We start from the raw sequence: 72,089 nt of genomic DNA on the forward strand, positions 1-72,089 counted from the left end.
TGGTTGCCAGACCAAGACAGTCCTGCACAGATTCGCCAAAAACCCCGCGTTAAGGCAACAGTGGATGTAATTTGCTTTTCCGGATCAGCAACTGAGTTGCGCGAATGTTTATATCTGTTCGCTGTTTCATAAACAAGGCCCAGCTCGACGCCGAATTTTCCCAATCGCCTAATGCTGAAGGATGGAGCAGTCCCAACGTTAGAAGGGTGAGTGAGACTGCTTTTAGTCACCTTACTGTCTACACAAACCACGCGTAAACACACAAACACACGTGCACAACTGCACTTCCCACATGTACACCTTCAAAGACAAAAATACGACGATATAATTCAAGTATAAATATGTAAATAACACAAGCCGCTAAGCATATTATATAGTTAGTGTATAACTTGTAACTTACCACATACAGACGTCCTGCTCTAGTCGTTTTTGCTGCTGCTCCTGTTCAACTGCAGCCTCTGGGTCTGATTCCGGATCATAGATGTATGGCTGTATCCGATTAAAAGCCATATTTTTATTTTGAATAAAGTTTTTTTCCGCTGTTAGGGATGCACTCGACTCAACACACAGCGCGCTGCTGCACACGTCATTATTTAGCTCCGCTCACACGACACGCCCCCACCCGCTCGGCTTTTTTCGGAAAGACTCGGAACAGCGCATCTTTCTTATATAATTATTAAAAAAATAAAAACTTTTCGGAGATATGCAGGATGCAATGCTACTCTATAGGTACTCAAGATTGACATGACACTGACTGAAACTGAGTGTTTCACCCCCCCTTTAAAGGTTTAGTAGAATAGCCCTGATTTCTGAAATTTGAAAGTGGAAGACTAGGAAAAAGCCCTTCAACTTTCACATGCTGAATGGTTGACAGACAACTGGCCAAAGAGACAGTTGTCAATGTTTATAGAGGTTAAATTTATTTAAGATTTAATTTGTCATGTACCTTCTGTGCAATAACTTTCAATTTAGCTCAATTTATTCCCTTTGGTCTGATTGTGTGTTTTTTTTTAAAAGCAAACCATAGCTAGTATAAGATGCCTTTGCTACTTAAGGGGATTTTTAAGGGGACATTTGATAAAAATTGAACAAATTTTGTGTGTTTTGGTGTTTGATTAATCTGAATCAGCTTGAATCATGCATTACAGTGTAGAATTGTGTAATGTATATTATGTACTATGAAAAAAGGTTTATTCTGAGATGCTTGAGGAAAAAAAAAATGAGGGCCAATATGTTTTCATAAACACTCAAGCTCAATAATGTTCAAATGCTCAATCTTTGTTTTCATTTTTAGTGTGTTAAGCTTTGAGTTCAGTTTATCTAATATAATATTTTAAGACATAATATAAATATACTATAACAAATAGTATAAATAGCAACTTTTTACTTTAAAAACTTTTTTTTAACGTAAATTATTTTATTTTGTGTTGTAATCCAGAATTGTTTATTTTTAAACATATTTATATGATTTAACTATGAGTGACTATATTTATCTTAGCCTATCAATCATCTCTCTATCTATCTTGTTTTAGAACTTATTAATAAAATACTTGACATTATTAAGATTGTTTAAACTTAAGGCTTGAAACGCTCCAAATGGAGAAATGTATACAAAGATAAATCAGCTCTGCCCACTTCTAGCATGAGACTGTGGCGTGGCGCTGTTGTCGTCCTCAGACTGTTGTGAGTGACATATATGGGTTCTGCGGTTCTGCAGTTAGACCTGTCTCATATTTGTAAGGAAAAGAGTTGTAATTCTCAAAATATATTTGCATTTTTGGACAATATTGAAATGCATGTATAAAAAAAGTAATAATAATAATAATAATAATAATAATAACAGAGACTTTTCATATTTTTTCCTATTTAAAACTTGACTCTTCTGTAGTTACATTGTGTACTAAGACCAACATTTTTTTTTCCCCAGTATACTCTCATTCCTGCTTAATAGTCCAGGAACTGTACTGCCATACCATCTGTGCAGTGGCACAATGATATTACAAAGTGTAGTAAAACAATGAACTGTTCCTTTTAAAGGGATAGTTAATCCAAAAATTCTCTCATAGTTTTCTCCCCCTCAAGTTGATCCAAAACTACAGTACATACATTTCTTTGTTCTGATATACACATAAGATATTTGGAATAATGTTTGTAACCAAAGAGATCAAAAGATACACACCAGCAATGTTTTTTTCTTCTTCTAGTGTACATGTATAAAAACTGCTTGGATATCCTAATTGAACTATAGCCTAATTCCTTTAGTCATGACATTTATTTAGTATTATATATACCCAAATATGAGGTGAGGTTTTTGTCTTAAAAATAGCCTGAAAAATGGGGGGTCGTCTTATATTTACCATATAGACAAAATCACAGGGGAAAGGGAGAAAGCAGGGAGAAACAGTAGAGGGCATAATTAGTGACATTGTTATGAATTAGTACTCACACTAGGCGCTTTGAACCGTGCTCGAGTGTGTTTGACCCCCAAATCCCGGTTTGTTTGACAAGTGTGAGTGCTCCGTTCTGTGGCCTGGCGCGGTTCATTAACTGGTCCTGGCCCGCTTGGAAGGGGTAAGCCAGAGTGCGGTCCGGTTGGGCTCGAGAGCAGTTCGAATGTAGTGTGAGCACTAACCAAGCCAGAGCGCGGAACAGCTGTGCACTATGGTCATCATTACGAAAGCAAACACCAAACTATTACTACTTGGATACACTTTTCGATTAAAGGGGGGGTAAAACACTCAGTTTCAGTCAATCTCATGTCAATCTTGAGTACCTATAGAGCAGTATTGCATCCTTCATATCTCCGAAAAGTCTTTAGTTATTATATTTATAAAAGAAATATAGGCTGTACCGAGTCTTTCCCGAAAAAACCGAGCGCCTGGAGGCGTATCGTGTGGGCGGAGCTAAAGAATGACGAGTGCGAACAAAGCGGTGACGCCGGAGGCTGATATAAATTGAACAGGAGAAACAGCAACAGCAGGACGTCCGTCTCTGTGGTACGTACTGTATTTAGTGGACTGTCAACATTTGTGTGTTTACTCGCAGTTTATGAGGACATGATTCGTTTTATGGACTATTGTATGCGACTAAACCTTAGCAGTAGCAAGCAAAACGGTTTTGCACGTCAGACTAGTGTAACGTCATACATAGAATAACAATGGAGTAACGTTAGCGCATTTCAATGACGAAGCACGCGATCGTGTCATTTACTGATGTTTACTCAGGTGACGATAGCCAACAGCAGAGACATTTGAAGCAGTTTTACTCACCGGCTGCTTCCAAAGCAGGACCGAACCTTTATCGCTGGGACCGCTCCGTCAAAAACACACTTCTTTGGTATGATTTGGATAAGTCCTGTGACAGCAGTGACCGTGGAAATCCACTTTGCGACGCGACTGAAGCGATGCCTTGAAGCTTCCCGTCATTTCTGCGTTCAAATCGGTTCAAATGCAGCTCTGCCTTCCCGGAATGCTGTGCTGAAGCGTTGAAGTCGCTTGATGTCACCCACAGGAATAAAGTGGAGCGCGGCGCGGACTATAATAACGACTGGATCTGCACCTGAGAGAGTGTTTATGGGCATGCATTTCCTCTCTAGCTCCAGTCGCACGTGCACCCTACCAGGAGAAGAGCCCGTACGGCCCATACAAGGACCTTCCGCTCTATTAACGTCAAGCCGACCCATTTTTGAAAAAAAAACCTTATTGATTAACAGGAATTGTTGTTTGCAAGTAAAGCTGTATATTCCTCTGTCAAAGTCAGCTGGCTCTGTAAGAATCTTAAAACGTGCAGTGCAGTCAAGTGAAAATCACTGCGCGGCATAAATGCTAAATTATATTAGGCAGTCTATTATCGAAAGCACTTTTCTTCTGGTCTTCTTCAGAGCAAAAATATTTTTTGTAAGATCTCAGTTGTCATTAATGTCAGACTGCACGATAGTCAAGGAGTGCTAAAAACGGACACTTGCAATGAACAACGCGTTCAGTGACAGTGAGCTACACATGGGACCAAGTCACACGTGCAAGTCTCAAGTAAGTCTCAATCTTAACCTTCAAGTCTCAAGTAAGTCCCAGGTATTTTTTTCCTAGGCAAGTCAAGTCTTGTAGTAGGTCAAGTTCAAGTCAAGTCACCTTATTATTACTATCTGCAGAATCTGATATTAAAGGGTTAGTTCACCCAAAAAGGAAAATTCAGTCATTAATTACTTAACCCTAATGCCGTTGGACACTCGTAAGACCTCTGTTCTTCAGCTTTGTAATGACGTCTTTAGTGCCTTTATGGGTCTAAGAGGAAATGACATTGGTGTCAATGAAGGCCTTTCTCAGCCATCGGATTTCAACAAAAATATCTTCATTTGTGTTCCAAAGATGAACGGCGGTCTTACGGGTGTCCTACGACCTGAGGGTAAGTAATTAATGACAGCATTTTCATTTTTGGGTGAACTAACCCTTTAATAAAGTGAAAAGACAATGTATAAGTAACAGTCAGTAAATGACAATAATTTGGATTTGCATTGAATCAAACAAAATTGTCACTTCATAAAATTATTTGTTTTTCACTTCTGCCAACAGTGTTTGAAACGTTTTAAATTTTCAACATGAGCCCATTTCACACTGCGAATCTGGCAAATACACGGATAATGCGACCCGGCATTTGTTCCCTGGCCACTAGATTTGGTCCATTCTCACTGCCAGCGAAATACCGTAATAAGTGCGCTTTCACACACAACCCGTAACTGTCCCGGATCGAGTTGACACGTGACATCCTGATGTGATGTATAATGGCGAGCGATCTCAGCTTCAGCGCGGATAATAAGGAGCTCCGTGGTCTCGACTTGTGTCCAGTTTGCGCACATTTCTGCTTGTTTAATTTTAGTTTCTTTTGAATACAAACACTCTGCGTTTAAAACACAGACTAGCTCTTCTGGCACTGCAGGGTTGTATTATTGAAAAAACAAGCTCTAGGAGTCGCACAATAAATAAGTACACTCGCGTGTGTGTGATTTTTCGCGAGTCATTTTTTTTGTGTGTGTGTGTGTTCAGGTGGCAGACTTAGGAAAAGTTGCCAAGTCTCGTACCACTCAGATCAGGGGAAGGAATCAAAATAATTTTGACCACATTTGTCCCCAACACGGTATGAGGGTTTATTGCTAGTGGTTACTTTAGCTATACGTTAGCTAACTACCAACTAACCTTTACTGGGCAGACTGGCTCTTCAAATGACGGACGAAATTGGAGGTTGTCGTCTGGCTTTCTGTCCGTGATTTTAATGTTGCATGTCTTGCAACGCGCAACGTTCGTGTGTGTAACGTTCGTCTTTTGCTATCTTGCGAATAATTGTTGAAGCCGAAAGCGATGACCCTTGCCCAGTATCCCTCCAGCTGACATGTTGATGTGATATCTGATCTAAGTGGGCGTGGTATGCGTAAGGTACGAGAGGTAATGACTGATGATAGTGTCGTGATCCAGTCATGACAACGGTATTCTCAGTCTGCGCTCAAGCTGTGTAAGCTTTTTTATTTTATTTTATATTCAAACTAAAAAAACATGACGTGATTAACACTTAAGTCATCGTGTCTCAAGTCTAGTCAAGTCCTGAGTCTTTAACTTCCAAGTCCGAGTCAAGTCTCAAGTATTTTCTTTTTTGCCAAGTAAAGTCACAAGTCATAAAAATAGCGACTCGATTCCAAGTCACCAAGTCTCAAGTCCCGATGTCTGTGGTTTATGTATATGGATTATATAGATTGTTTCTGTAAATACAAATTATATTTCTTTGAAATTACCATTCATGGTTCATAAAATTATGTTTTCTGAACAATAAGCAATGACTATAGTTTCTTGTGATATAGTTGATAACAATGTGTGATTATTTGTGATATGTGTTAAAACAAATGTATATGCTTTATGCATAGTTTGTTTCTGTGAATTTAATTTATTGTAATAATATATTTGTATGATTCATATTTTCAACCAATAAACAAAGTAGACTTTTTTTGTAGATTGTGTTACTTGTGTAGAGGGATATATGGATGTATAGGTTAGGATAACGTTCTGAGAACATTCTGGGAAATTTCTAAGAACATTCTAGGAACGTTGGGGGAACGTTCCCCTAAGCTAAAGGGAACGTTCTATTTACATAAAGAAAACTTTGCTGGAGAACCAATAGGGAATGTTCTTTGTTATGGGAACGTTCTGGGGACAAGAAACAAACGTTCCCAGAAAGTTCTGGGAACCAAAAATTGTTAGCTGGGTAGATCGTTCTCTGGGATGCGTTTTCATGGGAATCGAATGTGAAGAGTTTTATCTATAAAAACTGATTAGCTTATAATGCTAGTTTATGGGGCATCGAAAAAGTAAAATTAAATCGCTAGTTAATACCACCAATGATCAAAATAGCCTCAAAGTAGCATAGTTGTTAGTTTTTTTTTTCCTTGAGAGGCTATTAGGGCGTCAACTTGTTATTGTCTGTTCATTATTTATCCACTATCGATCGCCACGGACACTAAATTTTAATGTGTGTTTTCACTTGTCCCTTCAAAAAAATCCACTTGCAATAATCTTGAGCCGTGTGTGTATATTTCTCTCAAATTACTTAAAGGTAAACACAGTACAACCTAAAACGAAACCTACAACCTATAAATCAACAGTTAATGATAAAGACTTATCTTTATAAGTTTTGTATCTTTAGGAAACGAAAGGAAGAAACGTGGGAAAAGAAACAAGATGTCTAGTGGGATCAAATGGATTAACGTTAGGAGTATTGTTAAAATTCACGGAAAGTATTATTTTTTTTTCAAAAAAAGACTATCATCTATCACAATGTTTTACTGTAAACATTGTCAACTGTTAATTTTGGGGATGTTGCCCAACCCTAATGCATAAATATGCAGACTTTGGCTGATTATGCATTAAATTAGGTGATCGCATAATCATGGTTTTCTGGAGGGACTGGTATTGGAGCTAATATACACTTAAAATACATTTCTAGGCTCAGTTCCTACAAATATATTTACTATATATTTATATTTTACGTATTACGTGTTACCAATCTAGAGCTACACATATTCACTTTTTTTTTTTACTTTTTTTTTTTTTTTACCATAAACCATAAACGTTTAGATTTTATAGAATTGTGCAGTCATGATTTTTCTAGAGTAGCTTTTGCTAAAACTTTTTTTTTTTTTTTTTTTTTTTTTTGTAAAACAGGATTAAAATGTCAGTCAAATAATTTGAGTTATCTGATTTTTTTGGAAATTTTTATTTAATGTGCAATTTTTAAACTTTAAAAACTGTATACACTAATACAAGTAATTATTTATTGAACTTGTATCATTTGAATGTGGTTATTAATTTAAGAAATTTTAGTTATAATGAAGAAAACAATCTAAATATTTGATTATTGTTAAAGCTAATCTTTTAAACACTGGCTGCATGTTAACTGTTTGGAGTCTTTTGGTAAAGTTGCTGAGTAATATTTTGTCTTTTTATCGTTGTAGGTTGGTTCTATCGAGGCTAAAGTGGTGCATGCCAAGCACTGGAACAGAAAGTGTTGATTATAATGGTGTGCTTGTGGAGACTCAGAGTTGCTACATTGAAGATGGAACTGGCAGAACTAAAGTTCAACTGTGGGAGAGCTTGATTGGAAGGTTTATTCTTGGACTGTGTAACAGGATTTTAACTTCGAAGTTCTAACTTGAGCACCAGGAATTTCCAAAGTAAACCGTATCTAACTACTACTTGATACAGTGAGATTGAAGAGATTAATCCATTGAGTGGCCTTGAATCTGAATCAAACTTCACAGTGGATGAAGACAAGGTGAATACAGTTGTGAAGATTTGTGCCATTGAACTAAACATCAGTCAGCGCTGTCCAATCAGCCAGGCTTGGCAGCTTGTGTTTAACGGCAAGAAAAAATTCCATCGGTGTGGTAGATGTAACAAGCTACAAAGTGTGGCTAGTTTTCAGCCACAAGCGACCATGTCTGTTAATCTTGTGGGGCATACTGAGGATGTGACCATCTCCAATACAGCAATTAAAATGTAAGGAATTGATTTGGATCAAATAACCCAAAGGGGTATTGAATTACAGTGAAAGGAACCGTGATACATATTAAATGATTCTAAATTAATATTTAACACTTTATCAACTATTCGTTCAGCGATATGTTGAAATAAGAGTACATTATCAATCCTGAATCGAGATATTACCCGTTACAACGGCAATAATATCAATTTTATGTTCACTGTTTGTGAGCTTAGGTAACACAATCGATCAGTTTGATGCAGTAACTTATAAACACAAAGCCAAAGACACTGGTATAGATGAAAAAGGCAGCAAAAGTTTATTGGACTATTCTAAACACACAGAAACTAACAAAAACACACATTCATACAGTTACTGGGAAAGGGAGGTTTGTTAATGGAAAGGAGTGTCCCAATGATTTCTTAACCACAACCTGAGAATCAATATACTAGCAGGTTAACCTTAGATTGTTCTCTTAGATATGATTTTTACCAGTTCAGCCAGAATGAAGAGTCATGTACTTGCGTTTCAATGCTTTTATGAAAATGGGGTTCCTCGAAGCACGGTGTTGCTCGGCTGGTGGTCAGTTGTTGTGGTCAGAGGGACGAATAGTTGGTTTTGCGGGTTGAAAAGCCGGATCCTGGATGGCATTAGCTGGTTGCTACTGTAAGGCTGAAAAAACCAGTAAAAGAAATGGACAGAGATATCCCATTGACTTCAACGGCGGAAAGTGAGGTCAGTAAAGGAGCACTCATTTCCTGATGGCTGAGCGAACTGCGCCAGCTCAGACTGAGCTTGACGACGTAGATGTGACGTAAGCAACCTGTCTGACAGCTGTAGGTCTTCTAGTAGTTGTGGAAAGGGAAATCTGAATCACGTTGTTTAAATATTTTCTCCCATTGCTTTTGGCTCACTATGGGCTTCTCCCCATTCTTCTCCCTTGACTTTATCAGACTCTATGTCTCCACGTCCCCCCCGACTGTCTCATAGACAGTAAAAGATTGCCTGCGAGCATCTCCTCAGGTCTATACGGCAATTTCTCAACTGTGCGACAGAGTCGCGTTGGTTATGACGCAATAGTTAGCCTATTTTTACAAAAACAGCTTCTGCGGGGCAATAGTGTAAGATACAAGGTAAGCCTTTTATGCATTGTCATGTTTCTTTAGAAATAAACAAATGAAGTCTTTAAATGCCTCAGATGTAAAGTTATTCACTGTCAAATTGACTCAAAAATGAATGGGAGTCAATGGGATGCTAACAGTAGGGGATGGCTTAGTTAGCAATGGTTGCCCCTATGGGTGGAACGCTTTCTGAGTGCTAGATTACCCCCTTGGAAAAAACTAGTAGATGCTGAAATATCTAAATGAGGAACAAGGACTCTCAGCAAAATAAAGGAAATTAACATCTGAACTGTCCCTCACACACCACTGGAGACGCAAGTCTCACCTCAGTATCAGCTAATCTACATCTTTCCCTGTTGACCCCCTCTCACCCAGTTCCTTCCCTCTCTCATGCTGAGATCACTGAAAATACACCCAAAATCTCTATATTACAGGCCAATCCACACAATACAATATTATATGTGTTTGATATTGTTTGAAATGTCTCAGTGCGACTGGTACAAAGATCTCATCCCCACAGAAGTTAACCAAAAGATAATCAATGTTTTAAGAGTTTATAGATATATTGTCTCATTTGGCCTTTGCATCAATACAAGTCTGGATTAATGCAAATTCCCATTGTAGTTTGTACATTTGTTTCTGAGTATTTAAGGGAATGTTGCAAAGAGCTCAGGGCTTGACACCTTGAACAGGTCAGCCCGTAATGCTGGATGTCTCAAGATAGCCAGCATTATGTAATTTTCAGATGTCAGGTATATATTTCATTCTTTACTTCAGAGTATTTGATGTTATATATGGATTACCTTTGAATTGACTATGTAATTGGCTTTATACATTTACCTGACTGTTAATAAATTGTTACACTTTGATTATTTTCTAACTTGCTCTGGAATTATTCAGGTTGGTTATCATTTCAACAAAGGGTTAAACGGAATAATTAAATGTGTAGTTAAACTATTAAATATAATAACCAAATAACCAATTGGCCTTCTAACCTAAATTCGAAATTATGATTAAATGGAGTCAGATAAAGAGGAATTTGAATAAAATCTCTTTGCCCCGCTGAAAAGACTGAACGTGCAGCGACCTTCACCCGCCGATCGTTAGCCTCCATTGGGACGATTTGGGCGGACTTACACTACGTGACGGGCATCTCTGTGGTGCCACTGCGTGGACTCCAGGAAGTTTTCTACGGCGAGGTTCAGATGAAGTTTTGGAGTGTGGTGATGATGAAGAGCTCTGGGTAGCTCGGAGGACACTGCATGCAGGCAGAAAAGGCCCGCACGATCAAAGCAGAAGTCACCGCAAAACCATGGCAGTCAGTAAAGCACGAAGCAAAACAACAAGCAAAGATATCTTGTTGGCCCGGGAGTTTTAAACGGGCCCCAATGTCCCTCCTTGGGGGCGTCTCCGACCAATGATATAGTTGCCTTTGAGTGATGATAATCTGCTATCTATTTCATCACTCCTTTTAATAGGAAGAGGTCCAGAGCAATAAACTGCCGTTGACATTGTACTTGGGAGTTTACACACCTCTTTAATGTTAATTTTGGTGATCTCTGACTGGCGAAGTCGAACATCATTAGTGCCGACGTGAATAATAATCTTACATCTTACAGTAAGCGTCTGACTATGGTGGCTGGTGTCTCTATTTTCACATTCCATGTAGTAGAATCGCCAATAGCTAGGGCACTTTAATAAGGATCCTCAGTGGGTGCGTCACAGAGTTGGGAGAATCTTTGATGTTCTAATCGGAACGTAAGAATGTTTTTTGAATCCGCGACTATGCCGTCTCACAGTTACCCAATTGCCCTACTGCAAGGGCTCAGCCGGAACCAAACAATGTACAGAGTTCACTAAGCTAGTCGCATCCAAAGCAGTGTCTAAAGCTGTTACATTCTCACTACTCTCACATAAAGTCTGGATGCGTTTCTCTAATTGTGAAATCTTACCCGTCAGCCTATTTCCTTACATTTATCACAAGTGAAGCCCTGTTTGCCAATGGAAATAGATATGCTAAATATGTAGCATTCAGTGCAAGTGACAATGACAAGACATGGCTTACCATGTTTGTTGATGAATCCAAAACTTACCACAGTTGTTTAATGTAGTCTATTTAATAATCCGACTCACCACAGTAGTCTAATGAACTCAGAAAACAGGAGACCCGTGTGCCGGGATGGAAAGCTACCAGGCTAGCGAAAAGCTAACGTGTCTTCATTTAGCAATGGTTCTAGTTTCCAGTCTGATAACACTTCTCTTTGTTAGTGAAATGATGGGGTTGTGTGAAATTGTTTCAGAGAGAAGAGTTAAGGGAGAATTTAGTAAAGCACTGGAAACAAAGTGTGATTTTGAGCTCAGCGCTACAGGATAGAGGCTTTTAGCCCTGCCCGGCCCGTTAAAAAGCAATTGCTCACACTGGCCCAACTGTGGATAAGCTGCGATTGCCAGATCTCTACATCTCTGTACATTTAGAATCAAAAAGCAGTTTGTTATATTATATTTTGTTTTTTATTTTGTGCAAGCCTACACAGTTTTATGTGTTTTAGTTGATACAGATTTATACTTCTCTTGACATGTAATATTGTGACTAGTTCATTCTTCATTCGGCTGATCAACAGATTGAGTGTTAAGCTTGGAACATACTCTGCAAGAACAAAAAAAATTCTTCGTTTTCTCGAGGTGGCAGGAACAGGAACATTCTGGCCAGTACATTCCATACTTCACGAGAAAAGCAAGTGCCGATCATCTGCTTTTCTCTGCGTTAACCACGCCCACTTTAAATGTATGACCAATCACACAATAGTTCTCATACATACAACAAGAAAAAAGTTCTGCTCAGGCGATGTGTCAAGAACCAGCTGTGAGAACTCCCAAACCAGGGCTGCGAGAACAAAATTACATAATTTTGTTCTCGCAGCCCTGGGAGCGAGAACTTTTTTCTCTGTTCTTGCAGAGTTTGTCGACATCAATAGGGGATTCAGGCCTCTAAGGTGATTTAATACCATAACAATAATCAGAAATGTATTCAGTCTCTCAATTCATACCACACTGATGACTTATAAAACCAGTTCTCTCATGCATGAGTACTCATGTGGAACTCCAGGTTTATTTTATACCCAAAACTTTTTCCACAGTGCTGGCAGACGAACGGCTTCTCTCCAGTGTGAATCCTTAAATGGTGTTCAAAGTGGTGTTTTCGACTGAAACTCTTTCCACACTGAGAACACGTGTAGGGTTTCTCTCCAGTGTGAATTCTCATGTGCCCATTAAGGCTTCCTTTTTGAGTGAAACTCTTTCCACACTGTTCGCAGGTGTAAGGCTTCTCTCCAGTGTGCAGTCTCATATGCCTCTTAAGGCTTCCGTTTAAAGAGAAACTCTTTCCACATTGTTGGCAGGTGAAAGGGCACTCTCCAGTGTGAGATCTCATGTGGATATTAAGGTGTCCTTTACTACAGAAACTCCTTCCACACTGAGGGCAGGTATATGGCTTCTCTTCAGTGTGAACTCTCATGTGCTTTTTAAAGCTTACAGAGAATCTCTTTCCACACTGTTGGCAGGTGTAAGGCTTCTCTCCTGTGTGAGATCTCATGTGGATGTTAAAGTTTTCTTTTCGATTGAAACTCTTTCCACACTGAGGGCAGGTACAAGGCTTCTCTCCATTGTGAATTTTCATATGTCTTTTAAGGCTACTTTTCAGAGTGAATCCGTTTCCACACTGTTGGCAGGTAAATTTACTTCTAGTTCCCTTATTTTTAGCCTTTTTTCGTGACAAAGTCTTTTCAGCCTGTGAACAACTAAAAGGTTTTTCTCTTATTATGAAATCTTTTTTCTTTAATTGATCTTTCTCTTCCATTTCATTCAGTACTTCACTCTCCTTTTTCAGCACCATCAGGTCTAAGGAAAAAAAGAGACAAATGCAAAATAAATTAAATGTTGGGTCACTTAATGTTTTTTTATTTGAAGAGACAGAAACCACACACACAAAAAAAAAAAAAAAACATCTTTATATTTTCATTCTCAACAGTCAGACACATATAGGGCCCCTAAAGCAGGGGTCTCAAACTTAGTTCCTGGAGGGCCACAGCCCTAAAGTCTTTAGCTTAAACCCTAATTAAACACACCTGGTCCAGCTAATCCCTGACCCTTACCCTAACCCTAAATCCTTCAGGGGGTTTTGCAGAAAGCAAGGTTATCTTAAGGAACTCTGTTAATTAACCTAAATCTTGCTTACTCAAGGTATGGTGGTTACAAGACATGTAAGAGAGTAAGTTCAGTCATCCCTGAGTATATTAACACACAAGATAATTTCAATAGAGCGACAAATCAATGAATCAACATGGAAAGGACACTAAGTTTAGACTGCATGATTTTTAAACTCATCGGATCACTGCTCTTTGACACGTCATTACTATCTGGGGTAGCATTCAGTCACTGCTTTGTTCACATTGACCGATAGATCGGTGACAGAGGGTTTCACACTGTATAAGGCTGTGTGTCCACCAAAGCATTTTTTCAAGCAGCTGGCTGGCGTTTTCAATTGTTTTCAATAGGAGCACAGCGTTTTTAGAATGCGTGGAGCGCAACGAGGCGCTGAGCGAGTATTTCCTGGTCGCCGAGAGTAGAAGAATGTTCAACTTTGAGTAAACCGCAGCGCTCATCACTGTCACTTTTCACCCAGCCATCCAATCACAGTGGAGGAGGGGCGGAAATAATACTACACAGACGAACTGCCACATCCTGCTTATACAACGTCAACAGATGACAACAAGCAATAATAACGGAACAAAATGATTTAAAACAAGAGCAAGAGCAAATACTTTACATTGTATCTGCAATTTTATATAGAATCAATACAGAAACAAACTACCTGGGAAATTAGTAACACTTCCGCGAATTTTCCGTATCATAACAAGAGTCGCAACTGAAGAAAAAAAATGCTGCCTGCCAAAACGCTCTCAAGCGCTCACAGCAAGTTGTTTTCAGCAGAGCGCCTAGCGTTTCAGCTGGCTAAAAACACTTTGGTGGACACTCGGCCTGACTGTACAAGAGGAAGAATTGCAGACAACTATCTGTATGGTGCGCAAACTACGTTTTCCCAACTAAACACACGTGCGATGTGACAAGTAAACGAGATCACGCGTACGTCAGACCGAAGTTCTCACGCGAGACTTGGAATTTTTATTAAAAATGATAAACAGCATAAAGTTTGCGCTCCAAATTGTATGCTGATTTGTGGAGAAAAAGAAAAAAATTATGGCGGTGGACATTGTTGGGGAGACAGAGGGAGCAAGGATTGTGTTCTGGAAAGAGAGCAGTGTTGCCACAGTTACTTTGAAAAAGTAATCTGATTACTGATTACTCCTTTAAAAAGTAACTTAGTTACTTTACAGATTACTTGATTTTAAAAGTAACTAAGTTAGATTACAAGTTACTTTATTAGTTAGATTCAGCAGTTGCCGACAACACCCCTGCCGCCTCAAAATAGAAATGACAACCGTTTTTGGCAACACACTTTATTGCATTTATGCCAGAGCCTGACGGCCCCGACTTTTTTACGCCCCTTTTTTTAGGCTTCTCCTTCGTTTTATATTTATTTTAATAATTAAAATGAACAATGAGATGTGCTGGTGGAAACAACATGAGACCATGATAGCTTGCGCCACTGTCAAGATATGGCTCGCGCAGGGTTAAAGATCCGTCTCTTCAGTGCAGCTGCTAGAGTTATGGCCTTTTTACAACTGGTTCCTTCATTCATTTTCTCTGACCAGGTATCTATCTGATTGCGAAATGACCAGGAGTAGGCCTAAATGCCTTCCGAGAGTCTTTCGAGACGTATTTAATTCTGATCACTCAAACAAACCGATTCAGAAGGTGCATGAAAGCATTTCAAACTAAACCGGACAAATGTAAATATATCTGGTTGTTTAAACCACATGTGTAAATTTTACTCCTGGCAAATAATTAAGAAATAAATGTGTGAGAGCGTGTTATGGTGTAGTCAGATAGCCTAGATATGACGGTGCTACTGCAACATCGCTGCAAATGAGTAAAGCAAGCCAACGCAAATGGCCGTTAATGAAACTTTACAATAAGTCACACAAAACACAATCATCTTCAATATAAATGAATGAGACTAATGATCTTAGTGCTTAGGTCGCTCTCTCTCATATTGCGATCTTTGAATTTGAAATGAGCTGCTGAATAAAATGCTAGAATCTTTTGCTTTGATGTAAACTCCGTTAAATGAGCATAGGCTATACCGCGGGAATTGAAGATCGGATTTATATTAATTTAGCTGAAGTCTAAGGTAGGCTATAAGACAACCTGCATGTCCTTTTTTTTTTTTTTTAGATTGTGTAGCCCGTTTCGTTGTTTTGAGCGCCGTTGCGAGCAATAGGCTAATCTATCAGCCTGCCTCAGCTCGTCAAAAATGCATTTGTGGTGGTATAATAACTAGCCTACTTTGTTTTTAATGTCAAAGTGGTTATATTTCGTTTCATTTCTTTATTGAGTTCATTTAGAAAAATGTTTAGAGCAATTTTTGTTTGTTAAATTAAAGTTTTAATTTTTTTATGTGACGACCCAGTGAGTTAACCGCATGTTTAATAGCCTATCTCTCCAACTCTTGAATTGTCTTGCCTATATAAATTTTAATTTAACAAACAAAAAATTGCTCTGAACATTTTTCTAAATTAGGATAATAAAAAAACCGAAACGAAAAATAACTACTTTGACATTAAAAACAAACTGAACTATTTTAATGGCTGCAACAATGTAAAAAGTAAAATAAATAAATAAAAAACACGGGCTCCAGCCGGACTTGGGCTGAGAATTTTGATAAGCTGTCGGTTTTTACAAAGGAAAATGACTAAAATAGTAACTCACAGTGACTTGGATAAGTAACTTTAATCTGATTACTGGTTTGAAAATAGTAACGCGTTAGATTACTCGTTACTGGAAAAAAGTAGTCAGATTAGAGTAACGCGTTACTATGTAACGCGTTACTGGCATCACTGAAAGAGAGTTTGAGGTAAATAAATAATTTTGCAATGTGTGGATGTGCAAATGTTTGTGCTTTGTTTCTGTCTGATAGAATTGTAACTATATCTATTAAAATACTGATATTCTGGTCTATAACTCCTCCATGAACCTTCCGCTGCCCTGTATCTCACTCTCTCATTGGATGTTGGTCATCAGCGATTTATCTTTCAGTTAGAACTAATTTCACACAACAGGAGTTTGAATCGCCGACAGGTCCAGATATTTAACAGGCCAAATATCTTGCGGGCGTCTGCGAATCTCTCTGATCGCGTCTTTGATGATTCACACTGTGTGATTGTAACTGTATGTATTTCCTATGATTTCGGGCATTTGTCGGAGAGTCAAAATCGGGCAGTGTGAACTCGCCATAAGAAAAAGTGTGCCATACTAATCCAATTTGAATGGCAAGGAGATGCTGGTTGACAAAAATACAGATAATAACAGTCCATGCCCAAAAATCTACGCAACTCATGTCAGGTCTTAGGTACAGGAAAATAATTTATAAAATGTTAGCCATCACCAGGCGTACCTGACCATATGTGACCCCGTCTGTGAAACCCCGGCTAAAGTCGCAAAATTTAATTATGAGATTTTGATCGTAAATGATCAATTATACCAAGGGGTTTGCGATACAATACTCAATTTTTAATTCATAACATTATAAATACTGAAATTAGGGATTTTATTGACACTACACTTTACTTTTGCACAAAAATATCGGATGCGGGCTCCCTAAACATCGATTTTAATAATCTCAGGGGGTTTTCATCACAACAACACCAGCTGATTAGTATGATAGATCGGTTCAGGAACTTATTTTTTTACCATTAGGAAGAGAAAGACATTAATTTCAAACGGCACGAGCTGCAAACAGGTCATTGCGACTTTAGCCGGGTTCAGATGTCTGGCGAGATATTTTCGTGTCATCGCCAATATTTTAATATTTTAATTTTTAATATTTAATATATATGCCGCGTAAAGGTTTCAGCACGGACTTTGCATCGCGGTTCATCTCACATCTGATGACGCATCTTTAATATAGGTTGTAACTTGAAAATAATGCTTTATGTATGTTTCTGTCGATGGATTCACGTGCTTGCTCCTCAGTTATACATTACAACAACAGCGATAATAAAAGAAAACGTGGGCAAACGGTCTCTCTTAGTAAACTTTGTTTAATGCATGTGAGTGCTGCCGTATCTTCGAATATGAATATGGGTGTAGAGCCAGAAGACGCGTTTGAGAACTCACGTGCGATCGCGATGTGAGAGGATGTGTATCTGTGCGGTCATCCGAAAGCGCGCACACCTCTCTCAGCGCGCAACTATTGAGTTCTCTTTCAAGTCCTGCGCTTGAACGGACAAACTCACACAAGAAGTAGCCGATGTGAACATGTCATCTTGATGAGTATCCAAGCAGACATAGTCTGAATATGCCTTAAGTTAACATACAGTCGAGAAAGCGACACCCCTGGGTCTTAAAGGAGCAGTGGCCTATAGGCCTACAGCTGTCTGTTAATGTTAAAAAGATAAGGAATCACTCACTGCTCTTGATTGAATAGCTTTTGTAAATTTAATAAGGATTAATATTTAATTTAAACAGTTAAATATATAGTCATTTTTCATTTGATTACTTTATTCAATTTATTTACCTAAAACTAATGTTAGACCTACCTGAAAAGCAAAGAAAAAAGCTTTATTTTATTATCTTTGCTCAATAGTAATTATTTGTGCTGCTGCTTGTATTTAAGTTATTTGTTCTTTTCTTTATTTTTATTTGACAGTAGTCCTTTTTTTCATGAACATAGCAAATACCGAACCAAACAGAAACCGTGAACCTGAAACTGTGAGCCTAAAACCTAAAACCGAATCGTGAGCAATCTGTACCGTTACACCCCTAGCGTAATGTACGCGAGGGGGTGCCATAAAATGTAGAACATTTTCAAAGTGCGCCATGACTGAAAAAAGGTTGGGAAACACTGGATTAATGAATTAAGTTACATGGCAGCACTTAAACGCGAGCAGGAACAGAAAATAGTGGATTGCTTAAACAGCTTTTCTGATAGCTATTAATCTCGGTGGAATTACCCCGAATAATGATATAACCGGTTTTTAATTTGAAGAAAGTGCAGGTTTGGAAACACATGAGGGTAAATAAATGTTGACAGAATTTTCATTTTTGGGTGAACTATCCCTCTTTTTTTTTTTTTTTTAACTTAATGTTACGTAGTAGCCCAGTAAAATTATTTAAGTTAGATTTTCTACTGAAATGGAATATATTAATTTATATATTAATGACTTTTTCCATGGATATTTAATTTTATTAATAAAGTTATACAAATAATTTCAATTAATTGACATGGTAATTGTTGCTACAATCAAGCTCTTGTACCCCCAATTCGTTTGAATTGCTTTTTGGACATGCATCATAATAATTAAGCCTGTTTTACAAACCTTTAAGAATTTTCCCATAAATGTGTCATATATCACTGAAAATGGGAGAATCTCAGCTTTAATGTGGTATATGGCTCATATGCAGGATAATTATGCATCAAATGTGATGCAGTTTTAAAAATAAGCTTGTGTTAACATTGGAATTTCTCAAAAACATGATTTTCTGAGCCCGAAATTCAGCAAATATTTAACGTAGCCATACTCAGTTAATATTAGAATGTTCTTTACATTATGTAGAATGATTTTATGTAGAAAACAGTGAATCACAAAAAAATGACTTTAGGATGGTTTTCTCAGGCAGGGTCACATATCCCACCTGCTTGCCTAGGTATGGATTCAAAGTCAATGAAGCTCAATATCCTTTAAAGGACAACTCCGGTGAGAAATGAACCTAGGGGTAATTAACAGATGGTTACAGAGTAGATCGTTCTCTGGGATGCATTTTCATGGAACTCGAATGTAAAGAGTTTAATCTTTAAAAACAGATTAGCTTATAACACTAGTCTATGGGGCACACAGTAGTGAAATTAAATCGCTAGTTAATACCACTAACAAGGCTAAAAATAGCCTCACACTAACACAGTAGCATAATGAGGGTCCCAACATGCAAACCGAAGCATTGAGAACTTTGTAAGAGTACAAACAGTTTAATAAGAAGACAGTTTATAGACATAGTGCATTACGCGTTCACGGACAGGCGCCATCTTGGAAAACAGTCTCGACTCATCGAGCGACGAGAGCTCTGCTAAGTGATGAACTGTGACTTGGAATCTCATATGGTCCGTTGTTTCCGGAAGAAAACACTGAACACAACAGAGAAGATAAAAAAATAAATAAAAAATGTCCATGTTATTACATTTTACAAACTTAATTCCTATCGACAAGCTCACTTAGAACAGCGCTCGTAGATTGATGAGTCGAGACTGTTTTTCGAGACGGTGCCTGTCCGTGAACGCGTAAGGCACTATGTTTACAACGTATCTTCTTATTAAACTGTTTGTACTCTTATAAAGTTCTCAATGCTTCGGTTTGCATGTAGGGACCCTCATTATGCTACCGTGTTAGTGTGAGGCTATTTTGAGCCTTGTTAGTGGTATTAACTAGCGATTTAATTTTACTACCCTGTGCCCCATAGACAAGCATTATAAGCTAATCTGTTTTTAGAGATAAAACTCTTTACATTCGATTTTCAAGAAAACGCATCCCAGAGAACGATCTACTCTGTAACCATCTGTTAATTACCCCTAGGTTCATTTCTCACTGGAGTTGTCCTTTAAGCAAATTCAGCTTACTCACAAATTTGGCAGAACCAACACTAACAGTCCTATATCCTTGGCATTGGAAAGCAATCAGGTAATGTTACAGCGTGCGGTACCACCTGAATTCTGTTCTAGAAGACATGGCGAACTCCATGAACTAACACAAGGACTGGCCTTCTCCAACAAATACTAGGTTTCTTTCTTCATTGCAAATCTTTTAATAAAGTCAACTCTATAAAGACCATTACATACTCCGCAAGAACAGAGGAAAAGTTCTCGCTCCCAGGGCTGCGTCACACAGCTTGTTCTCTTCACATCATATGAGTAGAAATCTGAGTAGGATTTGTTTTTTGTGGGTGTCCGTGAACTTTTGTGTTATTGGTCAGAAATTTTATGTGTGTGGGGTTAATACGGAGAAATTAAATGTTCGGCACCTGCTTTTCTCGTGAAGAATGGAATGTCCTGGCCAGAACAAAATTTGTTCTTGCCACCTTGAGAAAATGAACTAATTTCTTTGTTCTTGCGGAGTATGTACCAAGATTAAGGGTGTTGCTTAATCGGCTGGTGTCATGCTGTAAACCATTGGTAAGTGTAAGAACATCCCCCAGTAAAAGGCCCTAAAAGCATGCAGTTAATGCAGACCCTGGAACAGGAAGTAGAACCAGTTCTTGGTCGCCAACTGCAAAATATCTGTCCACAGGAGATTTATCAGACAATCAAACAATCTGTTTTCTTATAGTCCTAAATGCCTAACATTCTCTCTTTCAGTGGTTCTCTCACAGTATGGCCAAAGACCAGCTCTGATGGGCTGAACTTGAGAGACTCCTGCACCATTTCACAGATTGAGAATAAAAGCAAAGTAACACCTTCGTCTTACTCAGAGCACGCCTCAAATCAGTATAAGAGAGACGCACTTCTGTTGTGACTTCAGTGTACACTTGGTGTGGTCTTGTGGTTGCATCAACTGTGCCTCTTTCTTGCAAGAAACTTTTTTATTAAATAAACCTTTATAATTATAATTGGCTAATGGTTGTCTCTTATTCAGTAAAGCGACTGAGTTAATTATTTTGCCATTACACATGGAACAATGCTCTCTAGCAAATGCCCCATGGTCAACTCTAACCTTTATGACACCCCAATCTCAGAAAAATATGGAAATATAAATATCTGGGTTAAGCAAACAGAGTTTGGACAAAATAGAGGAGTGTCAACCTTATCAAGAGCCACGAGAAGGGTCTTATCATAATTGATGAGTTATTTAAGGGAAGTACATTGCATTTGTTCTCTGATCTTAAAGAAACATTTCTGTTATCATCAAGTGACTTATTTTGGTACCTACAAATAAGAAGCTATATTACAACTCAAAAAGACAAGGAAATAATTATGGAAGCCCCAACTAATGCGGAACAGTATTTCATTGATTTAAAGAAGCAATATCTTTAACATAAAAGACTTATGTCATACATATAGCAGGATATTACTAGCCTAGAAATCTAGACGCACCCTAACGGCAGCAAATCTAATCTGCCCGTGAGTGTCGTCTAGCAACTCTCAATACCCTTCTGAGCTGTAATCGCCTAACTCTTGCCGGGCCAATCACATCGTGTCTAGAGTTGGTGGGCGGGACCATAATGATGACGGCCGAGTTGCGTTTGCGTGCTTCTAGTAAACACAGAAACTGGCGAACGACTGTCTTTCGAATCAGCTTTGACCGCGAATCTGGAAGACTTGGAGTTAAGCTTTTCTTTGAGAAAAGAACAAAGAACGGCACTGAAGTAATTCTTAAAAAGGGAAGATGTGTTCGGAGTTTAGCCGACCGGATACAGTGAATGTTTAATCTATCAACAAGCTCTGTTTCACCTTCGTTGCTCCGGTTGGTTGTAGCACTATCCTATCGCATGCAGAGTGAGTTTGAAAGACAGCCGTTTATCCCGCCCCTCGGATTGAGCCCTGTCTATGGTGAGTTTCCAGACCAAACATCTTGATGTGGGTCTGGCTTGTCAGGCTAGGACGTTACGTGACTCAACAGATAATACACTCCATATAAAGAAACGAAATTGAGGATGACACATGGGAAAGTATATGTGCAGAATGTCATAAGGAACTGGAAAGAGTTTGACTGGAAAACAAAAATGAGATTTTTTTATTACATCATAGGTGATATAAAAATGTGCTAATGGTCCAGAAGCAGAGAAATGCTGGAGGGTGTGGGAAGGTAGGAGACCACCGCATATATTCTGGAATTGTCCAAAAATATCCACATTTTGGCAAGAGTTAAAAAAGGCTGAGATCATAAAAAAATCTGATGTGCCTTCTACTTCTCTGTTTTTCTTGCTTGATGGGAGTGTTGGTGTAGTAAAAACAAGATATATTTTGCACGTACTTTAAGTGCACAAAAAACTATAACAATTAATTGGTTGACGCCACATGCATTAAAAAATTTAATTGATCAGTACGGACATTTTTCTTATTTGCTGTTGTATTGTTTGATTTTCTCAATGCTGTATGTTCTCTTTCCACTCTTTGTCCTTATTTACGTACTTTTTTTTATTCTTTCTTTGAGTCAGTGCTGTTGGTTAGTCAATGGTTAGTTCATTGTTTGCATTGTCCATTTGTTTTGATGTATTAAAATTAAGTTAAAAAAAAAGGACAAATGCACTCCACTATCACACGCTCAAAAGGTTCACTTATAACAGGAACTGGGATTAAAAGGGCTGGTGGAATCACCTGATTTGGTTTTTCCAGCATACCATCAAACATGACAAGTTCTGCAATACTGTACCACATCACGCTTCAAACTGTACCAAATAAATCTTGTTAAACATGGTTGTAGGTTTTCATCACCCGGCAGCAAATTATCATACAGCAATGATGAAAGATTAAAGGACCCACAACCTGATAAATTGTTAGGTGCAAGTTTGTCAGCCAAAGTAAAGCATTTTACAAGTGAAGTGTCAATGTTTTGAGCTTCAACACGTTTTTCACTTCCCTGTGCATCTGTGGGATGTGCTGAACAAACAAATCAGATCCATGGAGGCCCCACCTTGCAATTTGCAGGACTTAAAGGATCTGCTGCTTACATCTTGGTGCCAGATACCACAGCACACATTCAGGGGTCTATTGGAGTCCATGCCTCGATGGGTCAGGACTGTTTTGGCAGCAAAATAAGGACCAACACAATATTAGGTCATAATTCAGCTTTGAGCTAGCCTGACAAGCCAGACCCACATCAAGATGTTTGGTCTGGAAATTCACCATAGACAGGGCTCAATCCGAGGGGCGGGATAAACGGTTGTCTTTCAAACTCCCTCTGCACGTGATAGGATAGCGCTACACCAACCGGAGCAACGAAGGTGAAACAGAGCTAGCTGACTGATTAAACATTCGCCGTATCCGGTCGGCTAAACTCCGAACACATCTTCCATTTTTAAGAATGACTTCAGTGCCGCTCTTTGTTCTTTTCTCAGAGGAAAGCTTAACTCCAAGTCTTCCGGAGGCGCGGGCAGAGCTGATTCGAAAGACCGCCGCCGTTCGCCAGTTTCTGTGTTACTAGAAGCACGCAAACGCAACTCGGCCGTCATTATGGCCCCGCCCGCCGACTCTATACACGATGTGATTGGGCCGTCCAGATTCTGAGGAATACAGCTCAGATAGGAATTGAGAGTTGCTAGACCACACTTGCGGGCAAATTAAATTTGCTGCCGCTAGGGTGCGTCTAGATTTCTAGGCTAGCTTTGAGCATGAAACCAACCTGTTTGTTCCTCAGTTTCTTCATCTTTCACTCTGAATGTTTCTTCAATCCTCACATCTTCACTCTCCTCTTTAATAAACTCCATCTTCACGTCCTCACTCTCCTCTTTAATGAACGCCATCTTTATAATAGTGTCACGTGGATCTCAGTCACTTCTCCAGGAGTTTTTCTGTGTGTTTGTACTGTTTAAGATGAGAATAATTAACAGAAAGAAAAATAAATTCACACTAAAATCTCTCCTAGTTCAGTGCACTGGAAAGAGAGTGATAGTTTGTTTAATTTATTGAACCTTCAAAATTACAGAATTCAACAGCGAGTTTCAGACACATTTTGTAAGCAAAAATTGAAACAACAATTGAAATAAAAAGAAACACAAAAAAAAAGTTGAACTTAAAATGAAAGGACATCACAAACATGTTGAATTAATTTAAGTTTTTTGAAAATTAGCAAAATTGGGTTGAGTTACTCCATTTAGCTTGATGAATATAAAATTGTCCTAATAACAAACACAAATCAATAATATTTTTCTATTTTTCTTTTGGAAAAGTCATTCATTTGAATGAAGTAAAGCAGATTTAAGGCGAGGTTTCGGTTCATTTTAACACTTAGACATCTCATAGGTCTCAAACATTTTCTTTATTTCTGTTAAAGAACCTTTGTGTATTGTCATGAATTCTATTTCTGCCAAAATTAAAAAAAATATCGGTCAGAGTGATGGACCAAAATGGCCTCATTAGACCAACAACAACAAAAAAACCTACAGATTTATATAATAATGCAAATTATACAGACCCTTAATATATAGTCAGTTTATTTATATAAAGGTTTGTAGAAGTCGAAATAGAGATAGAAATGCAGAGCTTCGAATCACAGAATAATATTTGTTGTGAATCAATCAGTTTAATTGCTTCGGAGAGTCTAACGCTCCGGTTCTCTGTCACTCGTCAGAGAATGGACTCATATTTGAACTGATTCACGATAAAGAGCGAAATGAGACACTCCTTCTATTACTCAGAACGCTAATAAATGTTAAGTAAATAAATGCAGCTTTACATCTAATCATACATCATTCATTCTGCAAAGCTTTGAACGATTTATATTGCTTTAAACGCTTAAAACACAAACCTTTCTCCATCCGAATCACAACAGATGCAGAAGCGCGGCGCGTCCTTATGGCGTCACATATTAAAACAAAATAAAAGTCCCGTTCCCACTCTGCTGAGGCTAAATCACAGAAGTGCATAGAAATTTACGTAGAAAAAATGACAACATTCGGAGTTGCACGTAATGGTGGAATACATTTACTAACACAATAGTAAGTTAATAATACAGTTCACATTGATAGTAAAATAAATAAATTAATATAAAGTAATTTATTCTCTTTTGTTTTTATATCTAATGTTATAATCATTTGATTAGTTATTTGATTTATTACTTATTCATTTTGTCATTTTATGTTTTAATATTTAATATTACTTATTATTGTTTAATCTTATTATTACCTATTGTTGTTTAATAGTTTGAAGGGATGTTTGTCTTCACGGTAGGAATCAGAGAATGTCTCTATTTCAAGGTTTTTATCATCACAACACAATGTGAAGCAGTGATTTTCTATTGTTTATCCATTGATAAATTAATGAAATAATAATAATTAGTTACATTTATATAGTGCTTTTCTAGGCACTCAAAGTGCTTTATATATTGAAGGGGGAATCTCCTCAACTACCACCAATGTGCAGCACCCACCTGGATGATGCGACGGCAGCCATATTGCGCCAGAACGCTCACCACACACCAGCTGATTGGTGGAGAGGAGACAGAAGCTGTGTAGAAGACTGCATACGTCATAAGGCTGTCTCGTTTCAAAAAAGTGAGAAGGACACTCCAAATGCGACCTTCGAATGCATCCTTTTTTCACAGAAATTTGGAGTGTGCATGAGGTGTAGCCTTCACGGCTGGAGATAACCCACAATTCTTTGCGTCGCCGTTAACAACCGTCATTTTTTAAAATATTATACAAAAAAAAAAAAACGGCACCACCGCCAGATATACATGCAAGTGTAGGTGTGGTGTTTAAATTAAGTAGTTCAAGCTTGTTTTTGTTTTTTAAGCTCTATTACCTCAAAGAGATAGTTGTGGTAAACAGGATTACAACTGTTTAGTGCTTTTTAAATGTTTAGAACAGTACATTTAATATTCATTTTCAAGTTATAAATAATGTTCATTCATATAGCTGGCGTGAGAGCGCAACGAGGCTGAACTTAAGGCCGCAACGTTGGCATAGCAACGTTATACTTCCTGCCTGTGTGTCCTACAAAGGACGACTTGTTTAATTCTGATTGAGGACACTTCGTATACTGCATCCTACACAGGATGTGTCCTCCGGAGGACGCAGCCTTCAAAAGTTCATGAAATGAGACACAGCTAGAGGCTGGGTTCGGAACCATACTCATTGAGTAGGTACTCATTTTCAATAAGTACTTAACAAGCGCTAAAATAGTAGGTACGCTATATCCAGATCTGGTTAAACGATCAACGATAAATCCTGAAACATCTTTCCTCACATCTCCCCCTCCCTCTCTCATTTCTGTCAATAGAGGGAATGCATCAACATCACTTTCCGCTGTAACACGCCCCCTCAGCCGGGGCTGAGTGGCAGAGGAGCTGCTGCGTGACTGGAGTTAATGGAGGAAAACACAACTAGAGCAAACGATCCTTACAACTTACCAAAGATTCAGTGATCCATGGATAATGATATGCAGCCAGGAATCGTGTTTTCCTGACATTTTTAGAAGCCTCATTTCGACAAGAATGTTTATAACTGTCATTCATCACATTTTTCAAGTGAATCCCACAGGTATATGTGGATGAGTCAGTGTTTTGAAGCGTGTAGTGGTGGTAATGTACTTTATATTCACTAAAAGCTTTTACTCATTCAATAAACGCAATCTCATAAAGTTCCGCAGTGACGTTGGTATACAATGAATCTTTTATTTTTACAATATCTGCACTTACAGAGGATTGCTGCGCGTGTTTAACTGAACTCAGCGCCTGGACAAACGCTCGAGCGGTGAGTTATTCCAAATTCAACACCTGTGATTGGTCAATTCCATTGTAGAAGTCTACAAACATGTCTGTGATTGGCTACATTACTCACCGAAAACACGTTGGAAATGTAATCATTTGACGAGTGCAAATACAGATACACACTGGATCTTTTGCTAGCTCTTTTCGCTGATAATATGCAATTATTACGAATTCTTACAGAGGATTACATATCCTAGACAAGCAGTTATGTGCAGCGTTTCACTCTAAAAGCAGAAGCAGCAGCAGGTGGCAGTGGTTTGAGTGAGAAAATTACACGCTATTATCAAGTCCGTCTCAAGCTCAGAACAGCAATGACTATGCGGTCCGTGGACAAGCCTCCCCCTACCCCCCTTCTGGCGCCGGGCCTGGTTTTGTGTGTTTTCGCTGCATTCGCGCTGTAAACCAATGCTGCCTCTCAGTCTTTCTGCCACTCAGCGGGGAGTAATAACAGTCACTCCAGCTGACGATGACGTCACGTGCATTCCCTCTATAGGGGGAGATGTGAGGGAAGATGACTTTTTTACTGCGCCGAGTCGAAGTACTCTCAGAAGTGCTATAACGCCATACATTATAGTTCTCCTTTTTAATCCGATTAGAAAAGCACCACGTTTTTTTTTGTCACCATACTTGATCGTTCAACTATTCGTGTAACTGTATTTAAGGGAAAATGTGGAGGTGTTTGGTACTTCTAACTTGACCTCTGTTTAGTACCATAGTGAATGAACTGGGCTTAGTGGGCTAAGCTAATGCTATCAGATCGTCAGAGTGATTAAGTTCACACACTCAGACGAGAGAGGTATGTGTCAACTCGTCTTAGTTAAGGGAATAACAGTTTAATATGAAAAAGCGGTGAAGTATCCCTTTAAGTATGAATGCGATCCGCACTTTATGCACCATGTTGACATTATCATGTGACTTATGACGATTTCACAAGCGCAACAACTCGTGTAACAGGTTTAATTAATAAAAAAACAAACAAAAAAGACAGGTTTAATTCATCTATCTATATATTAATATTGGTTTAAACTTTCTCATTTTGTGGTCTTGTTTAAGAAACAGCTGCCCGTTTATTTTGTGATTTTAGTATAAGCAATACATTTTAACCCTACTAATCTGACATTTATCCTTTTGTTATCCTAGCGAAAACCCAAAATTGTGATCTCTTCATTATGTTGTTAATTTCTTTTTTTATATCGTTTTAGTAAAACAAGCAAAAGGAAACTTGTCATATGACATAGCGATGCATGCCATGAATACACATTAGACAAATGCAGCTGATGTGAATACATTTTCAGTCAAGCAATGAATTAATGCAAATTAATAATTATATAAAATAATATTTTATTTTATTATATAAAATAATATTTTATTTACTGACAACAATAGGAAACTTGAATAAATGAGTAAAAGAATAAATAAAAGTAAAGATCACAATAAATGAATAAAAGTCAACACATGAAACAAAGCTTTAGTCAGACATATTGTTCTAACGATCACACATTTACAGGCGAACGCCACATCTGCTGCCGTCGCAACACGGGGTGCCAATTCTGCGGCTTTAAATCGATGAAGCAGTTGACCAGCGAGAACACCTTCACCTGTCCTAGCCGTCCATCATGTCCCTTATAGTGTTTTGACTTTTGTGGTGTAGTGGGCTAAAGCACTGAACAGATAAGCAGAAGGTTTCTGGTTTGATCTCCGCAGATGTCACCACCAGTGTGTCCTTGAGCAAGGCTCTTAGCTCCAGGGGAATCGTCCCTGTAATAAGTGCACTGTTAGTCGCTTTTGGTTTTTTCTCACTGGCTCTGGGTTTACTGAGGATGAAGAGACCAAAGCAACATCTGGCCCAGATGAGGCACTAAAGGCAGGTGAAGTGATGAAGGGTCCACGATCCTCAGTGCTCACACCCATCTGCTGACATCTCAGATCCTACAAGAAAGCACAAACATAATACAAAATCCCTAATTTTAACAGTACAATGTCATTTGATTTCTGTATTAGAAGTAACTAAAGGATCTTACTTAGATATATAAGGATATTTTTCCATTTATTTGAAAGCAACGTGAAACGGAGCTAAGTTGATTTGTTGTATCCGGCTGTCAAAACTCTGAACACATCTTCCCTTTTTAAGAATGACTTCAGTGCCATTCTTGTCACGGTTCATGGATTCCCTGTCTCACTCTTGGGTGCGTGTTGAATGTAGGTGAGGGCGGAGCCTGGGATTGGCTCATCACGCACCTGTGGCTGATCACCTGCACCAGCTGCAACTCATCACCTTCACACTATTTAGTCTCTCTGTTTCTCTCTTGTCTTTGTCAGAGCGTTGTTGGATGTTTCCCCTTGTGTCTCCGTGTTGGTTATCGTTTCCCCCTTCCGTGAAACGCTGGATCCCTTCCCGGATTACCTCTACCGATCTCCCGAGTCACAGCTGCTCACAGCCTGCCCGTGTCACCAACAGAGCCTCTCTCACTGCTCCGTCTTACCCGGACTTCTTCAGTGTTCTGAGTTTTGACTTCTGTGACACTATCTGTCTTATTAAACTGAGTTACTTGCAATTGAATCCTGCCTCTGTGAATCCGTTACAGAACGCTCTGACCAACCATGGATTCAGCAAGTATCAACGCCCTACTGACCAGCAGCAACGAGAGACTGGACCAGCAGGAGGCGAACTTAACTGCCACAGAACAGGCAGTACACACCTTGGTGGCACGGGTGGCCGAGCTGACCCAACAGATGCAACAACTCGTCGGTCCCACTGTGCCCGACCCACCGCCGATTCCCCACACACCATCTACATCGCGGCAACCGGAACCACGTCTGCCTACCCCTGAGAGTTATGCCGGTGAGAGCAATTATTGCAGAGCCTTCCTTACCAAGTGTTCCTTGTTTTTCGCTCTTCAACCGCAGACTTTCAACACAGAAAGATCCAAGGTGGCATTCATCCTCACCCTGCTCTCCGGACGAGCCGCACTTTGGGGAACGGCGGTGTGGGAGAATCAACATCCTTGCTGCTCCTCGTTCCAGACGCTGGCGGCAGAGATGAGAAGGGTGTTTGACCGAGCGGTGACCGGAAGAGAAGCGGCACGTCAACTCGCAGAGCTCCGTCAAGGTAACCGCTCGGTCTCGGACTATTCCATCGAGTTCCGCACCCTGGCCGCCGAGTGCAAGTGGAACGAGGAGGCACAGTGGGACATGTTCCTGCATGGGCTGGCTGACCGCATCCAGAAGGAGATATTCACCATCGACCTTCCGGAGAGGATTGACGGTCTCATTGACCTTGCGTTGAGGGTGGACGCTCGTCTGAGTCGGCTGAGGTCCAGGATGGAGCCTCAGCCTGGGAGTGTCGAATGCCCTCAGGCCAGCGCTACGGATGCGGTCAGCTACACCTTCGACCCGGAGCCCATGCAGGTGGGTCGAGCTCGGCTCTCCCGGGAGGAGAAGGCAAGACGGAGATCCCGTGGTCTTTGCCTGTACTGCGGCGGGAACGGACACCTGCTAGACTCCTGCCCGGTAAAAGACCACGCCCGGCGGTAAGAGGAAGGCTACTGTCGGGCGGGATCTCCGTGGAAAAGACCTCATCCTCCACTCTCCTCCCGGTGAGATTGCTGTGGGCAGCTCAGGATTATTCCAGCCTCGCCCTCCTCGACTCTGGAGCGGAAGGTAACTTCATTGACTCTGCCCTCGCTCATAAACTCAACATACCCATCATTGCACTAAAAAACACCATTTCTGTCAACGCACTCAACGGACAAGTTCTCCCTGACATTTCATTCACCACTGAACCACTTACACTGATCACTTCCGGCAACCACACTGAACGCATTTCATTTTTCATCCTGGACTCCCCTTTGGCTCCCGTTGTCCTCGGTCACCCTTGGCTGGAGTTACACAATCCAAGGGTTGACTGGGGACAAAACTCTGTGTCTGCGTGGAGTGATAAATGTTATGAGTCTTGTTTGGTGTCTGCTTGTTCGTCTGTTTCTCGTTCTGTTTTTCAGAGTGAGACGGTGAATCTGTCTAACGTGCCTCCGGAGTACCTCGACCTGAAGGAAGTGTTCAGTAAGTCCCGAGCTGCTTCTCTTCCTCCGCATCGTCCCTATGACTGTGCTATAGATTTACTCCCAGGTAAGTCTCCGCCTAAGGGCAAACTATACTCTCTTTCTATTCCAGAGAGGGAGGCCATGGAGAAATATATTTCTGATTCTCTAGCCTCCAAATTCATCCGCCCTTCCTCTTCTCCAGCGGGGGCGGGGTTCTTCTTCGTGGGGAAGAAGGATGGTTCTCTGCGACCTTGCATTGATTACCGAGGGCTGAATAACATCACGGTAAAGAATACCTATCCTTTGCCGTTGATGTCTTCAGCTTTCGAGAGGTTACAGGGAGCATCCGTCTTCACGAAGTTGGACTTACGTAACGCTTATCATTTGGTTCGCATCAGGGAGGGGGATGAATGGAAAACCGCATTTAACACCCCCAGGGGGCATTTTGAATATTTGGTCATGCCTTTCGGCCTTTCCAACTCCCCAGCGGTTTTCCAGGCACTCGTCAATGATGTGTTGAGAGACATGGTCGACCAATTCATATATGTCTACCTGGATGACATTTTGATTTTTTCTTCGTCTCTCCAGGAACATGTTCGACACGTCAGACGAGTGCTTCAGAGGTTGCTAGAGAATGGGCTTTTTGTCAAGGCGGAGAAATGCGCTTTTCATGCACAGTCTGTTCCTTTTTTAGGGTACATCGTGTCATCGGAGGGAATGCGCATGGATCCCGACAAGGTTAAGGCTGTGATGGATTGGCCAAGTCCAGATTCCCGTAAGGCCCTACAGAGGTTTCTGGGGTTCGCCAATTTCTATCGGCGTTTTATTCGCAATTTCAGCCAACTAGCCGCACCTCTGACTGCCTTGACCTCTCCCCGAACGACGTTCAGGTGGTCCGATACAGCCGAGGCTGTATTCGCCAAACTCAAAAGCCGCTTTGTTTCGGCTCCCATCTTAGTCGCCCCTGATTCCACACGTCAGTTCGTGGTAGAGGTCGACGCGTCAGAGGTGGGGGTAGGAGCGGTTCTTTCACAGCGCTCTCCCTCAGATGACAAGATGCACCCGTGCGCGTTTTTCTCCCATCGTCTTTCTCCTGCCGAACGCAATTATGACATTGGTAACAGAGAGTTGTTGGCCGTCAAGTTAGCGTTGGAGGAGTGGCGTCATTGGCTTGAAGGGTCGGGGGTACCTTTTATTGTATGGACGGATCATAAGAACCTTGAATATATTAGATCTGCTAAAAGACTCAACTCCAGGCAGGCTCGGTGGGCACTTTTTTTCGGACGTTTTGACTTTGTTCTCTCGTACCGCCCCGGGTCTAAAAACATCAAACCCGACTCTTTATCTCGTATTTTTGATGCTTCCGAACGCCCGGTTACTCCCGAGTGTATTTTGCCAGAGAAGATAGTTATCTCTACACTCACATGGGAGATCGAATCGAAGGTCAAAGTGGCCTTAGAAGGGGTAACGCCCCCGCCCGGCGGCCCACCGAGTTGTTTGTTCGTTCCGGAGGGGTTAAGATCCGAGGTCCTCAAATGGGGTCACTGCTCCAACATTGCTTGTCATCCAGGGGTAAACCGCACTTGCAGTTTAATAAAGCAACGATTTTGGTGGCCACTTATGGCTCGCGACATTCGCAGTTTTGTTTTGGCTTGCTCGGTCTGTGCGGTTGGTAAGACATCTAACCAACCTCCCCATGGGTTACTTCAGCCGTTGTCTGTTCCTTCGAGACCCTGGTCCCACATCGCTCTAGATTTTGTTACCGCCCTCCCAGGGCAAGACGGTCGTTTTGACCGTCGTGGACCGATTCTCGAAGGCAGCACATTTCATTCCCTTGCCCAAATTACCCTCAGCCAAGGAGACAGCGGTATCTGTAGTAGACCACGTCTTTCGGTTACATGGCCTCCCGATGGACGTGGTCTCCGACAGAGGTTCCCAATTTGTGTCCAAATTTTGGCAGGAGTTTTGTAAATTACTAGGAGCCACGGTTAGTCTGTCTTCGGGTTATCACCCCCAAAGCAACGGTCAGACCGAGAGAGCCAATCAGGATCTGGAAAGAGTGTTGCGATGTTTGGTATCCAAGAATCCTTCATCCTGGAGCCAGCAACTCTCTATGGTTGAGTACGCTCATAACTCGTTACCAGTGTCATCTACGGGCCTTTCGCCATTTGAGTGTAGTGTAGGTTACCAGCCACCTATTTTTCCTAGTCTGGATTCCGAGGTCGCGGTCCCCTCTGTTCACGCCTTTATCCAGAGGTGTCATCGCACATGGACCAGAGCCCGTGAGACTCTGCTCCAGGTGGGAGCGCGCACCAAGGCTAAAGCCGATCGCCACCGGTCTAAGCCTCCCGTTTACGTCGTCGGTCAAAAAGTGTGGCTTTCTACCAAGAACATTCCTCTCCGCTCCGTATCTAATAAACTTGCTCCCAAATTTATCGGCCCGTTCACTGTCACCAAGATCATTAGTCCGGTGACAGTCCGCCTCAAACTCCCTCCGGCGTACAGGAGGATTCATCCCGCCTTCCATGTATCCAAAATCAAACCTGTTTTTCACTCCCACCTTAATCCGCCAGTCCCGGTTCCCCCACCGCTGCGACTCGTAGATGGGGAACCAACTTATTCGGTTAATCGCATTCTGGATTCTAGACGGAGGGGACGCGGTTTCCAGTACTTGGTGGACTGGGAAGGTTACGGTCCGGAGGAGAGAAGTTGGGTTCCTGCTAGGGACATTCTGGATCACTCCCTTATTGATGATTACAATCAACAGGTAAGGTCGGCTGGGAGCGTCAGGGGACGCTCCTAGGGGGAGGGGTACTGTCACGGTTCATGGATTCCCTGTCTCACTCTTGGGTGCGTGTTGAATGTAGGTGAGGGCGGAGCCTGGGATTGGCTCATCACGCACCTGTGGCTGATCACCTGCACCAGCTGCAACTCATCACCTTCACACTATTTAGTTTCTCTCTTGTCTTTGTCAGAGCGTTGTTGGATGTTTCCCCTTGTGTCTCCGTGTTGGTTATCGTTTCCCCCTTCCGTGAAACGCTGGATCCCTTCCCGGATTACCTCTACCGATCTCCCGAGTCACAGCTGCTCACAGCCTGCCCGTGTCACCAACAGAGCCTCTCTCACTGCTCCGTCTTACCCGGACTTCTTCAGTGTTCTGAGTTTTGACTTCTGTGACACTATCTGTCTTATTAAACTGAGTTACTTGCAATTGAATCCTGCCTCTGTGAATCCGTTACAATTCTTTGTTCTTTTCTCAGATGTTTTTGTGAACCTTTGCGTAAGCAACTGCAATCAACACACAGATATCTTCTTAAAAGCTGGAATACACTACACACATTTTTAAAACGGGACACCAGAAACTGAAAATTGCTTAGAAGGCACATGGCAAATGAAACCAATATGTTTTTATTATATAATCTATAATCAATCTATAATAATATAATTTCTATTCTTATAAAAATGTGCAAATTCAATAAATGTCCTGTTTATAAATGATACACAAATACATAATTATTTCTTCATATTGTATTGTTTTACTGGGTTTTCCTGAAAGTATTTTTAAAGATTATTTATAACGTGGCAAACACAATAAAAATGATTGTGAAATAGTGTTTAAGTTAATTTTGACTGAGATCGTCTGCTGTAAATGTGTTCATGGTTTATTATTCATTCTGTTAACTTTCATGACTTTTTAGCATAGACTTGAAAATGGAAAATCAAAATGTAATGGGTAACATTTCAGCTGATATTAAGAGCGAATAGTGTTTGAAAAGCTTGTGATTACGGTTTTATCTGCATTTTATTTTTTACATTATAAATAAGTTTGCACAATGTTGTAGAAATATATTTGTTTTTATTAAGTTACCATGTCTTCTTGCAACAATAAAGAAATGTACCGTACCATTGTGTTATTAAATGCATTTCAATAATGCATGCATCTCTGAATTGTCATATTTTAAATATATTTTCTCTACATTAATTTCTATGCACATTTGTGACAGACTCAGCAGTGGTGTGTGAACGGGACTTTTATTTTGGTATTAAAGTGTGACGTCATATGGCTGCGCCGCGCTCCTGCATCTGTTGTGATTCGGCTGAAGAAAGGTTTGTGTTTTAATCAAATAACGTGACAAAACTTTTTTTACTTAAAGCGACATGTAATTAATGATTTATTATTAAATGTAACACTGCATTGCTTTATCTAACATGTATCAGCGTGTGAGTAAAGTAACATAATAAACTCATGAGTAACAGAAGGAGCGTGTCATTTTGCTCTTTATTGTGAATCAGTTCAAAATTCAGTCATGTACACTTATGAAATATATTAAATATATCCACTTAGAAAGTGAAAACGTATAGTGAATATATCCGCATAGAAAGTGAAAATAAATACATATATATATATATATGCCCAAATATAAACCTTAGAAAATGGAACAATTTCATATATTGACTAGCCCATATAAATGTATTTGTATAATACATGTCTTTTATATATGTCACATACATAATTATCAATATACATTAACTATATTTCTTTGTATAAATGCTAATTATACAAATTACACATATATGCATAGCATATTGCTTGCAAACATGTGACATGACCATAATGTTTACTCTTAGTATATATTTTACAATTAAAATGAAATATATTGTAACAATCTCCCTAGGAACAAAAAAAAGTTAAAGCTGTTCAGATAAGAAAAACATAAGCGTAATGTTTGTATGTATGTTGTTTAAATAAATTGGCATATATAAATTATATAATAAAACGTATATTGGGTGGGTCCACTCTCTCAGATTTTTTTTTTTTTTAACGTTAGATGCCATATTTACTTTAAATACAAATATACCGCGTTTACTGAACCATTTATTGAGCCAGATAAAATAACGGAAACCATTGAGCTATTTACTCTGGCTATGGTGAAAAAAATTATAGGTGTTTTTTTGTTTTGTTTTTGCATGGGGTTTGGGGGTCCTCCGCCAGATTTTTTTTTATTTTGTAGATGTGATTTTGCCTATACCAATAAAATAACTTAAACCAGTAAATACCATAATATTTTAATAAAAAGACAATATTAATTTAAGTGCCGTAGAAATCATCAGTTTCACAGGTAATGATAATGAACAAGTTGCATGTTTATTATGCTCTGTGTCCAGATAGAAAAAGTGTAAACGCATAACGATAAATTATATTAGATATATGTTTCAGGTCTGTGTCCACGAGCTATCACAAACATTTGTTTTAAATGAAGGGAAGCAAAAGATTTCCCTGGCGAACCACAGCCAGTTGGCCAAGCAGCCTTTTGATCGAACCAACCTCGAGAAAAGCTTCTCTTATACGTTTTCTCCTTTTCTCGCGCCTGTTGAGTTATATTCCCTTCTGGCTTGTCTGAGTTTTTCTGCTAATGTTCTTCTTTCATTGCGATTTAGTTTAATTTGTGGCTAGTTCTACTCCTATGACTACATTTAAAGGTCCACTGAAATCAAAATTGAAGTTTTTTTAGCTTTTAGTATGACTGTGTTAGCCTTAAAGTTATGAATAAGCTGGTATGTTCCAAAACTATGACAAAATTTGCATTTAGGAGATATAAGCATTCAAAATTTACAGTCTCTCACTTCCGTTAAAACAAATCTCAGATTTTGGTGACATCATCGCAGACTTCACTTTCTCGTCAAATCTTCTGTCCAATCAAAATGCTGTCTAGAATCTAAAGCCCGCCCCCTACACTGCTGAAGCGGCGGCTGTCAGTTGTTATCACACATTTACTCATTTCTACATGGTGAAAGGCACATAGCACCCTACATATGTGATAGGAAATGATTCAGTGTAAATATGCTTTCATTTGAGGCGAATGAAGTCTGTTTTTACATTAGTTTCACACGCTGCAACAGCGCACACACCCCAACGGCTCTGGTCTAAATTCATACTACAGACACGAGAGCGCAGCGCGGATCATATGCGCGAGTCGGCAAAGACAACAAACATATCGACCCATTTGAATTCTGCACAGAATGCTGCATTTCAAAGCGATATGGAGGAGATTATGATGATAAACAATGTTAGAGGAAACTGGCTTTACCAACAGAAAGGTCCGCTCTTGTGAGAGCACTCTAGTCTTGTGCTCTAGATACGCTATTGGCTGTTTAAAAAAAGGGGAGGAGCTGCTAACAGCTGGAGCCGTTTCATGGGAAATTACGTCAACACATTGAATAATGTGGCGCATTTCAAAGTACTTCAGTGGGCCTTTAAGTGCTACTCAACATCGCCTGCGCCACTAGGATGAATGTCCCGTGGTGCAGCAGGTGCACTGCTCTAATCTGTCAGAACTACAAGCGATATTCTAAAGTAAAACCATTATTAGCATATAATTAACACAAATTATGTTTCAAAATAAGAGATTATTAAAAATAAACAATAATAGTACAAATAAAAACAGGCAGGCAGGTTGGCTATGGGCAATCCGTTGTAAGTTGCATGTCATCAAGATTTGACGCAAATCGATCAGAGGTTCGAATTCGCCTTTAGCCACACTCGCTCTACTCCCTTTTCCCATCACATATCAGCTCGGTAAGGCATTTATTTTCAACAAAAAAAAAGTAGCAAATATTAGAAAAGTGGAAATAAAACGTCTAACGTGTTTAATGATAAGTGTTTCACGGTTAGGGGTAAGTAAACAGACATGCTGAATTTGAGACAATAAAAGTGAGTGGGTCCAATATCATTGGTTGTAAAAAGTGGGTGGGTCTTGTCTTGTCCCACCCACACACAATGGTTCCGATGCCCATGTTGGTGACTTATAACATACAATATTATATAAAAATAATCATATGTATAGTATTAATATATGTCAATATACTAATTTAATATGGAAAATGTATAAATGTTATAAACTTATATCATATAACATCTAGAGATATATGTCTTATATTTAATATGACTGTCATTTGCGATAAAGATGATTCAGTGATTCAAAGCACTCCATTTATATATCAGTATCTCGATTTCTACAAATCATTAAATATCTAAACTGCTTAATAAACTGCTTAAACTGGGTCTGTATAATTTGCATTCTTTTATTAATTTGTTGTGTTAGTTTTTAATGTTTTTATCTAATCAGGGGTGCATTCTTCAAACCTCTCTTTATACATCTGAGATAATTTGACCAATCCCAGATCTTCTAATTGTGATAACTGATCTTTGGCCAATTTGGTTCGTCAAACAAATTTGTGGATTAGAATAAAATATCTGGATTAAAGGAACTGTATGCAAGAAATGTATTTCAATTATAAAATGGTCCTGATATGTCACTAGACATTAAGAAATAATGTTAATTTCAAATACTTATATAACAACATTAGTCCGGCCAGGATATTGTCATTTAAAAGTTGTTGTTGCAGCCCTTAACTGATATTGATTTTGACATGTGGTGTTTAGGCCTGGATCATGATCACATTATCTGCATCTCATGTGCTGCATCAAGCCAAGACCTGTTGATTTGACAGCAAGTCCAGGATGAGCGTCGAAGAACCAAACAATCCGAGATCATGCTAAACCAACAATCAAATCCAGCTAACTGAGTTAGAGACGTACGAAGAACAGACCCCTGGTCAATCAGTTCCATTAACGGACAACTGAACTAGAGCTGATTGAGTCGCACTGAGATTTAGGGATTTACTTTTCTTTCTGTTATTTTTTTCCTCTTAAACATGACAGAGTGTTTAAACACAAAACAACTCAACTCCTGGAGAAGCAACTGAGATCCATATGAACATAAAGATGGCATCTATTAAAGAGGAGAGTGAAGAGGTGAAGACTGAAGAGACATTCGGAGTGAAACATGAAGAAACTGAGGAACAAACAGGTTGGTTTCATTCTCAAAGCTGAACTTAGTCATTTGATCCTTTTTTAAAATGTTCAGCTCTACAGAAAAGAAGGTTATTTGGTTATACTAAGGTTCCCTTTGTAAAGGGTTTATAAAGGTGTTTGTTAATGACTAATAACTCATTTACAAATGCATTATAAATAGTAATTAGTTACTGATTACTTCTCCAAGAAAGTAATCCAGTTACTTTACTAATTACTTATTTTCAAAAGTAATTAGTTACTTTACTTTATTATAATAAAAAGAAACATTAAGAAAATAATAAACATTGATTTATAATCTGAACATGAATATATATATATATATATATATATATATATATATATATATATATATATATATATATATATATATATATATATCAAAACATCTCACCAATACATTTTTCCAAGCATTAAACGCTGCATGGTTTGCTCTCTCCCGTGCGCCATGTTGTCCTTGCTCAACACGTCGCGGCGCTCATACGGCCTTCTCACTCACGAGAGTCTCACGAAACAAAATCATGGATAAGCAGTAACGCAGTTTGCTTACGGGAAAGTAACAGTAATCTAATTACTGTTTTTGCGATTGTAATCCGTTACTTTACTCGTTACTTGAAAAAAGTAATAGGATTACAGTAACGCATTATTTCTAACGCGTTACTGCCCATCACCTATCTCATGACTGCCACTTTTTAATATTATCTATTACAGAATTTATATCTCATGGATGTCACTTTTTTTTTTTTTATAAATGTTCTTTATCAAAACTGATTTCTTGTTTATGAAGAGGAAATTATCTAACTTTATTTTGGAGGATGAAATATTAGTTATGAACATTTTAATTCCAGTAATAGTTACTTGTGAACCTTACGTGGAAACCTATGAGCCATTTATTAATGAGTTACAAACATCAATAACCTGAACCTTAATGTAAAGTGAACACAAGTGAACTCATGTACAAATGAGTTAAAACATTAATAACGTGAACGTGAATACCTTTGAATTATGTATTTATTAATTATGAATGCACACACAAGTTTTCTGATTAAATATTTCATTATTGATACATTGTGTCAGTAAACACAATTTTAAACTTGAACAATAAAGGGTTTGTTCACCCAAAAATGCAATTTATGTCATTAATGACCCTAATGTCATTCCACACCCGTAAGACCTCCGTTCAGTCCGACAGCGTATCTAAGTGTATGCACACTATACTGTCCATGTCCAGAAAGGGAATAAAAACATCATCAAAGTAGTCCATATGTGACATCAGTTGGTTGATTAGAATCTCTTGAAGCTTCGAAAATACATTTTGGTTCAAAAATCACAGAACCTACGACTTAATTCAGCATTGTCTTCTCTTCCTGGTTTGTTTTCAAACCTCAAATAAAGATTCAAACAGTCTTGAATCAGCATATTGATTCATGATTCGGATCGCAAATGTCACATGATTTCTTTATTTGAGGATGGTGTGTACTGGATTTGGGTTTACTGGATATTATTTGGTGCTGTGATGAATTTCGCAATGCCAGGTTTGCCTGCTGCCGCCGTGTTTTTGTTGTTCACATGATCTAGATAAAGATACGGAGCAGAAGCTGCACAGTGCGTGTGTTGACAGAGTTTAGTGATTTGAAGAACAGTAAGAAAACTTCAGAATAATGTCACATATGGTTACTGAGATTATGAGCTTAATTATGGCATTAGTTTGATTGAAGTATGGTGTTTCATGAGGTAAAGTTTAATTCCAACATTAAAATAGGATTTTGACAATCTCATTACGAGGAAGCATGCAAACATAGTCTGTGACTGATTGCATTCATTTAATCCATCATGTGTAATTAAAGAAATGTTATTTCTCCAATGAAGTGAAATCATAGGAGCGGATGGATGATTTTAGCAGTAGATTCGGGTGACGTTAGAGCTGATCCGCGTATCTCTAGCGTGCATAGCAATGGTTCATTACCATTTATATTTATTCATTTAGTGATACTTTTTACCCAGTAGAAGTCACACAGCCAAGGACTCCCCTCCTCTCTTTGCAAGATCTGCTTGTGACTGAAGCCCAATAGTAGTCAGACTACAGATCACAACCTGTGATTCCCAAGTAAGAGGATCTGGTGGTTTACAGTGTCAACAGACGGGTCCGGTTTAATGAGGACAGATGAGTGTCTGCTTTTGAAGCCAGGCTAGTTGTTATCAAGTAGGTCGTTCTGTGAGGGAAAAACAGAAAGCTGATCCAACACAAATCTTTTTTGACATAAAGAAATGTTGACCAAAAACCTTGGGGATTGGGTCTAAGGGACAGGTTGTATTAAGGTTGGCACGGAGAACTTTGGAGACCTTTGTCTTTTCTATTTTGGAAGTGTAGAGTGTAATTAGTGTAGGTAAACACTGGCTGTGGGTAAAGCCTAGTTCAGACTGCAAGATTTTCAAACTCGTCGAGTCACTGCTCTTTTCACACTGCATGACTCTCTGAGGTATCATTCAGTCACTGCTGTGTTCACACTGCACGATGGTTTGATGACAGAGGAGTTCACACCGTATGACTGAACAAGAGGAAGAATCGGCGACAACTCTCTCTCTACGGTGCGCAAACTACATTTCGCAAATACACGTGCAATGTGACAAGCAAACAACGCGAGATCACAGGTGCGTCAGACCGGAGTTCTCGCGCGAGACTTCGAATTGTTATTAAAAATGATAAACTGCACAAAGTTTGCTTCAAATTCTATGTGCGCTGATTTGTAGAGAAAAAGAAAAAAGATTATGGCGAAGGAAATTGTTGGAGAGACAGAGGGAGCAAGGATTGTGTTCTGCAAGTCTGTCAAGCACTGAAGAATCCTCTGCTGGAAGCACAGATACATTTAGCTTTTTCTTTGAGTAAGATTGTTACCCCATTTCAAACAAGGTACCCAGGGTTGCCAACTTTACCTGGGTACAAGGTACCCAGGGTTGCCAACGGGGGGGTTATGCTTTTGATCTTGATTCAGTATCAGTTTATATCTAGTATATATACTGTACATAATAATATGTTTGTTTTGGCACTAGTTTAAAGATTTCTTGGGTCAAATTATATGTGCCATTCCTTAATATTCACTTGTGACTGCTTATATAAGTATCATTATTCATTAAAAAGATTAGGATGCAAGTTATTTAAGTTTTGAAATTTCACATTTAAAGAAATCTAGTGTTTGATCATCATATCTAAATATTTATTAGAATGCAAAGACTGCAATATATTTTTGAGCAACTAGATTAGATACATGTATATTTATTAAAGAGCCATAAGGCACCTAATGGCATTACAAATAAACATTAATATTTTTTTAGCCACAAAATGACTCTAATTTGCCTCTTTGAATTGGAATTCTCTATTTTAATATTAATTACTACACTAATTGTTATATACATTTTAGAAGAAATACAAATATTAGAAGAAAAATATTTTAAGTGGTCATTTATTGACAATAATTGTTGCACAAATAGTATTTAGTACCAAAAGATCTCCTCAAAATATTCAATAAATATCATTTAATGAGTATGAGTGTGACCTATTAGTAAGGAATACCTGAGGGCTAAATACAAGAATAACATTAATGTTATTCACTCTCCATAATAAAACGTTCCTGTAAATATGGCTGACTTAATAATCAATACACACTAACACTATGCTGTACTGTTTACCAAAACTTGCAGCAAACATCTATATAGTGAAACTGTTGTGTATCCGCTTAAGCCATTTAAATTCATTGGCACGGCGCTAGAAGTATTGAGCGCTCATGGGCCACGTGACCAGCGCGCACCGCAGGGAGGCGAGAGCATGCAACTCCGCTTTTCAACGCCTCTGGCTTTAACATTATGCCACATTAGCGCCAAAACGCTATTTATTGTTTGAATTTCATTAAAACACATTTTAAAAAATTAAAGCTTATAGCTTTGTTTAATATCAAAAGCAGGTTTGGCAATTTGGCGTGAGATTGAGTTGGGCGGAGTGAGAGCGTGAGACAGAGCCTGAAAGCGTGAGTATCACGCCAGATGCGTGAGAGTTGGCAACCCTGAGGTACCAGACCGATAAACCAATGGTGCCATTTATAGCTGCAGATTTTCAAAAGTTGTTAAAGAGTCTAATGGGTAGATTCGTCAAACCAGAGGTCATGCAGGAAGCTAAGTCTGCAAAAAAAGCTCCGGGATGTTGACATTAAATTGCCAACAAATTACATTGACTGCTCAAGTGTTGATCTTGGTTATGTCACCTACAGGATTCTAAAGGAGATGAGGGATGCACCATTATGGATTTCAGGCAGTCCTGCAGAGATGGTCTAGTTGCAATGGTTGACAAACTTCAACAGAAGTCTCCCCTGAAATACTGTTATGTACACCATGTGTACGCCCAGCCCGAGTGCATTATTTGTATAATTCAATGTAATTTCCTTTTTCCCTAGCTCCGGATTGGTTAAACTATAAAAAATATAAAGCCGGAAATACAGATTGTGCTTGCTCTCGCTGCCAGCTGCCGACGCCACAAGCCATTTTTGTCACGTTGTATTTTCTTTTGTAGTTATACCTTTGGTTTAGAGTGGGGAGACTTTTTTCCGTAGTATGATTTTTATCTACGGTCATTGGGCTCCCCAGCTCTCTTTTTCGTGTGTGTAAAACCTTGTTAAATAAATTATTGTTATAAACTATTTTAGCCGTTGTCCATCCTTTATGCTACGTGTCCCTCTCATCCTAGACACTTTACAACGGGGACTATAACAAATACATATTGGTGAAAAATATGGGCTTCTTAGATCCTGTGAACATGGCAGTTGAAAAAGAAACAGACCAGTTGAAGGGCACTTGCCTATCTGGTAGATCAAGGGAGGATCAACCAGCAGGACTGTGATGAAATTATTCAGAAATATTAAACATTAAAGTTTACCGTTGGAAATTTGTGTTGCATCGGGTCTCGCCACAATGTAGAAAGCAATGGGTTGATGGTTGTACTCATCAAATTTCTTCAAGATTGGCAGGTCTGGGTTAGTTCGCTTAAGATGTATTCAGATAGACTTGGGTAAACTAGCCTGAAATGCCGGAGATTTGATTTCGCCCTGAAACTCAGACTGGAAACCAGTACATTAATTTCTTCTGCTTCTGTTACACTTTTGCGGGAACCAATCACAGACTGGCTTTTCCATCTGGTCTGCTATTTGTGGGTTTAAAGGTCCCATTCTTTGCGATTCCATCTTTCAAACTTTAGTTAGTGTGTAATGTTGCTGTTAGAGCATAAATAATACCTGTAAAATTATAAAGCTCAAAGTTCAATGCCAAGCGAGATATTTAATTTAACAGAAGTTCCCTTTCAAAGCCTACAGCGAACGGCCGGTTTGGACTACACCGCTGCACTTCCTGCTTTAATGATGCAACTAAAACCGTTTGTTGACGAACCCTCCGCCCACAAGAACACGCAAATTCAGAGGAGTGGTCCTTTTGCTCTCGCAGGTCGAGAATAGGAAGCGTTGTTTTTGTAGAGTGTGTTTGTCGCCATGCCATTGAAACACTGTTATTTTCATCCCGGAGTCAAATCACCTTTGTTTGGCCTTCCCACGGACGCTGTACGTAGAGATCGTGGCTACAGTTCATGTTTAACTCGGTTCCGGAAAATTATAATCACAATTTAAAACTATGTGCAGCACATTTTGCTGAGGGCTGCTTCCTCAATCTCAGTCAGCTTAATGCCGGATTCGCAGAAAGATTATTCATAAAAGATGACGCAGTTCCCTCTTTGTCTGGAGAAGGCGTTGTTGATGGACCACAACCGGTAAGTGTATTTTATTATTTAAGTTGGTCCGTTTAACAGTTTATGTAACTCATTACACAAAGTGCAACGCTGTTTAGCTTTGTTAACTAACGTTAGATGGTAATTGAAACTAATCCGAAAAACTTAGTATATAAAAAGTATAGTAATTCATTCAGACACCATCGATTGTTGGTGTTTGTAATGATCAGTTTAAACTTCTGAATAGACAGCTTACCATTCTGAAACATCCAGCAAATGTAATTGATCCTCTTCGATATTCTCCGGGTCTGATTCCGGCTCAAATTGATAAGGCAATATAGACATTTTTGCAATAACATTGAGCGCGCGTATCTACCCGTTATGGTAAGAGGCGGGACCTTTCCGGGCAACGTGCGCTAAGCTGCTGTCCAATCACAGCGCGGGAAGCGCTGGCCTAATCAGAACTCGTTACGTGTTTCTGAAGGAGGGAATTCATAGAACAAGAAAATCAGGCCGTTTTTAGGACAGAGGAAACCGCGGTATACAGATAAGTAAATTGTGTGAAAAATACTGTTTTTTTACACGCGAAACATGAACTCATGTTATATTGCACACATAATCAAAGCTTCGAAAACACGCGAAGAACGGGACCTTTAACATGATGATGAATAGAGAAGCGATGGGTCATTGCCCGTTGATTACTCTTGTGCTTTGATTGGTTAAAGGACTATATAATCGCATACACAGTCATTTGAATTATGCTCGTTTATCACACCTTTTGTGGTCTGACTGGTTGAAGGACTATCCAATTGCACAGAGTAATTTATGCTCTCTGATCACACCTCTTGTATAGTAGAAATATAAAAGCAGACTTCCCAGTCTTAAATTCTTAAAATGTTTAAAAAACCTTAAATTGAGCTTGGTCTGGTGGTTAGGGGTGTAAGAAAATATCGATACACGTGAATATCGCAATATTTTGTTTGGTGTTACTTTATCGATTCTCAAAAAGACTGTATCGATATTTATATATTTATTTATTTCCATCCAGGATTTGTGGCTTTGTGTTTGAATTAAACCAGAGACTGTATACAACCCAACCGCTAGATGGCAGTGTTATCTCAGAACGTAACTGATTTGGAGCCAGAGAATCGCAAGGTGAATATGCATGTTTGCATTAGCATTAGCAAACCTCACAAGACGATAGAATTATTCTGCTTCCGTGGTTAACAGAGCTGAAGCTTGGACTCATTTTGGCTTCAGCTACAAAGCCACTTAGGAAATCAACAAGAGTCATTTTGTTTGTAAAATAGGCAAAGTTAAAATCCGGTACTCGGGAAACATTGAATCGGAGAGCTCACTTAACATCCAGATGTCATCCGCATTGCTGAGAAGTGATTCAATAGAATATATAGAGCACATTTTCCTCTCAGTGACAAAATAAACACACACCAAAACTGACAGCGGTGGCAGCAGAACGAAATCATCTGATCATAGTGATGTGGATATGGATACACAACTTTGCAGTTCAGCCTACTTGAAATGGGACTTTATACAATAGACTGCATTAATGAAAAAAGTTACTTGTCATGTTTTATGCATATGGCTGTTCTTTATTCTTTAAAAAAAATTAAAAAAAAATATTCATTGTTTTTTTTCCCCCTTACAATATATCGTATCGTAACCCCTGTATCGTGATACGTATCGTATCGCCCGATTCTTCGCAATACACGGTTGGTCTGACAAGCTTGACCCACATCAAGATGTTTGGTCTGGAAACTCACCATTGACAGCTCACTCTGAGGGGCGGGATAAACGGTTGTCAAACGGTTGAATAAGAAAATGCAAATTACATTTTCTTATTCAGTAAATAAAGATTACTTATTAAATGGAAAGGTCGTTATAATGATTGCACAATTTGGCGATGTGCAATATGTAGGTTATGTAAATTGCCATTGAACAAAAGATCAACTAGAATGGTATGCTTTTTATCAGCGTCTGTTTCCATGGTGAATCATTGATTCGTCACTCTTGAGAATGTTTACAGGGAACATACTCAGAGTTGTTTGAACTTAATCCCAGACTCGTTTACCTCGAGTAAGCAAGGTTTGGGTTAATCAACTGTGACTTCAAGGAATGTGTGACGCTAAGTTTCTTTCTGCAATACCCCCCAGATCCTGTATAGCAAAACATGGGATTTCCAAATCTAGATAATTCTGATCGAAATTAAAAAAAATTTGAACAGGGTCCAGGAGACTCTTCTGCTGGATTCTTTATTGAGAGCAAATTCCTTCATCAAGTCTTAATGTAAGGGTAAAAAGACAGTGCTCCTCAGCTATTTTGAATGACATTGTTATGAATAGGATATCAATGCAACCCTCACCCCTTCTGAGCCCTCCGCACCGTGTCCACCTTTTTCCCTCAGTGCAACACAATTGGGAATAGGATCTAGTTCATTTAAATACTTTACATGCCTAAATGTTTTGTTGTCTGTTGCTTTGTGCCATTTAATTGGTGTTGTTTTCCATTTGTCTCTTTTCACCTTAGATTTGATGACCCTGAAAGAGGAGAGTGAAGTACTAAATGAAATTGAAGAGAAAGATCAATATAAGAACCATGATTCTATAATAAAAGACAAAACTTTGTGTTGCTCACAGGCTGGAAAGACACGAAAAAGGGCTAAAAAGAAGGGAACTAGAAGTAATTTCACCTGCCAACATTGTGAAAACAGATTCACTCTAAAGAAAGACTTTAACAGGCACATAAGAATTCACACTAGAGAGAAGCCCTGTACCTGCCAACACTGTGGAAAGAGTTTCACTAAAAAACAACACTTTGTAGAACACATAAAGATTCACACTGGAGAGAAGCCGTTCACCTGCCAACAATGTGGAAAAGGTTTTACTAAAAAACAACACTTAGAATACCACCTAAGTATTCACACAGGAGCGAAGCCATTCACCTGCCAAAAATGTGGAAAAAGTTTCAACCGAGAAGGAACCCTTAACAGGCACATGAGAGTTCACACTGGAGAGAAGCCTTACACCTGCCAACAGTGTGAAAAGAGTTTCAATCGAGACGAAAGCCTTAAGAGGCACATGAGAATTCACTCTGGAGAGAAGCCTTACGTGTGCCCTCAATGTGGAAGGAGTTTCAATCAAAAACAACACTTTGTATACCACATAAGGATTCACACGGTAGAGAAGCCGTTCACCTGCCCTCAGTGTGGAAGGACTTTCAATCAACATGAAACCTTTAAAGACCACATGAGACTTCACTCTGGGGAACAAGTCTACGCATGCCCTCAGTGTGGAAGGACTTTCAATCAAAAACAACACCTTGAATACCACATAAGGATTCACACTGGAGAGAAGCCGTTTACCTGCCAACAATGCGGAAAAAGTTTCAACCGAAAAGGAAACTTTAACCGGCACATGAGAATTCATACTGGAGAGAAACCTTACACATGCACTCACTGTGGAAAGAGCTTTGATCAACATGAAACCTTTAAAGACCACATGAGAATTCATACTGGAGAGAAACCTTACACATGCCCTCACTGTGGAAAGAGCTTTGATCAGCATGAGACCTTTAAAGACCACATGAGGACTCACACTGGAGAGAAACCTTACACATGCCCTCACTGTGGAAATAGTTTCATTAAAAAAGAACGTTTTGTAGAACACATGAGGATTCACACTGGAGAGAAGCCTTTCACCTGCCAACAATGTGGAAAAAATTTCAACCGAAAAGGAAACCTTAACAGGCACGTGAGAGCTCACACTGGAGAGAAGCTGTTTATATGTGGTGTGGAAAGTATTAAAGGGGTGATAAATTGAGAAATCAACTTTCCCTTGAGTTTTTTATATATAAAAGGATATCCTGTAAGTTTCAGAGCTGAAAACTTATTTGTCAGTCAAAGAAAAGCTTTTATAGACACCAGGCCCAGCATACGACAGGTCGGGGATCTATGAGGTCAAAGAAAGGCAAGCACCGCCTCTGCAAAAGAATATTAACGCCCTATGTCACTGCCTGTTTAGCCCCACCCACCGATTCACGTATATGTAACATAGGCCTAGTGTTGAACCATCAAACTACCAAGCAATAAACATGCCGTTGAGGATTACAAAATATTGTGCAGTGCCTGGGTTCATCAGTAATGCAACATGTAAGTAAGTGTTCATTCTAATGCCTGATCTGGGACCAGTGATTTCTGATATGTAATGATTCATGTACAGTCAGATGTTCTTAGTCTGTGTGTCAAACCAGTGACTAAACGTCAACTTGCATTGTTTCTCATAGTAGGATGAAAATAACCTATTATTTAATTCTGTTCTGTCGATTGAATCGACCTGTTGATCATAGTTTATCAGTGAAACGTTTAACAGGGACTCTTGTTTTATTCAATGAATCTTTTAACTATATCACATTTGCACTGTTAGACGGTGCTCCATCGCATACTTCCATCTCCACATCAAAGTTCCTCAAGGCGAAGAAGATCAAGATGCTCCAGGATTGGCCAGCCCAGTCACCAGACATGAACATAATTGAGCATATGTGGGGTAGGATGAAAGAGGACGCATGGAAGACGAAACCAAAGAATATTGATGAACTCTGGGAGGCATGCAAGACTGCTTTCTTAGCTATTCCGGATGACTTCATCAATAAATTGTATGAATCCTTGCCAAACCGCATGGATGCAGTCCTTCAAGCTCATGAAAGTCATACAAGATATTACATTTGGATCTCACAGCACCACAACTTAATTTGCTGACATATTTTTGTATTTGCAGTAAATTTGTTCAATTTCTGTATAGGCGACAAAACTTTTGTCTTGCCAAAATTTGACCTTTCTGTCTTGATTAAATGATAAATATTTTTTCTATGAAAATTATTTATTTCAGTGCATTAAACATCATTTGGGAGGGTTTTAGCTTTTCATATGAGCTATTTCTAACACCAATGAATTAATTAAAAGTCAGGTTAATATCAGGTATTTCTAGAAAATAGATAAGCAACAAGACTTTTGTCAGGGACTGTACATGGGAGGAGCTGGTCAATGACCTGAAAAGAGCTGGGACCACCGTTTCCAAGGTTACTGTTGGTAATACACTAAGACGTCATGGTTAGAAATCATGCATGGCACGGAAGTTTCCCCTGCTTAAACCAGCACATGTCCAGGCCCATCTACGACCATTTGGATGATCCAGAGGAGTCATGGGAGAAAGTCATGTGGTCAGATGAGACCAAAATATAACTTTTTGGTCATAATTCCACTAAACGTGGAAGACGAGGAAGAAGAATGATGAGTACCATCCCAAGAACACCATTCCTACTGTGAAGCATGAGGGTGGTAACATCATGCTGTGGGGGTGTTTTTCTGCACATGGGACAGGGCGACTGCACTGATTAAGGAGAGGATGACCGGGGCCATGTATTGCGAGATTTTGGGGAACAACCTCAGTTAGAGCACTGAAGATCGGTCAAGGCTGGGTCTTCCAACATGATAATGACCCGAAGCAGGAAAGCCAGGAAAACCAAGGAGTGGTTCTGTAAGAAGCATATCACGGTTCAGGTGTGGCCTAGCCAGTCTCCAGACCTAAACCCATAAGAGAATCTTTGGAGGGAGCTCAAACTCCGTGTTTCTCAGCAACAGGCCAGAAACTTGACAGATCTAGAGAAGATCTGTGTGGAGGAGTTGGCCCAAATCCCTCCTGCAGTGTGCAAACCTGGTGAAAAACTACAGGAAACGTTTGACCTCTGTAATTGCAAACAAAGGCTACTTTACCAACTATTAACATTGATTTTCTCAGGTGTTCAAATACTTATTTGCAGCTGTATCATACAAAGAGATAGTTTAAAAAATCATACATTGTGATTTCTGGATTATTATTATTATTATTATTATGTTTCTCACAGTGGCCATGCACCTACGATGACAATTTCAGACCCCTCCATGATTTCTAAGTGGGAGAACTTGCAAAATAGCAGGGTGTTCAAATACTTATTTTCCTCACTATATGTATATATATATATATATATATATATATATATATATATATATATATATATATATATATATATATATATATATATATATTCAATTATTAATCAAAGCCTTAATCAATATTTATCTTCCTATATTATGATTATTTCCAGTTATGATTTTGCCTAAGAGAACCCCTGATTGTTCCTTGTGTTCTAAAGTGTGTATTTGGTCTCTGAGGAGTGACTGAGGGTCTGGCCTAGAGATGTGTGGTGTGCCACTAAACACTTGCAACAAGGTGTAGTGTGTTTGGATTTTTGAGGTATCACATGCCCCTAACATGCAAGGAGTGCACTAACCGTGTTTGCTCACTTAGCCAGCTTCCAGATATGAAATATGGATTTGTCTTTCATTTTTATTTTATTCATTTTGTATTTCCTTTTACTGAAACACTAAAGAGTCAAAATAAATATTGCCTGTATTACTGTCTGTATATCTCACTGAGAGAACACATGCTATCAGTATGTTTTGGTTAGAAATGGAGCTCAGCATTTTCTCTGAGCAAATCAGAATCATCCACCTTGTAGTAATGACGTGGATAGACCTTGAAAAAAGTATAACTGTTGGGACAATTGTATGTACAATAGGCGGGGCAACGAGACAGTGAGAGAGGGAGTGCGGCCTCATGTAGCTGGCTTCTACTGTTAAAACTGCAAACTATTCTTCAGTAAATTTTTATTTTTATTAATCACACTCCTGACTCTTGGCATTTATTTTTCACTACTGGTCTTGTCATAAACTGTTAACCCCTAAAACTTCACACATAACCCACAGCTGTTTAAAGATCATAGGTGAGGATGAACTTTGATTTAATTATGGCTAACAATTTGTGATAACTAAATAATGGCTAACAATGTGATTGACATCATCGGTAACTTGATTAGTCCGGATAAAGATTTTGAGACGAAAGAGCAAACACTGTATGCAGATCTGCCCTGAAGCCGCAATTCTGCAGAACTTAAGCAAATGGGCAGCAATGTTTTAATTCTGTTTAGAAAATTAAACAGCAACTTAACTGGCTACAAATAAAGAAAGAGAAAAATATTCAAATATTTAGATGTTAGTGCTTATTCATGGGTTGTAAAATGGGTGAGGAGAAAGGAAAAATTCCAGAAGTAACTGAGGATCGTATAATTTGATAACCAGATGTGATGTTTTTGAAAAAGATGCAAGGTATCATTATTTGCAAGGCATTGTCTGTTTTATTGGACCCCAAGCTCTCTTCTCTGTCCGAGCGATTGCTGCTTTAGGCACCGCCTCACAGACTGGGAACCAGACTGAAACATGCCAGTTTGAGGAATGACAGAGAGTGTTTTTTATTGTGGTTAGCAGGGCCATTTTGTAACTGCACACCCATAAGGTGTTGAAGATGTAGCAAATTAGGCCACCAGGCTAAAGTCTGTAAACAAACCTAGTAAAAAGAAAGAAATAGAGACTTACACTCTGACTAAGAAAGAGATAGCTGTAAGGTTAATAAAGTCTTTAGTGATTCTTTTTGAGGGAAAGATTTGAGATAATTATAATATAAGGTTATCATTAAAGATGATAAAACATGTTGCAAAGATATATAAATCCTGATGTAGAGGGTTTTTAAATGACCGACAAAAATTATAATAAATATGTTCTTGCTCTTCTCACTTTTGCAATACTCTGAATAATACTTATTGGACTTAACATTGGGTTATTGAAATAACTATAGGTAAGTTAATATGTTAAAAACCCTAGAAAGTGATGTTTTGGTTTCAAAAGATAAGTTTGTGAAGAGCTCTAATAAAACAATTTGCTTATCTGAATCTGGCCACCACCTGGCCTAACTTGAGTAACAGAGACTCAATCGGAGTAGAAATGTAGAGTTTCTAAATTCATTGTATGATTATTTGAAAATGTGATTCCTGTCTTAGGACAGAGTTAAATGATCAAGTTTGATGTATAAAATTATGAAAATGTAGTGCACCCGTCCTGGATGCCTCAGAGTCTATCTCATTCAAAACCAGCTTAAAGCTTTTATCTGCTCTGTAGTTATGGCCCTCTGTCATTTCAGAAAATAGCACATCGGCGAGCACGTCAAGTATAAACGCCTCGTCCGTTTGGGGAGGAGCGTGCGCAGTCAGCGGAGGCTCGCGCTGCGGAGCCAGGCAAAAGTATAAGGCTTGAGTCATTGAGTCGATTCATTCAAACGGCTGATTCATTCAAGAATGACGCAGTCGTTTACAAACAGGTCATTGAATTTTTGATTCAACACATTCATTTAAACACTGAATCATTCAGTAACACACACTGTTAATACTGTGTTAATAACACTGTTGTGAGAGGCCTTATGGTTCTTCTGTTTGGAACTTTGTTTTTTGAAACAATTTTCGCTGCTGAAATAGAACAAAATCACTCAATATTGCATCTAAAATTGTGACTAAATGTTAATTGTTTATGGAACTGTCATATGAACTCAGTGTCATTTTCAATTGTGATGGTATTCAGGAAAACATGATGTTGTTTAACTGTATCATATGTTATAAATATAATGTTCACATTTTGAACTTAAAAAAAAAAAAATGTTTTAATCAGGCTCTTGTCCGTCAGGCAACTTGTCCCGGACGATCGCTATTGACAGGATGTGTGATTAAAATCAAGAACACAAGTTTTATTTTTATTATTATAAAATTATTAATTAATTCGTTTTTGGTTCATTTCTCCAGTAAAAGATTAATCCTGTTAATTTAGATTTGGCTGCAAATCATCAGCACAAGAAGTCTGGTAAGAGTGCATGGCTTCGTCGTCATACCCATTTCACCTTTTAAACAATCATTGTTTGAAGTGTAGTCCATCGCACACGTTTCTGGACTTACTCTGCTGACAGAAGGCATAAAAAGCAGTTGACTGCAATAGGAAACTTAGCCTAATAGTTCCAAAGTGTTGATGCACTTTTTATTCTGATTGTATTACACATGAGAATCGATCAGGTCAAATATATTTTTACAGTCGCACGCAGTAATTTCCATGCATAAATTCCCCTAAAAATGTTCGCTATGTAGAGCCCTGGGTCAGATATTCTGATTGTGCATTTTTAGTCTGATCGTGTTTCTCTGTGTTCAACTTTTTTACTTCATTTTCAAATTATTTCAATTTTATTAACTATTAGTTCAAATAAATCTAAAATATATATTCCAAGATACCAGCATTGGCCATCAGAAAAACAAAACAAAAAACAACCACTTCGGAACATAGTAATAATACACTGTAAAAAAAAGAGAAAAAAAAGAGAAAAAAAAGCTATGTTCCATTTACTTATAAGTTATATACTATTTGACCATTATTTTTCCCATAATATTGTATCTGATGATGTGATTTTTGTTATATAATAATATAACAAATATCACATCATCAGATACAATATTGGCATATATGCAATAAAACTTAATGCAGTCTGCAGTGATTGAATATCTAATAAACATATCAAAATATATGTAATGCATCACACACTTCATACTCAACTCGTATAGTTTACCTCTTCAATCACACACATGCAGTATTTAATACAGGTCAATGACAATAGTTAGGGGTAATTTTAGTTTTGAAACCTTTTATATAAACACAATTTGTAAAAATCAGTAGTTTTAAAACCTCACAATTTGTATAATTATCAAATTTCAACATTGCACAGCTGCAAACATGACTCTTTGATTATAAATAAGGTAATTAATATCAGTAGAGATGAATGATCATCCAGAGGAGCTCAACTGATCCTTGAACAGTGAAAAGGTTTGTACATCTCTCTCAAATACTCGTAAAAACTGATCATCTCTCAAATACTTGTAAAAACAGATAATTTCAAGTGTGACTAAGGGCATACACATAACGCAGTTAAATCAGCACTAGGTAACTTTTCAACGGTCATAATATATTTTTTAAGACTCTTGTGATGATAAATCGACTTACAATAGGTTGAATGACACGTCTGCCATAGCCTGATGGGGTCTGTATCGTTTTTAATCGTACTTTTAAACTTCGGGTTTCGGGTAGTAACCCGAGAAAAAGAAAAGAACTACAAAATTCGACTGCTTTACGGCATATACGTCACTTCCACCAACACACACACTTCCTTACATTCGGACGTGCGAGCCCAACTTTGTTCGTCGGATAATATAGTCATGTCTGAAGCAGCAGCTAGACAAATAAGAAAGAAAAGGTTTTGTTGGAGGAAAGCAATAAGAGGAAATGAAAAAATGATGGGATTAAAGGCAGGACGAGGATCAAAATGTGACCAGGGTTTGCTCGTCGGCGTGAGCTGAAGGAGGCGTGCCCGACCGATGCTGTCCTGCTTGTTACGGTGAGCTACCACTCAAACATTGAACTGAAGTATCATAGAGATTCTGTAAAACGGTAACCAATAGACTACTATAATGACGCTGGCTTGTAAACGTGAGCATCGTGATTATTTGGCGTTTGAAAAAAACAAAACCCATGAAATTATATTCATATGACATGCTGGAGCATATGCCACTGACTGTAACGTTACCTGGGATGAAGACATTACACACGCGACGCCAGAAGAACTCCTCTTGCAGTTTTCAGGGGAACTGTTAGTGCTGCACCGACCCGCGGGACGCTTTTATGAAGTTATTTGGCCCGCACCGCACCACTGTATATATTTTTACAACACGCCGCGCACCCGCGACCATTAAATAGACATACGGGGTCCGCGGGTTATGAGACGACCCACGCATCACTAGTTCAGGGCTATCAGGGTTGTCATGTCAACAAATGCACGCGCGATGGCATCCCCTGTTGTAGGATTACAGAGCTTACGACAGTAGTTGAGGACATTATTTTTTCCAAACTGTAGGGGGACCCCGAGAGCAAAAGTAGCCAAGTGGGGCTTTAAGATATAAAAAACAAAAACAACGCCAATTCAGTTTTGAACACACATGATGAGTAAACCACAAAGAACATCAAAATACATAATCATGCCTGCTCAAGTTGTAAGCACGCAGTTATTAATCAGTGTATTATGAATGTACCAAACATTGAAGCACATGGGATCAGGGAATAACCATAACGTATTGAGGTAATAAGGTATTTCAAATAATTATTTCATTATTAAAGTATAAAACATTTGGGAAGTGAGTGCATTATGCCCACATATAAAACAGAAAGCATGAAGTAACTGAAAATTATATTTTATACTCTGCTATTGTATATTTTTTTATTTGGAGAATAATAGCTAGAATGTTAGCTACTGTGTGATTTGTGTACATTTCAGAAGTATTTGTGCTTTGTGTCAGGAGCATTATCCTGCTGAAAGAGCCACAGCCACCAGAATACCGTTTCCATGAAAGGCTGAACATGGTCTCAGCAATGCTTAGGTAGGTGGAGCGTGTCAAAGTAACATCCACATGGATGGAGGACCCATGGTTTCCCAGCAGAACATTGCCCAATGCATCACACTGCCTCCGGTGGCATGTCTTCCTCCCATAGTGCATCCTGGGGCCATGTGTTCCCCAGGTAAGCGACGCACACGCACCGGGCCATCCACGTGATGTAAAAGAACGCGTGATTCCTCAGACCAGGCCACCTTCTTCCATTGCTCCGTGGTCCAGTTCTGATGCTCACGTGCCACTGTTGGTGCTTTCGGCGGGGTCGGGTCGGGGTCAGCATGGGCACCCTGACTATCCCGCCGCTAATGGCAATGCCGCCCCATACGCAACAAACTAATATGCACTGTATATTCTGACACCTTTCTATCAGAACCAGCATTAACTTCTGGAGCAGTTTGAGCTCCAGTAGCTCGTCTGTTTGATCAGACCACACGGGCCAGCCTTCGCTCCCCATGAGCATCAATGAGCCTTGGCCACCCATGACCACCCATACTTTTGATAGACACGGACCACTGCCAGTGGTATTGGGGGGACACCCCACAATAGCTGTAGGTTTGGAGATGCTCTGACCCAGTTCTCTAGCCAACACAACTTTGCCCATGTCAAACTTGCTCAAATCCTTGCTTGCTACATATGCCCATTTTTCCTGCTTCTAATACATCAACTTTGAGGTCGAACCACTTGCTGCCTAATATATCCTACCCACAAATAAGTGCCGTAAAGAAGAGATAATCAGTGTTATTCATTTCACCTGTCATAGCTGAATGGTCATAATGTTATGCCTAATCGGTGTTTGTGTGGGTAATATTACTACTAGTTTATTAGTTAATTTTTACTATGTCTGCTTGATGAAAACAATAAAATATCCCAATGGACATCCTCATAATCCACTCTCAGAAGGCCCTATTGTCACACTTGAGTCTGTCCTACTATCTGGCTATTTTATCCCTTTACAGACATATCAACCGTACGGTCACACATACTTTTGGAAAATTATGACAAACAGGTGTTCATGTATTTTGCCATATTTTTATTGTTTGGACTCTACCCTACTAACTACATACCCAGCAAACATTGGTCCGACGGCAACGTCGTGTCCCTGGCCAAAAATAGTCGCGGTAGGACGGCATGAATCAGTAAAAATGTGTAATACAGAAACATTTCTTAAAAATGTATTCAGATACGTTTGTTCATGTCTACAGTTCTCTGGAGTTGTATGTATAATTATTACTTTGACTTTTAGCTCCGTGTAGTTCAATATACACCCTGTTGTGATTCGGTTGTGAGAGGACGTCACCTGGCGACGTCTTTTACACGTGCAATTATAGTCCATCCTGACCCGTTATGAAATCCTTGTGAAATATGCAAAAGCTGTGCTTACCTTACACATTGGTTAATACTGCAATAATTAATTTAAGTGCACCAAGTAGTTTTTAAGAGGTTGTGAATAAGACGTCCACTGACGTCAAGCGAGATAGCAGGAAAAAAACAGAAATTATCTTTATGAAATACACAGTTTGCATGCAAAATAAATATATTTACTTTATCTCATTTAATTAATTATAATCACAACGTGCCCATGTGGTTAAGTGATTGTAAAGCTGCATTTTAGTAATTTTTTTCCAATCAGTTTTAGGCTATTTGTTTTTATTTTTATGTAAAACAGATACATTTCCATTCACCATTTAGGTCTGAGTTGGATGAAGATAGCCAAAACTGTGCTGCCAAGATGTAGTAACAATATATAGTAATAGTGCGTTATAAATAAAATCTATTATTATTAATACATCTTGCGATATTACAAAATCCCACGATAGGATATTATCTCGCGAGATATGCTCTCCCGGAAGGCCGGACAGGACCGTTGAACAACCACGAGGAGAGGAATTGAGGAGTTGTATCGATATATTATTAAAAATCTACTGTTGGGTAAGTACATTTTGTGTTATTTGATTAACATGCTTGAGTTTTACTTTTTTTACACGAATGAAATGGAAGAAATGATGCTACATTGAACGTATACATAGAATACCGTTGTATAAGTATGTTAAATGATACAGTCAAAGTTATTACTGTAACTTATTAATGTATCCTTTATATGATGTACTTTATATGATGTACTTATATTGATGGGCCATATGCCAATCAAAAAAAATATTTTTTATTGGTACCATTTATCTATTTAGGGGACATCTCAGCCCACCTGTCTTTCACTTTCTCACAGACACAAACCTAGTTAAGGGTCTTTCTCACAGACACACACCCAGTTAAGGGTCCTTCTCACAGACACACACCTAGTTAAGGGTCCTTCTCACAGACACACACCTAGTTAAGGGTCCTTCTCACAGACACACACCTAGTTAAGGGTCTTTCTCACAGACACACACCTAGTTAAGGGTCTTTCTCACAGACACACACCCAGTTAAGGGTCCTTCTCACAGACACACACCTAGTTAAGGGTCCTTCTCACAGACACACACCTAGTTAAGGGTCCTTCTCACAGACACACACCCAGTTAAGGGTCCTTCTCACAGACACACACCTAGTTAAGGGTCCTTCTCACAGACACACACCTAGTTAAGGGTCCTTCTCACAGACACACACCTAGTTAAGGGTCTTTCTCACAGACACACATCTAGTTAAGGGTCTTTCTCACAGACACACACCCAGTTAAGGGTCCTTCTCACAGACACACACCTAGTTAAGGGTCCTTCTCACAGACACACACCTAGTTAAGGGTCCTTCTCACAGACACACACCTAAGTTTTTTTTTAGGGCAGCACAGTGGTATTGAAGAGGGAGCGGACAGATGCTGATCCCCCAACTGATGGATCCATCTAACACCCATTTAAAGCAGAACATCTTTTATACAATAAAATAAAATGTAATGCTTTTATGTGTTGATTGTTTTTATTATTATATCATTTTACTTATTTTTATTGATTTTTGTCATTTTCCCATGTAGCACTTTTGAGATTCTTCGGAATGAAGTGCGTTATAAATAAAATGTATTATTATTATTATTATTATTATTATTATTATTATTATTATTATTATTTTTATTATACATGTTGTTCCATTGTTTTTTTATTTTGCTGTACTCCATTAAGCTATTTTGAGAATAAATGCATGTAACTTACCTCACATTTTCCCTTTTATTCATTAAAAAAAAATATATATATATATATATATTCTCTTCCCTCAGATGCTGTGAAGATGTGGAATCCGAATGCTCCAGACTCTGAGATTGATGCAGCGATGGAGGAACACCTGAAGCCCTATACAGGAAGAGCTGGGGTGGTGCTTACAAAAATGAGCCAAAAAACTTTAATGTGTTTAAGCCAGGGATAGTTCACCCAAAAATGAAAATTCATTGTTATCCCTTTCAATGTTCTGCTGTACACAAATATATTTGGAAGCCAGTTTGTAACCAAGCAGATATAACCTCCCATTAACTAACATTATATTATTTGCCTACTTTAGTAGTTAATGTTTTGAGATCTGTTCGGTTACAAATGTTCTTCCAAATATCTTTGTGTTCAGCAGAACATAGAAAGGTATACAGGTTTGAAACATGGGTGAACTATCCCTTTATATAGGCAGTATCACTTTACAATAAGGTTGTATCAGTTAACATTAGTTAATGCATTAGTTAACATGAAACGAGCAATACATTTGTTACTGTGTATTTGTTAATCTTTGTTAAAGTTAGTTAATAAAAATACAGCTGTTCATGTTAGTTCACAGTGCATTAACTAATGTTAACAAGATTTTAATTATGCATTAGTAAATGCTGAAATTAACATTAACAAAAATAAATAAATTCTTTATAAGTGCAGTTCATTATTAGTTAATGTTAACTTTGAACCTTATTGTAAAATGTTATCTTAAAGGCTAATAATTCAGTATTTTGAATTTGGTATTTTAGTTTGGTTAACAGATGTTAAACAATGATGCAAAATAAATAAAGAGGAAAAGTTGTGGCTGTTCAAAACAATAAAATGTTGTGGTAAATCAGAACATGCTGGGTTTTTTTTTTTTTTTTGCTTATGTCCTCAATGTGTTCTTGTTTGTGATGCACGTGATTAAAACGTTGTATGGAGGTTCAGGTCTGACTGGACCTATTTTGGACCTTTTTTGAACCTTTGTCAAGATGTGTTAAACCTCACGCCATAACTGATTGCCTTTCACGATGTTACACAATGGGTGTGTAATTATTTTATATATGCAGGCTTATAAATACACGTAAATTATGTAGCAACACATTTAAACAGCCAGAAGACGTCGCATTTAGACGTCCAGGGACGCGCAGAAGAGACGTGCAGTTCACGGCCAGATGACGTCAAAGACGTCGGTTCAACTTTCATTTTGGAACTATTTTTCAACCGTGACGGGACGTGTAGGATTGACGTCTTTTCAACGGTCATTAAACGTCCAAATGTTTGCTGGGTAATTATGGTTTGATTCCCTACTTTACTGATATCTTGTTTGACCCTATTATTTGATGACCGATCAGAAACTTCATTTTTTGTGTGAACGACTGAAGTGTGCAAACTGATACTGTCACCTGAAAACTGAAAAGTCCCATCCCTCCATGCCAAAATCAGACAGAGGGGTGGAGCAATAGAGCTGTAGAAGAATTTTGTCTCATCTCCTTCTTCTTTTGACTGCATTTTTTAACACTCAAAGTAACTTTTGGAAAATTATTTTCTCCATCATAAACTGGTCACCGTTGAAAACCACGTGATCCAGACAGCAGTCCAGATTCCTCCACATCAGACACAATCACTGATTCACTCCTGAAACTGCTAATAATGAGTTTCACCCTTCACCATGACTACATCACCCAGCTCACCTATCCCCCAGCATACCCATCCATAAGACTAATACTGGTTTCCCACTGAAGCTAAGCAGGGCTGAGCCTGGTCAGTACCTGAATGGGAGACCAACTGGGAAAACCAGGTAGCTGCTGGTAGAGGGGTTAGTGAGGCCAGCAGGGGGCGCTCATCTTGTGGTCTGTGTGGGTCCATACACCCCAGTAAAGGGATGGGGACACTATAAGAGTGGATCACCTACAGTGGTTCTGACTGCAGGATTGCCGAACGACTAATGAAACGTTATCAGCGTGGGAGAGGGTTGCATTAATGTGACTATATTGTATTGCAATAGATGACACTTCAAAGTCAATACCAAATCAAATCTAGTTAGCAAATTACTTGTAATTGAACGATTTAATGACAAAATCTGGTTATGGTTACACTTAAAATGGTTACAAAATAGATGTATGAGATGATAAAACTTATACCATTAATCGTACCCAGCATGTGTAGAATGTTACCTGAGAGAGAGAGAGAGAGAGAGAGAGTGAGAGAGAGAGAGAGAGAGAAAGATAGAAAGAGGCAAAGAGAAGGCCCCTAAAGGAGCCAGCCAGAGAAAAAGAGTGACAGAGCAACAGTTGCGATCTTCTTTTATCTATCCCTTGACCATGTGACTGAAACCCTGAGACATTCAAACTGACCAATCAGAGCAAACTTCCCCCACTGTACTGCAGGTGTGGCACCCATTGGGTCTACAGGCCCTCAATGTCTCTTTGTTTTTAGGAATCCCAAATGGCCACACTGATAAGAGAGAGGGGGTGGAAAACAGTAAAACAAATGTCTTTGTTCAGTTTCAAATATCAAATGTCCTTGATTATTTTGAATTCTTACAGGACTGGCACCCTTGGCACCTTTGGCCACGTTCATAAAGTGTCCAGAGGTGACACAGTCCACAAAGACATTCTTCCAGTTGTGTGTAGATGTCACCTTCAGGCTTGTTATCCAGAAATGTTGCAAAAGCAGTGTGCCAGTTCAGTCTTTGTTCTCATTGCAGCCCTGCATGTGAAGGCTCCATCAAATGGTGTTGCATCATTCCTTGATATGCAAAACGTCCACTGAATACTTCACACTTTGAGTACAGTCACTGAAGGTTAGAGCAAACGCTTGTCCCTCTTTCTGAGGAGACAGGATGTGAACTTGTCCAGCAGGGATCCTGTGATTAAAAAAACATATAGCACCACAAAGAGCAAAAGCAAACATGGGATTTGTTATTGGTCAGAAGTTTGATATCTTGATTATCAGATTAAAATGGTCTCGATATATTGAATCGATATACTTAAAGGGGGGGGTGAAACACTCAGTTTCAGTCAATCTCATGTCAATCTTGAGTACCTATAGAGTAGTATTGCATCCTTCATATCTCCGAAAAGTCTTTCGTTTTATTATATTTGTAAAAGAAATATGGACTGTACCGAGTCTTTCCGAAAAAAAACCGAGCGCCTGGAGGCGTATCGTGTGGGCGGAGATAAAGAATGACGAGCGCGCAAAGCGATGACGTCCTCAAGCGTGGAGAAACCCATGCTATCAATCTCAGCTAATAGATATGATCCAGAATCTAATTCGGAGGCTGAAATAGAAACAGCAACAGCAGGACGTCCGTCTCTGTGGTATGTACTGTATTTGGCCTGTCAACATTTGTGTCTTTACTCTCAGTTTATGAGGACATGATTCGGTTTATGGACTATTGTATGCGACCAAACCTTAGTAGCAAGCAAAGCATGTCAGACTAGTGTAACGTTATACATAGAACAGCAATGAAGTCCGTTAGCGCATTTGAATGAGGTAGCACGCGATCGTGTCGTTTACTGATGTTTACATACGCGACGATAAGCAACAGCACAGACATTTGAAGCAGTTTTACTTACCGGCTGCTTCTAAAGCAGGACCGAACTTTTATCACTGGGACGGCTCCGTCAAAAACACACTTCTTGGAGTGTGGAGATCCACTTTGCGATGTGACTGAAGCATTTCTGCGTTCAAATCGGTTCAAATGCAGTACTGCCTTCCCGGAATGCTGTGCTGAAGCGTTGAAGTCGCTTAATGTCAAAGTGGAGGAATGAAGTGGAGCGCGGCGCGGACTATAACCGACATTGGTGTTCACGGACGACTGGATCTGCAGCTGAGAGTGTTTATGGGCGCGCGCACCCTACCGGGAGAAGAGCCCGTACGGCCCATACAAGGACCTTCCGTTCTATTAACGTCAAGTCGAGCCATACTCGAAAAAAACTCTCCGAAACTTGTGAGAAACCAGAAGGAGTATTTTTAACACTCCATCAAACGTCCAACTTTAGTTTTTGAAACTTTGTCTTTGTTTAGGATGGGAATCCAAGTCTTTAACAGTGTAAAAAGCTCAGTATGCATGAAACAGCATTTCACCCCCCCTTTAATAAAGTGGTCAAGGTTGAGAATAAAAGATCTTACATTGTTTCTGGAAACATAGAAAATAAATTGCATTATAACAAAACAACAATCTGTAACAACAACGAGTTTATGAGTTTAATGTCTCGGGGAATAATTAACTCAAAAGGGGTTCAATATTCAATATTCATGAATTTATGAATATAATTTGCCCGTCATTCATTACGTATTAAAAATTTCCCGATAGGGAAAATTGTTTAATTAAATACAAGTAACCCTTTATGAAATTGCTTGAAATTATCCTACTAAGTTCGTCCACCAAATTAGTTATAGACTTTTCAACTCAATTCTCCATAAGGGATCACTGCTTTACGAGCGCATAAGAAACATTAACTTTACTGATCAGGACAAGTTCAATATTTCAAATGGTCATACAGTTTACTTTACTAACATAGTAGCATAAGCAGTTAGGTAACTTAGATCGCAAGTTTCATTGACTTTGTGTATGTGGGAGAACAACAGACCCAACTCATTAAATGTCTTTTCGGAGGTTTAATAAACACAGACTAAAAATAACACTACGATTCACACAGAGAGTACACACTAAATATGCATCAAGAAAGTAGACATGTAGGTATTAACGAAAGAATACATAAAAGAGAATAATGAATAGACTGAAATTAGAGAGAGATAAAAGAGAGAGATGGGGGAGAGAGAGAGATGAGAGAGAGAGATGAGACAAAGCATTTAGAGGTAAAAACACAACTTTCCTTCAGTTCAACAACTACGACCTTCACGGAGCTTGTCCCAACGGGACAATACACACCTTCTTTACAGCAGTTTAAATTTTATAAGAAGAAGAATACTTGCATTTCTTTTGGTTTCGTTTTGGCTTCTCGCTTGTGTGTGTGTGTGTATATTTCTGCGTCTCCGGTAATTCTCTCCGAGGTCGGGAGGTGACGTAGTTTTCCTTTAGCGGCGCTTCGGGTCTACCTCCTGAAGAAGCCTGTGGCTTAAGTTGATGGAACGAGGAACAAAGGATTGTTGAAGAGGAGTTTCCAGAAGAGAAGAGTTCAGAGGAGAGTTTCAGAAGTCAAGCCGGGAAGAAGTTTCAGAAGCGAAGAGGGGAGTCAAGAGGGGGAGATTGTGGTCTCCACTGGTCTTTTAAGAGAATTAATCCACGCCCCCTTCTGGCTAATTCACCCAATCCAGAGGGTGAATTCGGTAGCGGGAAAAGTTCTCTTTGTCTCATTTTATGGCCTATTTTGCATGTTCCTGAGGTGTCGTAAAGGGGTGTTGATTTTGTATGGTTTTACTCCCAAGTCGGCTAAACATATTAATGATACATTTCACAATCCCATTTTGTGCATCATTGAGTAAGTCAAAGAAATAGGAATATTTAGATATCAAACACCTTATGGCTGGGAGATATTAAAACAGAGATACAATTTTACACAGGAATACAAGCATTTAAAATGAGCTTACATTGTTTCTATGCCATGACTGAGTAGGCCTGAGTCAAGGAGCATGCATATACACACCAAGCTACCTCGTATACAGTCTAGAATAGTCTTAATTAAAGCTTCATAAGGAATGTGTGTGTGTGTGTGTGAGTCCTTGTGTATTGACAGGAGCCTTGGCGCCTTTCGGTCTGGGGAATGAAAAAGGGGGGGAAACAGGGTTCGAGTCGTGTGACCCGATCAGGGCCTGTGTTATTGGACGGGGTCGTAAAACTGCCGAAGTTGTCACTTCCCCCAGACTCTGTGGCGTGGCTCTTAATTTACATGCGGCTAAAAGCTATCCCCCCTTTTTACAATCAACATTGGGTTCCTCTTTGATCCTCATTGTAAGAGACCACAGACGCTACAGTTCCCCCTTTTCATCTGACGAAGTCCGTATGACATCGTCGGATGACAGTTATCGTTTTGGTCGGATGACAGGTGGATCATGAGGGTCAAGTGGCTAGTGGTTTCTTAATTGTTGTTTTTCTTCAGCCTTCGGTTCCTGAGGTTATTCTCGGACAGCCTCCCATCACGATGGATGGATGGTAGGTGAGTCGGGCAGTCGGGAGCAGGTGTTTGTTACGGCTGGGGCGCCAGCTCGATGAGGTCTGTCTCTGCTCCGGGCGTTGTAATTTCCCTCCGGGGTTTCCATCGGAGACCCCCGGACACGGCCGTTGTGAGCTTGGCTGTGGAGGTTCTCATCTGGTTGAATTTTCTGTACAGGAGGAAAGCGATGCCCAGGGTTAGGGTATTGCCGAAGATCATAGAGACACATAGCGCAGTGTCAGCTGCGGTCCAGGTTTGGACCACAGGAGAGTTATTCAGGATGGGTATTCGGGACAATGCTTGGAGGGCTGTATCAAGGGGAGCAATGTCAATGAGCTGGGGCCCCCCTTTCTCAATCCACAATTCTAACTCGGGAGCGAGGGTGAAGTTGTGGTCCTTGAAGAAGGCGGGGATTTCCAGTTCCGACTGGTATTCTTCGCTCGGGAGGTGGTACAAGGCCAAGTCGTCCAGGTGGAGGATGGCTCCTCGTGGTACTTGGACCCACATGCTCTGATCCAGCAGGTTGATACGAGTCGCAGTGTCGTGTTGGTCGTAGATCAGTGTGGCGGTGCGCACGGGAGTGTTGACGAGCCACCTGTCACCTACGATCTCTGCTTGCGTCTCGGTAACTAGGGTACGAGGCGTTGCGTCGGTGGGGCAGCGGGTATTGCTGAGCATAGGTTGCAACCCGCAGATTCCCTCCGTGTTGTCTCGGAGGAAAGGTTTGCTTGGGCAGAGATAATGAATGTCTTTGGTCAGGGTACACATGTGTAGGTTTGGGGCTAGGTACAGCTGTGTGTCGCTGTCATGGTACGCGACTACCTGAGGAGTGCGCACCTTGAGGTGGGTGTTACCTTTCCAAAAGCCTACATTAATAATGTCTTTGAGTCGGTAGATTCGGCTCGACTCGATGATGGGTAAATTAAGGAGGAAACCCATTTCTTTCTGCTCGGGATCCACATACAGGGGAATGGCGCTTCCCAACGAGTAGGCCAGGTGTATCTGCAGCGGGTCAGTGGGTGCGTTGATCGCAGATGCCAACACGTTTTGCACCAGGCTTAAGGGTATCAGGTACGGTGGGATTCTACCCATGGCTAAGCTGTCGATGGACGAGCTTATTTCCCGTAACATGTCCGTCATTAAGGCGGTAACTAGCTGTGTTTGGGCAAAGTCATTTTGGAAGACGGTGAATAACTGTTTCATGGAGTTCACGGTCTGGTTCAACAGGACACTGTGGGTGTTTAGAATTACCACAGTTCCTCTCAACGTCTTGCCGATAGTCTGTAGAGCGGCACTCTGTGTGGTGAGTTGCTCTTTGAGCTGTGGAAGTTCAGTTTGGATTTCAGCCACATGTCGTCTTACTGTGGCGATGTTCACTGCGTTGACACTGGACATACCAATGTTAAACAGAGTTCCGACGGCGGCAGCGGCTCCGAGCAGCGCTCCCAGGAACCGTTTGGGGCGGCGGTTGTGTCCACCTAATTCTGCCTGGGTGACGGTCATCTTCTCTAGTTGTTTTAGCATGTGCGTGACATCAGCATCGGCGTGGCGGAGAGAGTCCTCTGTCCAGCGAGCACCGGCCCAGCTGTACTGGGCTACTGCACGGGGGTAGTGTGCGTTGTAGACGTTGCGGGGGTCAAGTCGGACATACACCTTCTGAGTGTGGGTTCGGCAGTTGGTGATCAGAAGTCCAGGTTGCTCTCTCAGTACGATGCCCGAGGCTGGACCCGGTGTGATGATGTCTGGTGGTGGCTGGCCTCTGATTGTCTGGAGGCACAGGAGCAGGATCCACAGTGGCATCCTGTTACAGGCAAGAGAGAGAGAGAGAGAGAGAGAGAGAGAGAGAGAGAGAGAGAGAAAGAGAGAGTGTGTGTCAGTGAGATTTGTCCCAGGTGGGTGGGACAGTCTTCTCGTTTCGGGGACGGCGGTTGTGTTCAGCTTGCATTGGCCCCTAACTGTCTTTCTCTGTTAGTGGCCACATGTCTCTTGATCTGGTTCCTGTGAACCCATTTGAGAACTGGTTCTCTTTGTCCCTGGTTTAGCTGAATCTGGTATGCGACGGGAGAGAGTTTGTTCATAATCTCATGGGGTCCCGTCCAGTGGGGCAGAAATTTCTTTGACAATCGTCGGGAGCCTGTCAAAGGTGGCGGGTTGAAGTTGTAATACCAGACCTTGTTGCCCACCTCCAGTTCTTGGTGTGAGGCTTTGCGGTCGTAGTAGGCTTTCTGACCTTCAGCGCTCTTTTGCAAGTGTTGCTGAGCAAAGGCAAAAGTTGTTTTTAAATGTCTATGGAGCTCATCGAGGTACTGGAATGTGGTGTACGCGGTGACCAGGTTGGAGTCGCCGGGTTGGTACAGCAGGTGTAGTGGCAGAGTCATCTGCCGCCCAGTCATGAGTTCAAAAGGGGATACCCGTGTTGATTCCTGCGGGGTGGCTCTGAGGGCCATCAGCACGAGGGGGAGTTTCATATCCCAGTCTTTTTGGTTAGCAGACACGTACTTTCTCAGCATGGCGACTACTGTGCGATTCGATCGTTCAACTTGCCCTGATGCGATTGGATGGTAACTGACGTGCAGTCTAGCCTGTATCCCCAGGCATTTCCAGATTTGTTGCATGATCTCGGCAGTGAAATGGGTGCCTCTGTCTGAGTTGACTTTCAGTGGCAATCCGAACCGTGAGAAAACGTGGTTTAACAGGAGGTATGCTGTGGTCTGGGCGGTGTCGTTGGGTGCTGGTAGACACTCCACCCACTTGGTAAACTGGCACACCACTGTAAGAAAGTACTTGTTGCCTCTTGTGGACCTGGGCAGGGGTCCTACCCAGTCGATTTGTAGGTCTGACCACGGAAACGTGATTCCTCTGCGTTGCAGTGGGGCTCTGTGGTTCGGGTTTGCCGGTTGGAACTGACAGCAAACCAGACACTCTCTGACGTACTCCGCAACATCTTGCTGCATGCCGGGCCAATATGCCACCTGTTTCAGTGTGTCATACGTGGCTCTGGTGCCGTGGTGTCCCGCACATGGTGTGTCGTGGGCGTACATTAGCATCACCCCCCTTTGCGATCGTGGCACCACAAGCCGTGGCGTTGTGCTGCCATCGGGTGCAAACCACAGAATGTCGTCCTGTATACGCATCATGTGTTTGGAGTTGTATAGTTGCTTGAGGCTTGAATCCTCAGAGAGGTCAGAGTCAGAGATAGGGTGGTCGGAGGGGTCAGAGAGGTGGTCGAAAATTGTCTTAATTGCCGTGTCAGAGGCTTGCATGTCCGCAATGTCGTTGTGTGAAATCTGCGGCGTGAGCGCCAGTGACTGTGCGGCGGCCATCGTGGCGGGTGCTGGTCGCTTGCTGCGGGTTAGCACTGCCACGGCGGGGCTTGGTGTGGGGTTTGGAGGTTCCCACATCTCGCCGTGTAGTGCGCCCATCTTTGCGAGGGCATCGGTCTGGTCATTTAAGTCTTTGTCGGGGCCGGGTAGTTTCGAATGGCCTTTGACCTTTTTCCAGTACACCGTCAGTTCATGTGTACTTGTGATGTTGTCACATTCCTGGAACAGGTGTTGGTGCTTGACTGGCTTGTTGTTAGCGGTCTTGAAACCATTTTGTTTCCAGGTTGGAAGGTGGCAAATGAAACTGAGCCTGGCGTAGTTAGAGTCTGAACAGATGAGTAGTTCTTTGAAGTTATGGGCTGACGCGATCTGACAGGCTATGAGAATGGCTGCTATTTCTGCATATTGCGATGACTGGGGGCCCAGCATGAAGTGTCGTGGTGGGCACGGCTGATCGTTCACCCATAGCACACCTGCACCTGCTTTGAGGGTGCCGTCGTGGTTGTAGGAGCACCCATCGACGTAGGCCGTGGGCATGTCTTGGCACGCGTTCAGTTCAAAGTACCTGTGACAGGTGAGTTGTTGTTGTTGGGGTTCTTGTTCATCAGCGGCAGCTGTAGGCGTGTCATCAGAGCAGTTCTGGCATGCAGCCAGGCCATTACCCAGCGCAGACTTGTGGTTCTGTGCATATCGTGCCTCAACGTTGCGGCCTTGGAGGGCCATCAGCCATGTGGCGATACGTGAATTAGTGACTACGCCATCTCGGATGCGTTGGCTATTGAGGAACATTACGGGCTGGTGGCAAGTCTCTATGATAACCTTCTGCGCCCCAATGTAGTTGGAGAACCGCTGTATGGCCCACACCGTGCAGAACAGAGCTTTTTCACAGTCCGAGAACTTGCACTCCGGTGGGAGAAGCGTTTTGCTGGCATATGCGACCACCTTTTTGTCTTGGTCATGTCGTTGATAAAGGCCAGCACTAAGACAGTGGTCGGAAAACCCGGCTTCCAGGTAGAATTCCTTCTGTGGATCTGGGTAAGCAAGGCATGGGGCTGTGCATAAATGTCTTTTTAGTGCTGCCATGGCGTGTTCCTGAGCTTCGGTCCAGACAAACGGTGAGTCTTTCTTTAGCAGGGCTGTGAGCGGTCTGGCAATGTCTGAATAGTTCTCGATGAATTGTCGGGAGTAATTGCATACCCCAAGAAAACTGCGTAGCTTAGAAACATTAGTAGGGGGCTTGATGTTTTGAATGGCATGAATTCGGTTAGATTGAGGTTCAATGCCTTGGGATCCGATGAGCAGGCCAACGTAGTTGACCTTGGTTCGGCACCATTGTCCCTTGTGGAGGGCAATCTTGGCACCGGCTGCGGATAATTGGTTCAAAACATAGTCTATTTCTTTCAGGTGGTCGTCCACCGTGGCGCTCTTCATGAGAACGTCGTCTACGTAGATTAAGTTGCCTCTTACTCTGGCATCCGGGCAGGCTTTGTTAAGGAAGATGTTGAACTCAGCTGGTGAGTTAGCATATCCGAACGGGCACCTGTTGAAGGTGAATTGTCGGTTGCCAAATGTGAAGGCCAGCTTGTGTTGATCTTCTGGATGCACTGGGATGGTCCAGAATCCAGAGGCCACATCAAGTGTAGAGAAGATTGTGGCCCCCCTTATTCGGGGTATTTCTTGTTCCAACTGAGTCATTGGCCACCTTGACAGCGGCACCTGTTGATTCAATCTCCGATAGTCTATTGTTGGGCGCCAAGTGCCGTTGGGTTTGAGCACGGGCCAAATTGGGGCGGAGTAGGTGCTGTTACATGGACGGATGACACCTTTTTCGAGCATGGACTCGATAATCTTCTGCACTGGTTCGTATGACGCGATTGGAATCTTGTACTGCTTGACAAACGTGGGCGGCGCACCAGGTTGTGTTGGGATGCGCACCGTGTGGAGGTTTGTGAGCCCGCAGTCTAATGAGTCTTTGGCAAAGGATTCTTTAAACTTATAGAGGACTCGTCTGAGTCCCTGACGTTCTGTCTCATTTTGGAGCGCGTTAGCGTCTCGTAGAATTTGTTGCACTTGAGACTCAAAACCGGGGTACGGTTCCTCCCCCTGGGTGTCATCAGTCAGTTTGGTATGGAGGGGTGCAGCTAGTTCATCCGTTTCCATGACAGGCTGTTGGGAGACTGTGTATATTACAAGGTGACTGTCCTCTGTCAGCTCCGTTCGGCAGACCTGGTCTTTGGCCGCCGGCATGACAGATGTTATGGCGATGAACTTGAAGGGTACAGTGAACAGGGTGTTGTCTGTACATTCTGCTGGTATCAGTGCGGGTGGAATGGGCCCAATGATGGGTAACACAAGTTCAAAGTCATGAAAGTCATTGCTGATTAGCCATCCCAGTCGAAAGGCTTTTGGGATGTTGATGTCCATTGCTGTGCAGTTGTTGAACAGGATGTAAACAATACGAGATGACACTTCAGTGAGGGGTGTGGCTTCAAGTGTGAGTCCGAGTTCCACACACTCGGGTGAGGGTTGGAAGAAACTCAGTGTGTGGTTTAAGGTTTGACCACATCGCATGTTGAGCCGCACAGCGACCCCTTTGGTGTATGCTGGTATTGCAGTTCCTAGTTCACTGACAAGCGTGCAGACTTCAGGGATGGTCTGTCCCGACATGAGATTGTCAAGGCTGATGGGAAAGGGTGGCTGTGACGTTAATGGAGCCCATACCATTTCGTTACATACGTCCACATGAGCCTGGAGGCGAATCAGAATGTCTGCTCCGATGTAAACATCGTGGGGCGGGTCCGGTAGGACCAGAAAATAATGGGTAAGGCACCTGTGGTTCCATTTCAGGTGTAACGCACAGACTCCTTTGGCGGACTCCATAGAGGAGGGGTATGAGTTCAAAGGAAAGCGGGTGCGCTTGCTGGCGTAAAGAGTGTGTGGTGCCTTTTCACTGAGTGACTTGAACAGTGAGAGACTAATGGCTGAGTTATCGGCCCATAGTGCGAGAATAATGTTTGTGGTGGTGATGTCATTCAGCTGTAGGTCATTCATGACCCGGGGGCAGAAGGCATCAGAGTCTTTGGTTAGCTGAAATGTGCAGAGTAGCGAACTTGCACTTGGCTTTGGGGCTGAGGCTGGGTTGTCACAGTGTGCTGCAGGGGGTCCCGTGACCTTTGTGACCTGGCAGTCTGGCTTTGCGGGAGTTCCCGTGACCTCTGTGACTTGACAGTCTTGCTCAGACGATGTGTGTGTCTGAAGGGGCAGAGGGTCACGCACTTGAGCCCAGACTTTCAGCTGTTTGAAGTCCAGTACGGGTTCGAAGCGGTCCAGCAGGTCTTTTCCGATGAGGAAAGGATAAGCGTTCATAGGGGAGACATAGACGGGATGTATCAGGCTCATTGGTCCAATTGTCAGGTGGATGGAAGCTACGTGCTTGAGCTGGATGTCGTTTTGGCTATACGACTGCACATTTAGCTTACAAGTGTGAAGGTTAAGGGTGCGATTTTGCCTCTGTGCTTCAAATCTGAGTCTTTCAAACAGTTGGGCGGATATAAGCGTGAGGTCGGAGCCAGTGTCAACTAGGGCTTCGAGCTTAAATTCCCTTTCCATAGTGATAGTCAGATAGAGTTTTCGAGCCATCCCCTTCTCGATTAGGTTTCC

General features: G+C 40.4%; 2 protein-coding genes across 5 annotated transcripts; one reads left to right on the plus strand and one right to left on the minus strand.

The window, feature by feature from the left end:
* Nucleotides 1-11,620: 11,620 nt before the first annotated feature.
* On the minus strand, nt 11,621-25,414 carry LOC137049348 (gastrula zinc finger protein XlCGF57.1-like). 4 transcript variants are annotated; one of them, XM_067427877.1, is made up of 3 exons: nt 23,648-23,785; nt 19,333-19,440; nt 11,621-13,037 (listed from the first exon to the last, which is right to left on the minus strand). In XM_067427877.1, the coding sequence occupies exon 3, from the start codon at nt 13,030-13,032 to the stop codon at nt 12,217-12,219; it is 816 nt and encodes a 271-aa protein (XP_067283978.1). In that variant the 5' UTR covers nt 13,033-13,037; nt 19,333-19,440; nt 23,648-23,785; the 3' UTR covers nt 11,621-12,216. The 4 variants fall into 4 exon arrangements, with proteins under 4 accessions (XP_067283978.1, XP_067283977.1, XP_067283976.1 ...); XM_067427876.1 differs by having other exon boundaries at nt 19,321-19,440; XM_067427875.1 differs by lacking the exon at nt 19,333-19,440 and adding an exon at nt 25,394-25,414 and having other exon boundaries at nt 11,627-13,037; nt 23,648-23,829.
* A 9,415-nt stretch (nt 25,415-34,829) lies between these two features.
* Nucleotides 34,830-50,421, plus strand: LOC137049272 (zinc finger protein 568-like). Its single transcript, XM_067427771.1, has 3 exons — nt 34,830-34,881; nt 38,498-38,645; nt 46,953-50,421. Exons 2-3 carry the CDS (start codon nt 38,549-38,551, stop codon nt 48,242-48,244), a joined length of 1,389 nt encoding a protein of 462 aa, XP_067283872.1. The 5' UTR covers nt 34,830-34,881; nt 38,498-38,548; the 3' UTR covers nt 48,245-50,421.
* Nucleotides 50,422-72,089: the final 21,668 nt, after the last annotated feature.

This window comes from Pseudorasbora parva, chromosome 20, assembly GCF_024679245.1.
Source record: "Pseudorasbora parva isolate DD20220531a chromosome 20, ASM2467924v1, whole genome shotgun sequence".
NCBI lineage: Eukaryota > Metazoa > Chordata > Actinopteri > Cypriniformes > Gobionidae > Pseudorasbora > Pseudorasbora parva.

What these genes read in the sequence shown, in the direction of transcription:
- LOC137049348 (XM_067427875.1), bottom strand. Translation starts at nt 23,768, where the DNA reads ATGGCGTTCATTAAAGAGGAGAGTGAGGACGTGAAGATGGAGTTTATT. An exon ending in AGAAACTGAGGAACAAACAG is followed by an intron (nt 13,038 to 23,647) that starts GTTGGTTTCATG and finishes TTTTTTCCTTAG; the next exon opens with ACCTGATGGTGCTGAAAAAG.
- LOC137049272 (XM_067427771.1), top strand. Translation starts at nt 38,549, where the DNA reads ATGAACATAAAGATGGCATCTATTAAAGAGGAGAGTGAAGAGGTGAAG. An exon ending in AGAAACTGAGGAACAAACAG is followed by an intron (nt 38,646 to 46,952) that starts GTTGGTTTCATT and finishes TTTTCACCTTAG; the next exon opens with ATTTGATGACCCTGAAAGAG.